The sequence below is a fragment of the Theropithecus gelada genome, chromosome 6, assembly GCF_003255815.1.
Source record: "Theropithecus gelada isolate Dixy chromosome 6, Tgel_1.0, whole genome shotgun sequence".
NCBI lineage: Eukaryota > Metazoa > Chordata > Mammalia > Primates > Cercopithecidae > Theropithecus > Theropithecus gelada.
In genome coordinates, this window is record NC_037673.1 from 176,027,921 (window position 1) to 176,095,087 (window position 67,167).

At 53.7% G+C, this 67,167-nt stretch overlaps 3 protein-coding genes across 8 annotated transcripts in view; 1 reads left to right on the forward strand and 2 right to left on the reverse strand.

Moving 5' to 3' along the window:
* Positions 1-7,556: 7,556 nt before the first annotated feature.
* On the forward strand, positions 7,557-23,512 carry SQSTM1 (sequestosome 1). Of its 2 annotated transcripts, XM_025388048.1 has the most exons (9): positions 7,674-7,931; positions 9,657-9,821; positions 10,618-10,847; positions 10,942-11,083; positions 11,883-11,963; positions 20,158-20,372; positions 20,712-20,907; positions 21,815-21,944; positions 23,156-23,512. In XM_025388048.1, the coding sequence occupies exons 1-9, from the start codon at positions 7,727-7,729 to the stop codon at positions 23,157-23,159; spliced, it is 1,368 nt and encodes a 455-aa protein (XP_025243833.1). In that variant the 5' UTR covers positions 7,674-7,726; the 3' UTR covers positions 23,160-23,512. The 2 variants fall into 2 exon arrangements, with proteins under 2 accessions (XP_025243834.1, XP_025243833.1); XM_025388049.1 differs by having other exon boundaries at positions 7,557-7,931; positions 9,726-9,821; positions 21,815-23,512.
* On the reverse strand, positions 22,302-42,375 carry MRNIP (MRN complex interacting protein). Of its 3 annotated transcripts, XM_025388053.1 has the most exons (8): positions 42,226-42,375; positions 37,099-37,158; positions 32,659-32,747; positions 29,454-29,529; positions 27,274-27,431; positions 26,289-26,376; positions 23,199-23,324; positions 22,302-22,637 (listed from the first exon to the last, which is right to left on the reverse strand). In XM_025388053.1, exons 1-8 carry the CDS (start codon positions 42,289-42,291, stop codon positions 22,611-22,613), a joined length of 690 nt encoding a protein of 229 aa, XP_025243838.1. In that variant the 5' UTR covers positions 42,292-42,375; the 3' UTR covers positions 22,302-22,610. The 3 variants fall into 3 exon arrangements, with proteins under 3 accessions (XP_025243838.1, XP_025243835.1, XP_025243837.1); XM_025388050.1 differs by lacking the exon at positions 22,302-22,637 and having other exon boundaries at positions 22,699-23,324; XM_025388052.1 differs by lacking the exons at positions 22,302-22,637; positions 29,454-29,529; positions 32,659-32,747 and having other exon boundaries at positions 22,699-23,324; positions 42,226-42,329.
* A 3,812-nt stretch (positions 42,376-46,187) lies between these two features.
* TBC1D9B (TBC1 domain family member 9B) overlaps positions 46,188-67,167 on the reverse strand; it is a 45,486-nt gene continuing 24,506 nt past the window's right edge. Inside the window, exons 8-22 of one of the 3 annotated variants that reach the window (XM_025387466.1) lie at positions 64,955-65,116; positions 64,373-64,523; positions 63,498-63,712; positions 60,812-60,929; positions 59,793-60,078; positions 58,025-58,154; positions 57,809-57,907; positions 56,796-56,864; positions 55,280-55,520; positions 54,792-54,857; positions 52,649-52,720; positions 52,319-52,369; positions 50,742-50,804; positions 50,155-50,261; positions 46,188-48,215 (exon numbers count right to left, since the gene is read on the reverse strand). In XM_025387466.1, the coding sequence (XP_025243251.1) occupies positions 47,535-48,215; positions 50,155-50,261; positions 50,742-50,804; positions 52,319-52,369; positions 52,649-52,720; positions 54,792-54,857; positions 55,280-55,520; positions 56,796-56,864; positions 57,809-57,907; positions 58,025-58,154; positions 59,793-60,078; positions 60,812-60,929; positions 63,498-63,712; positions 64,373-64,523; positions 64,955-65,116 (2,511 nt within the window). In that variant the 3' untranslated portion in view covers positions 46,188-47,534. The remainder of the gene's footprint in view (positions 48,216-50,154; positions 50,262-50,741; positions 50,805-52,318; positions 52,370-52,648; positions 52,721-54,791; positions 54,858-55,279; positions 55,521-56,795; positions 56,865-57,808; positions 57,908-58,024; positions 58,155-59,792; positions 60,079-60,811; positions 60,930-63,497; positions 63,713-64,372; positions 64,524-64,954; positions 65,117-67,167) is intronic. The other 2 variants (XM_025387468.1, XM_025387467.1) reach the window with 2 other exon arrangements.

The following is a 67,167-nucleotide window of genomic DNA, read 5'->3' on the forward strand; positions in this document are numbered from 1 at the left end:
CGGATCTCAGCTCACTGCAAGCTCCGCCTCCCGGGTTCACGCCATTCTCCGGCCTCAGCCTCCCGAGTAGCTGGGACCACAGGCGCCCGCCACCTCGCCCGGCTAGTTTTTTGTATTTCTTAATAGAGACGGGGTTTCACCGTGTTAGCCAGGATGGTCTCGATCTCCTGACCTCGTGATCCGCCCGTCTCGGCCTCCCAAAGTGCTGGGATTACAGGCTTGAGCCACCGCGCCCGGCCTATCAGCCTACTTTTTAAAAATTCTACTTAAAACATGTTTATAGTTTTAAAATAAATATATTGCCAGCTTGGAGAGACGTGGGGTACTTGTCTACACACATTCATTATCAATTCACTACAAAGGCTGCTGCAGCCACCAGCGGAGTTCGTATGCCTCCCCTTGTGGGAACCATTGATGCTTCATTTTTAACATCTCATCTCTGTAAGCCCCATTCCAGGGCTTGGCCTTTGTTAGCATTTGAAGATACCGTTCTTGCCATCAGTCCTTCAGGGTAACTGCTGAAGCTGCCTCCTTTCAGTGATTATGGCTTCTTTAGTCAAAGTAATTTTTTTTCTGGGTCCTGAGGATGTGGTTTGTATATAAGTCTCTCATCTACTGAAACCATATTTTAAGTGAAATATTAGTAGATTTAAGTTCGATTGTTTTTTCTATAGGATAAACTACAGAATATTCTAGCTCATGTGTTTTGCTTCTTGCTGTACCAATAAGCGACTTGCAGTTCCCACTCTGTGCAGAGAAGTCCATGCCCGTGCAGCTCTTCACTGGGATCTGTATGTCCAACACCAGCCCACACCATGCTCTGGTTCATAGAGCTTTTGGGTATTTGTGCAACTGTTGTAACAGTTTCTCACCAGTGGTCGCAGACGTGCTCTGAAGTCCAGAGCTTGATGGTGTGGGCAGTCCAGGAGCTGTCTGGGCGCGCAGGGGAAAATGAGGCAAAGAGACTATACCTACCCCACTGCACCCCCGGCTTCGCAGCAGGCAGGCGCCATCGGCCTCACGTGAAGGACATCCCAACCCCCTCTTCCGCCTCTTACTACAATGTAAACTTGCAACTGTTTAAAGGAGGGGTCCCAACTCCCCAGACAGCATGCCTGTACTGGACCCTGGCCTGTTAGTGACCATTTCTGGCTTGCATTGTGACCATGACTGCCATCAGGAACCCTAGAGCAGGCCGGGTATGGCAGCTCACAATCCCAGTACTTTGGGAGGCTGAGGTGGGTGGATAACTTGAGGCCAAGAGTTCAAGACCAGCCTGGCCAGATGGTGAAACCCCATCTCTACTAAAAATATAAAAATTAGCGGGATGTGGTGATGGGCACCTGTAATCCCAGCTACTTGGGAGGCTGAGGCACCATAATTGCTTGAACTCGGGAGGTGGAGGTTGCAGTGAGCAGAGATCAAGCCACTGTACTCCAGCCTGGGCAACAGAGCAAGACTCTGTCTTGAAAAAACAAAAAAGAAAGAAAAGAAAACCTGGTGCAGGCGTGGGGTGTATGGCATGGGTCACTACTCCTGGATACAACTGACCAAAACCACAGTCAACTGGCTTAAGCCATTTGATAATCTAGCATTAGGCCAGCCTGGATCCAGGAGTCAGATACTGAGATCAAGCTTTGATCTGCTCAGGATTCCCCCCTCCCCAAGGCTCCTGCTTGCAGATGGCCCCAGTGTGCATTTCATCCACCAGCATGGGTCACATGTCAACCCTGACCTAGGGTGCTACAATGCTCTAGGTGGCCAAGCTTGGGTCGTAGGTTTACCTCACCCTACCTGTACGCAAAAGTACGTGGTGGCCTAACACAGGTGGGGACCCTGCTTGAATACCACCCTTTATCCACAGATGACCCCACGCCTTTATCCACAGATGACCCCACGCCTTCTGCTCCAGACCATCAGGGTTATAACACATGGGACACATGGGGCACACCCCACAAAGCTACCTGAGCCCACACAGGGCAGGGACAGGCACAGAACACAGTGGGTGCACAGGGACTCCAGGGAGGTTGAAGAGCTGAGTCTGGTCGGGAGGCTGAGGGAGAAGAGCGGGCACTGGGCTGTGGGTATGCAGAGCTGGAGGTGAGGGACTGCAGTAAGTACCCGCCCTGGGGTGCAGGCCCTGCTAGGAAGCATTGGGAGCAAGAAGGGTTAGATCCTCAAAGTCAGATAATTCTTCCAGAAGGTTTTCTTTTCTTTGTTTTGTTTTTTTGAGACACCCAGGCTGGAGTGCAGGGGCACCATTCCAGCTCACTGCAACCTCCGCCTCTGAGGCTCAAGCGATTCTCTTGCCTCAGCCTCCCGACTAGCTGGGACTACAGGCACCTGCCACCACGCCCAGCTAATTTTTTGCATTTTTAGTAGAGACAGGGTTTCACTCTGTTGGCCAGGCTGGTCTCGAACTCCTGACCTCATGATCTGCCCACCTTGGCCTGCCAGTGCTGGGATTACAGGCGTGAGCCACTGCGCCCAGCCTCTTCCAGAAGGTTTTCGAGGGGAGCAAGTGGAGGGGAGGGAGAGGGCCATTGCTCCTGCTCTGGGGACAGCCCCTCCACGGGATCCCACACTCCTGGCCAATTCAGGATAGATGGGGTACCCCTGATGTAGCCTGTCACCGCTCTGTCTGGGGCTGGCGCTCCTAGAGAAGGCCATGCTGACCTCTCCCCCACCTCGCTCCAGATTCCCCTTGAGCTTCTTTTCCCACAGTCCCCCCAGGCCTCACTGAGGGCCTCCAGTCTTCGATGGGCTTGGGGCGCCTGGACCCTTCCGGGGTCACTTTGCCGTCTTCCCCCAGCCACCCTCCCTACTCCTTGTCGCCCCCTCCTGTCTTTTCAGGACCTTCCACACTCAGGCTAACCCTATGCTTTGGGGTACCCCAGCAATGCCCCTGGGTCTCCAGCCACCGGGTGACCGAGGAAGGGAGAGGCTGGCGAGGGGGCGGGGCCTTAGGTCCCAGCACAACCCTCCTCTCAGCCCCTCCCGCCGACCACAGGTGCGCGGGACAACGAGGCAGGGACCTCGAGAACACGGGGACTTGCAGGCCGGTGGCCCCGGGCAGGCCACTTCCGACGCGGGTGGGAGGCTTCCTGCCCGGGGCAGGGGAAGCGCCCGCGGGCGTGCTCTGTTGGGCCGGAGCCGCGCCGGGGGCTGGGACACGCCTGGGGGCAGCGCTGGCGTCGCCACTCGGGTGGGGCGGGCCGGGGTCGGGTCCAGTCTCCTCCCCACCGGCGGCCCGCTTCCCGTCTTCCAGTGACCCCACGTCCCTTGCGCCGGAGCTGGAACCCCAGCAGGTTCTGCCCCGGGCCGCGCATGCTTTCTGGGGACCAGGGCTGTGGTTCCCGCTCCGCGTTGTGCGTTCAGACGCGGCCAGGCTTCGTCTTCCATCCCTCCCCGTTTTCCCCACTCCGGCCGGGCTTCCTCCTCCATCCCTCCCCCTTTTCCCCACTCTGCGGTTGGCGAGGGCCGCCCCCATGTGGCAATGTCCCCCCACATGGGCGACCCCTCGGTGCCCCTGAGGGCCCAGGGACTCGCCCCGTCCCCAGGCAGGCTATATTTGAAATTATTTGGAGAAATTCCGACAGTCAGGGGAATCTCTTTCTGTAGCTCTGGCCTTCCAGTAGGAGAGGGTCCCTGGGGTTCTCACGCCTGACAACTTGGCATCACCGAATTCTCTAACCATGTCAGTCCATGACTTTAACTCCTTTTCTTTCAGAAAGATCTTTGCAAACCCCTTTTGGGCGTGCCCCCTCCCATGGCCCCAACACCTCTTGCCTGGGCTTTGGGCTTGTCTGAAAGGGCTAAAAGGGGGTGATGTCTGGCCTGGCGGGTGGCTCAGCCTGCAGTGCCAGCACGTTGGGAGGCCGAGGTGGATGGATCACTTGAGGTCAGGAGTTCAAGACCATCCTGGCTGTGGGGAAAAGGAAGAGAGATCAGCCTGTTACTGTGTCTATATAGAAAGAAGTAGACATAAGAGACTCCATTTTGTTCTGTATTTGAGATGCTGTTAATCTGTGACCCTACCCCCAACCTTGTCCTTGCAAGAGACATGTGTTGCGGTGACTCAAGGTTTAATGGATTTTGGGCTGTGCAGGATGTGTCTTTGTTAAACAAATGCCTGAAGGTAGCTTGCTGGTTAAAAGTTATCACCATTCTCTTAATCTCAACTACCCAGAGACACATACACGGCCAACGGCCAAAGGTCACAGGGACCTCTGCCTAGGAAAGCTAGGTATTGTCCAAGGTTTATCCCCATGTGATAGGATGAAACAATGTTGCTAAAAGGTTTATCTCAAGGCACAGGATTTTCCTTTGAACTTATTCATATCACAGAGGTTTTTGTTCTTATGTCTTACTGCTAATTTCCTCCCTAAAAATGATCCTATTGTCCTGCCACTCCCCTGTCTTTAAGATGGTAAAGATAATTATCAATAAATACTAAGGGAACTCAGAGACCGGGGCCAGCGTGGGTCCTCTGTAAGCGGAGCGCCGGTCCCCTGGGCCCCGCTTTTCTTTCTCTATACTTTCTCTGTGTCTTATTTCTTTTCTCAAGTCTCTCGTTCCACCTTACGAGAAACACCCACAGGTGTGGAGGGGCAGGCCACCCTTTCACTGGCCAACACAGTGAAACCTGTCTCTACTAAAAATACAAAAATTAGCAAGGCTTGGTTGCGGGCGCCTGTAATCCTAGCTATTTGGGAGGCTGAGGCAGGAGCAGGAGAATTGCTTGAACCTGGGAGGCAAAGGTTGCAGTGAGCCAGGATCATGCCACTGCACTTCAGCCTGGGTGACAGAGTGAGACTGTCTCAAAAAAAAAAAAAAGAAAAAAAAAGTGATGTCCAGTGCCTGGGGATTTTTCCTAGGGAGTGGTCAAGGAAGGCCCCACTGAGGAGCGGACATTTAGGGTGGGAAGTTGCCTTGCAGGGCAGGAGGGGAAAGGGTTTCGGACCAGAGGGAGAGCCAGGGAAAAGTCACCAGGTAGAATGAGCTGGCATGATTTGGAAGATGGTAGCGAGTGAGTGGAAGCGAGTGGCTGCAGCGCAGAAGGCCTGGCGGGCCCCTCACAGACCAGGACCTCCCTAGAGGAACTCATCCCCTGGGCCTAGGGCTGGGCCTGGAGGCACTGTGTTCTCTGTGATTGTCAGTCTCCCTAAAGATGGCCCAGAACAGTGCAGCCTGAATCCCTCAGTGGCCCTGTCTCTGGCTGCCCCAGCACCCACGCGGACACTTGACTCCACACCCCAAAGAAAAGAAGGGAAGCTGGGAATGCCACCGCCAAGGTATGGGATTATTTGGGAAGGGGGAAGGGGGAACTGACGAGATGGTTACAACACGTGGGGCAGCAACAGACAGAACCAGACCACCCCTGTGGCCAACCGCCTGGTCTCCTGGGACCACTGGGCGCTTGGCTCAGGTCTCTCCTGCCCTCCCCACTCTTTCACCTCAGGCCGCCTGCAGTCTCTGCCCTGCCCTGACCCCCCAGCGTACAGCCCCGAAAGCAGCTAAACAACTCGCACACTCATGGGCCATCCCCTGGTAAGGCAGCGCAAGTCCTCCCACTTCAGCCCCATTTGAAAGATGAGGAAATGAGAGGCTGGTCCATAGTGGGTCTCCAACTCAGCTGCCGAGCTTTCCCTGGGCATACACGCCGGGCCCTGGAGGGTGGGAAGGGGGCCCTGGAGGGCGGGAAGGGGGCCAATGGACGCGGGGAGCTTGCGGGGTGGGACTGCATCGGGAAAGGGGAAGGAGTCAGACGGGAGAAGGGGGACAGGGTCTGGTTGGCTCCGGCCGCTGCACGCTCTTCCTGCTCAGGGGACTCACAGTGACCCCGGAGCCACTGCCCAGCCCAGCCTCCAGGTAAGAGGTCACTGAGATGGGTGGCAGCAGGGGCCGGGGATCCCCCTATTACGACAGCAGTCATGGGACGCTGACTCACTGCCGGCCAGACCACCTGACCTCCGCGGCGGGAGGGAGGGCCCTGCCAGGGGGTTCCCGCCGCGGCTTGTTTACCTCCGGGAGGCCTCGGCCTCGCATGGGGGCAGGGCTGCCGCTGGGGCTGCAAGGCGTGCGGGGAAGGGCCTGAGCCGGGGTCTCCACCACAGCTTCCCAAGGACACCACTTCTGTGCTTCCTTCTCCCCCACCCCCGAGTCTCTTCACCTGCCCCCAGACCCCGCGGAAACTTCCCACGATCCCGAACGGGGCCAAATGGCGAGAAGGCAAAGGAGCTCCTTCTTGGGGGAGCTCAAAGCTATGTTTCCAGAGCCAGAGGGCTTTCCTTGTGTTCCTCACCCTGCTCAGACTGAGCCATAGCCAGGGGCTGGGGCAGGAAGGCCGGCCCTCGGCGGGGGCCACGTGGCTCTCAGGCGCCTGGGCTGCTGACTCACGCTTGGCCAGCACCTGTCTGTAGGCCGCAGCCTCTGCCAGCACGCCCCTCTGTGTCCCCTGCCCCTGTCTGCAAGGCCGGCTCCAGCAGGCCCTGGGGCACTTTCCACTGTCCCCCTCTGGATGCAGGGAGAGGCCTGAGCCCTTGCCACAGAGGGTGTTGCTCTGGGCAGGGTGGAAGACTTGCCCGCGGCGGAGCTCTCCGGGAAGGATCGTTCACACCTGTGGGCCAGCCCCTGCTGTGCGCACACCCACACAACACCTGCGCACCTGACCGGCCCCAACCAGCCTCCCTTCCCTCGGTTTGGGTTTCCCCCGCTGGGACGTTTCTCCAACTCCTGCAAGCCCTAGCCTGAAATGACATGAGTTGGACCCAGCAGGTCCTGACCTCCCACTCACAGGACCTTGCCTGGGAGGCTCCGGAGGGTGACCACCCATCCTGCCCCTCTCCTTGCCCCAGTTCTGGTGGACAGTTACTTTGGTGGCATAAAGTAGAGTTTCTTCATTCCTAGCTGAGGAGGCTGTTGCCTGACCCCCTTGGCTGCCCACAAGGCCGACGCACCTGACGCACAGGGCCATGGGCACTGCCCGCTGAATTGAGGCACCCGTAAGGAGTCGCTTGGGCCACAGTGAACATTTGGCGACCCACTGACACTCAGGAGACCTTAGCTGGTCCTCAGCACCTCTCAGCTCCACTCCTATTACACTGGGAACTTCTCTGCTGCTCAGGCCAGAGTCGGGGTCCGTCCCTCAACCCAGTTAGGGGCCATCAGCGAAGGTGCCATGCGCCGTAAGAGGGCTGCCCCCGCTGGAGGCTGACCATGGCAGGGTCGGAACAGCACCCTGAGAGCCAGCTTGTTCTGGCCAGCAGTGCCCACTGGGCGACCTAGCAGCCTCCTGATATGGGGGCTGTGTCAGCTCTCCCTGCACTGGGTACCCCCAACGGAGGATATTGCTGAGTCATGACCAGGCCCAAGCCTGGGAGGGGCGAGGGGCTGGACAGTCCCCTGATCCCAAGTGCAGAGGCTGGAGCCCAGGCCTATGTGAGTGCCAGGGCCGGTTTCTTGGGGTCCTTGGTGCACTGGGGCAGTGAAGAGAGGGGTCAGCAATGAGGGGCCGGGAGACCTGGAGCGAGGGGTAGCGGGGAAGGGGTGAGTAGTGAGGGGGCCTCTGCAGGGCGGCTCTCGCGCCACGACGGCCGTGGCGGAGGCTGGGAGGGCGCGACAGGCTCCGCCCCCTCTCGAGGCGGGGCGGGGCCTCCGCGCTCGCTACAAAAGCCGCGCGTCGGCCGCGACCCGGACGGCCAGTTTTCCGCAGCTCGCCCTCGCTATGGCGTCGCTCACCGTGAAGGCCTACCTGCTGGGCAAGGAGGACGCGGCGCGCGAGATCCGCCGCTTCAGCTTCTGCTTCAGCCCCGAGCCGGAGGCGGAAGCCGAGGACGCGGCAGGTCCGGGGCCCTGCGAGCGGCTGCTGAGCCGGGTGGCCGCCCTGTTCCCCGCGCTGCGGCCCGGCGGCTTCCAGGCGCACTACCGCGGTGAGCGGGCCGGGCAGGGCGGGGGCGGTGACGCAGGCCGGGTTCGGCCTCCTGCCGCGGGTGGCTGCCCTCCCGCTTCTCGGCGACGCCTGGTGGGCCGTGAGGGGTCTGCTCTGGCTGCTCCCTGGATGGCGGTGGCCTGCATGGGTCCCAGTTCGGCCTTGGGTGCCAGCCTGGTGACGGGAGGGGTGACCAAGGCCGGGACCCGCTGTTCAGCGGTGGCCCCTTGGGGCGGTGGAGCCCTGCGGGCCGGGGGCTCGAGCCTGCGAGCGTCAGACCCCCCACCCCCCGCGCCGTTGGGGATTTTGGCCAGGACGCGCCGGGGCGAACTCTCTGGCTCTCCGCGGGACGTGGGTGGTCAGGCGGGCACTCGGGTTACACTGACATCTTGCTGCGCCAGGTGGTGGGTTCAGATAATGGCCCGGAGGAGCCCGGGGAGCGCCGGCGGAGGGGAGGGAGTGACGCGGGTAAACAAGCGCGGGGGTGCGGGGGACTCGCGAGCGCCGCGACAGCGCCTGGGAGGAGGGCACTGATTCCGGGAGGAACGCTCCAGGCCAGGTCGAGTACAGAGGTTATCCCACTGGCAAGTGGAGAGAGGGACAAGACGAGAACGTTCCTCAGAAGTGTTGGTGTGGGCACAGAACCCCAGGAACTGTTTCCTGCTGCGCTGGTGTGACCAGTGGCTGCTGGGGGTGGGGTTAGGGAGGTGGCCAAGGCCGGCCCCTGGGAGCGGGTAGTGCTAGGACCGCCCTCTGGAGTGCTGCCAGCCTGCCAGGCCCTCTCCTGTTCTTTAAAAAAAAAAAATTGTGATATTGAGCTGTAACTGACATAAGGGTTCACCCATTTAGTGTACAAGTCAGTGGTTTTCACCATTTTCATAGGTTTGTGGACCATATTCAACCTGAGAGCTTTTCATCACCTTATAAACGCCATACGTACCTTTTATCACCCCCCATCCACATGCCCCCAGCAACCACTCACCTCCTTTCTGTATCTATTCCTCTTGCAATCCTGGGCATTTCATGTAAATAGAATCATACAATGGAGTCTTCTTTCACTTAGTGTAGTGTGTTCAATGTTGTGGCACACATCAGTACTTCGGTTTTTTTGGAGGAATAATATTCTGTTGTATGGATGGGCTGTGTTTTACCTGTTCATTAGTTGACAGACATTTGGGCTGTTTGCATATTTGGGTGCCACACCTGTTCACACAGTGGATGGTGTGGTTTGGTCTGCACGGCTGTGCTTTAAAGCCCTTTGAGCTCACATGTATCTGTCACAGCTGGAGACTACATACAAATACATGATTTTTAGCTTTGTTAGGGAAGGAAGTAGACAGATGCCCTTGGCTGCTTTACTCCCAAGCCACTAGAAGTCTAAGGCCTTTGTGGGGCTGGGCCCCTCAGAAGCAGGTCACAGGCAGGGATCTCCCACAGCTGAAGATGGACATGGGCCTGGTGGGATGTGGAATGAGGTGGCACGTTTCTGAAGAGGAAGCTGGCCCGAGTCTAAATAAGTGCAGCAGCTGAAGCTGCTGTTGCCCCTGTGGTCCAGGGCCCTCCACCCGCTGCGTGTGGCTGCGGTCCAGGGCCAGGTTGGAGCACTCACCTTCCAGGAGGTGCCAGAGCAAGGGGGCAGTCTTGCCTCTCACTCCTGCCCTCCGTGGCTCAAGTGGGTGTGCTCCAGTTTATAGCCCTGTGAGTGTCCCTTTCATACTGGTCTCAGCCCATTCCAGCAGCTTATGTCCAGCTGAGAACCTCTGGGTGCTCATGTGCTGTCTTTTAAACAATCTAGATGAGGACGGGGACTTGGTTGCCTTTTCCAGTGACGAGGAATTGACAATGGCCATGTCCTACGTGAAGGATGACATCTTCCGAATCTACATTAAAGGTAAGGGGCTGCTCTGGGGGCTGCCTGAAGCCAGCTCAGCGTGTACTCAGTTCCCTGCTGAGTGAAAAACAGGGCTTGATGTTCCACCAATGAAGGGGTCAGTAATTTGAGGGCTGTTTAAGACAGAGACGTAGGCCAGGTGTGGTGGCTCACGCCTGTAATCCCAGCACTTTGGGAGGCCGAGGCGGGCAGATCACCTGAGGTCAGGAGTTTAAGACCAGCCTGGCCAACATGGTGAAACCTTGTCTTTACTAAAAATACAAAAATTAGCTGGCTGTGGTGGCGTGTGCTTCTAGTCCCAGCTACTCAAGAGGCTGAGACCAGAATCGCTTAAACCTGGAGAGCAGAGGTTGCCGCGAGCCGAAATCACACGACTGCACTCCAGCCTAGGCGACAGTGTGAGACTCTGTGTCAAAAAAAAAAAAGACATACTAAGTGCTGTGCCTGACCTGACCTGACCTGACCTGAGAAAGAGGAGTCTGTGTTCACCCTAGGTATGGGGTCTGCTGCTGCGGTGCTTGGGTGAAGAGCAAGGCCCAAGCCGTGCAGCCCGGGCTCCTTGCTGCTGCTCTGCTGCCTGGGCCACGGTTCCCAGGTAACAGACACAGGGACTGGGAACCTCCTAGCAGGTTCTTGGTTGCTCTGTGGCCCTCACCTAAGCAGCTGAATTCTGTGTGGACTCCATGCTGGGGAGCAGTTCCAGGGGCCTTGCTGGCAGTGACAGCCCCACAGTGATGATAGAGGGGAAGCACTTTAGGGGGCCACACTCTAGCAGCTCTCTCTGCCCTTCCTGTAGAGAAAAAAGAGTGCCGGCGGGACCACCGCCCACCGTGTGCTCAGGAGGCGCCCCGCAACATGGTGCACCCCAATGTGATCTGTGATGGCTGCAACGGGCCCGTGGTAGGAACCCGCTACAAGTGCAGCGTCTGTCCAGACTACGACTTGTGTAGCGTCTGTGAGGGAAAGGGCTTGCACCAGGGACACACCAAGCTCGCGTTCCCCAGCCCCTTCGGGCACCTGTCTGAGGTGAGCAGGCCCTCTGGGCAGGCCTGGGGTGGGCTCAGGGTGGCAGGAACCTTGACCCGCTCACTGCCTGCCCCTCTGCTAATTCCTCCCCCAGGGCTTCTCGCACAGCCGCTGGCTCCGGAAGCTGAAACACGGGCACTTCGGGTGGCCAGGATGGGAAATGGGCCCACCAGGAAACTGGAGCCCACGTCCACCTCGTGCAGGGGATGCCCGCCCTGGTCCCACGGCGGAATCAGGTGAGGCTTGCGTTGGAACCGGCTTCTGAATGGTGACAGTAGTCAGGCAGCCTGTGCGCAGAGCCCTTGTGCGAAGCCTGTGTGCAAGGCAAGAATTCAGGATACCTCCCCACCTTCCTAGTGTCCTACAATCGCACAAGAACCTGCAAAGTGGGGAGTATGCTCTGCATTTCCCAAACAGGGAAACTGAGGTGTGAGTGCCTGAAGCCACAAATTCACCTGCATAGCCCTTCCCCCTCAGGAGGCTGCCCTGTCCAGGTGCCGTGAGGTGCAGGCAGGGAGGCGCTTCCAGCCCAGGGTTTCTGATGCACTTTGTTCTCTTTTGTGATGGTTGTCGAAGATGAGAGGCCAAGTTTCTCAAGTCCTTTTAAACATAGTTATAAGTTAAAGACTTACCCTTAGCTTTGTAGTCTAGATTTTTGGATTCTGATTTTATTAATGTTACTGTGTCCTGTGAATCACCCCACCCTCTGGGACAAAGATGGGGATGTTTGCTTGACTTTGAGTAAATATTTACTCAAGGATGTGATCAATATTCACAGTGTACCGAGCCTGAGCCTGTGTGGGGTTGCTGAGCACCAGGGTCGCAGATGAGGGGGAACGGCGCGCAAGAGGGGAGAGGCTCTCGGTGCAGGGCCAGGGGGTGCAGAGTGGGAGGGAGGAGAGGGGGATGCTGAGTGGGCCCCTGGACAAGGTGTCTGAGTTAAAGGTCACCCAGGAACACAGGGACCTTGGCAAGAAGGTGACAGGTATCCAAGGCATTAAAGATATCTTTATCTTATCTTTGTAAAAATCAAAGCTGCTGGTCCATCGGAGGATCCCAGTGTGAATTTCCTGAAGAACGTGGGGGAGAGCGTGGCAGCCGCCCTTAGCCCTCTGGGTGAGTGCACCTCCTTGCCCAGCGCTTCCCTAACTCAGCCTGCACTTTGTCACTTTCACCGGGAATACCGCAGAGAAATGGGTAATTGACATGCCCTTGACACTGGTGAGGGTTTGCTGCCTCAAGTCAAGCTTTACTAAATCCTGGACCACAGGCAACTCACTCACGGTTGAATTCCCTGACAGAATTCTCAAGCTTTCTACATGGACTGTAGAATCAGCATTTGGTTGGGACAGTCCCAGTGAGGCAGGGTCACCAGGGTCTGGCTGTAGGGCTTGCCTGTCACCTCTGACTGGCCTCCTTTGGGTGAACAATAGTCTGCATTTTCCCCTAAGCCAGGCCTTGGGATTTGGACTTTGAGGACCTGGGTAGTAGCTGAGATGCTATTCATCTTTTCCTTCTTTTAGTTTACAACCCCCTAAACCTTTCCGGTGCTTCTGGGCGCTGGGCCTGCATCAGAGCGGGGAGAAGGTGGAGGCAGGTACTCTGGGTGACAGCCAGTTCTGGTGCCTCAGGTTGCACAGTGGGTCTGCTGGGGTGGGCAAACCCCAATGTGTACCCCCAGAGTGGTGCCACCTGACCCCAGGCATGAGCTCAGGCTCTGACACCCCTCCCCGCTGGGCTTTAGAAAGGGCTTGTGTCTGGCTAAGGGTCTGGGGTGGGTGCTGCAGGGTTAGGCACGCGGCAGTGAGAATCAGTGAATGAAGCCAACTTCTAGTTCAAGATGACGGTGGATCCGTGATGGCAGATGGATCGCAGGGACACTTGCATCTCTCTCTAGAAGAGTGAGCTTGTTTTTGCAACTGCAGTGGCAGGCTGTGTCAGCCTGTCCAAAGGTTGTGTTCAGGGTCTGAGAGAATGCTGCCAGGAGGGGCATCCGAACCCTGCCTGCTGCCTCCTGTGGCTACAGGGCATGACTGCCATCTGCTCCAACTCTGCTCATTCCAGGTTTTTTTTTTTTTTTTTTTTTTGAGATGGAGTCTTGCTCTGTCGCCGAGGCTGGAGTGCAGTGGCGCCATCTCTGCTCACTGCAACCTCCACCTCCTGGGTTCAAGCGATTCCCCTGCTTCAGCCTCCTGGGTAACTGGGATTACAGGTACCCACCACCACACCCAGCTAATTTTTGTATTTTTTTTGGTAGAGACGGGGTTTCGCCACATTGGCCAGGCTGGTCTTGACTCCTGACCTCGTGATCCACCTGCCTTGGCCTCCCAAAGTGCTGGGATTACAGGCGTGAGCCACTGCGCCCGGCCTTGCTCATTCCACTTTGAGGCAGCAGTGACATCTTGGCATTGCTGCTGTACTAAACAGCCCAAACACATATGGCTTCTGTACTAGAGTTTAGAGGCGAAGTCAGAGAATAGGAAAGAAGAATCGCTATTCTGGTTTTTTTGTTTGTTTTTTGAGATGGAGTTTTGCCCTTGTAGCCCAGGCTGGAGTGCAATGATGTGATCTCGGCTCACTGCAACCTCCGCCTCCTGGGTTCAAGCGATTCTCCTGCCTCAGCCTCCAGAGTAGCTGGGATTACAGGTGCCCGCCACCACGCCGGGCTAATTTTTGTATTTTTAGTAGAGACGGGGTGTCACTATGTTGGCCAGGCTGGTCTTGAACTCCTGACCTCGTGATCCACCCGCCTCGGCCTCTCAAAGTGCTGGGATTACCGGTGTGAGCCACTGTGCCCAGCCTAGAATCAGTATTCTTAATGCCTTTGAAGGAGGGTAGAACAGTGGAGCACTGAGATCATGACTGAGAGACAGGCTGTGCCTCAATCCTGCAACTCACTCTGGGCATAGTAAAGGTCTGAGAAATTGCAGGTGAATTTGGAGGTACGAACAAGAGTCCTTCACTCAAAGAACAAAGGAGACATCCTGGGAAGTCACAGAAGCAAGTGTAGGTTCAGGTGGAGACTTTAAGAGAGTGCAGATCCCCAGACCTTACCTTTTTTTTTTTTTTTTTTTTAATTTTAATTTTTATTTTTTGAGACGGAGTCTCCCTCTGTCGCCCAGGCTGGAGTGCAGTGGCGCGATCTCGGCTCACTGCAAGCTCCGCCTCCCGGGTTCACGTCATTCTCCTGCCTCAGCCTCCCGTGTAGTTGGGACTACAGGCGCCGCCACCGCGCCCGGCTAGTTTTTTGTATTTTTAGTAGAGACGGGGTTTCATCGTGTTAGCCAGGATGGTCTGGATCTCCTGACCTCGTGATCCGCCTGTCTCGGCCTCCCAAAGTGCTGGGATTACAGGCGTGAGCCACCGCGCCCGGCCAGACCTTACCTTTTTTGATTGTGGTAAGTGGGTGTTGGTGGGGCCTGGGATCTGTCTGGGAGGCTGCCCAGGTGCTTGGGGTCACACTGTCTCAAGACCCACCTGTGCTGGTGCAGCATCTGAGAACTGAACTGGACGCCCCACTTGGCACAGACAGGAATCATCTTGCAAGTGCTCAGGTGTCTCTGAGCACTAAAAGCTAAAGGCTTAAAATGGGTAGAATTGCTTTCTCCTAACCAGGGAGGAGCCTGCGGCTCTACAAACAAGGAAGATTTTAGTAAAATAGACTGAGAGGTTTCAGCTGAGGAGAGCCAGTCGCAGAGTGGCTTAGACTGTTACAAAAGTTAGGGCTAGTTTCTTTCCTTTCTTTATGAAGAACTATAAGCCGCATGACTCAGGTTAACTGCCTAGAAGGGACTGTTCCCAGAGCAGGGCCCAAAGGGGAACGAGTCAACAGCCGCCTCCCAGTGGCAGTGTGTGTGGGGTAAGCGGCGGCTTTCATGTGAAGTGCCAAGGCCTTTTGGTGGGGCGGTGAGAACCCGCTGAGGGAGCCACCACTGAGACCCAGGCTACTCCTGGCTGGGAGGCTGCAGGCCCCGAGATGCATTGACATGAAGCCACAGGGCCCCTCCTGGCCACGATATCTTTGATAAACACACCCACACACAGAGGCTTTATGGGGCAGCAGGGCACGAAGCATCGTCCACTTTTTTTTTTTTTTTTAAAGTGAAAGCAAGTTTCTTAAGAAAGTGAAGGAATACAAGAATGGCTACTCCATAGGCAGAGTCTTCTTATAAGCCCTGAAATCTCAGGCTTTCATCATCAAGTTGGAGAAATCCTAATTCTGTAATTTCTCTGATCTGTTTACAGACAAGTCTCATTACTCACCCATTTAAAAAGCATGTGGGTGTTGATTGTACTGTTCTTTCAACTTTTCTGTTTGTTTCAACCTTTTTTCTTTTCTTTTTTTTTTTTTTTGAGACAGACTTTTGCTCTTGTTGCCTAGGCTGGAGTGCAATGGTGCAATCTTGGCTCATTGCAACCTCCGCCTCTGGGTTCAAGCGATTCTCATGCCTCAGCATCCTGAGTAGCTGGGGTTACGGGCATGTGCTACCACACTCAGCTAATTTTGTATTTCTACTAGAGACGGGGTTTCTCCACGTTGGTCAGGCTGGTCTTGAACTCCTGACCTCAGGTGATCCACCCGCCTTGGCCTCCCAAAGTGCTGGGATTACAGGCGTGAGCCACCGTGCCCGGCAGCTTCAACCTTTTCATAATCACACGTTGGGAAGAATAAAGGAGAAAAACAATTTATAGATGGAGGTACTTGTAGTTAAGCCTGCTTTTACCTCTGCTCCCCGCTTACACGCTACTGAAATAACAGGAAAGGGCTTACACAAAAAAGAAAACGCCATAGACAAAGAAAGACCAAGATGTGATCAGATTTTGGAAGATGGAAATGGAGGGAGGATGGCAGCCTGCTGAGGGAAGCTTCACAAATCTGTGTGCCAGAACAGGGCATCCTGGTGCGAAGCAAGACCATCTGTTCAGGTACCAGGAAAGGCAAGAGGTGGGAGTGATGGGGGACAGGAACAAGGGGGGAGGGTTGAAAACCTCTAGTAAGTGTCAGAGACTTCAGGGCCCACTCCACCAGATGACAGCTCTTGCCAACAACTGAAGGAGACCCTCATGTTTAATTCCAAGAGCACCTGACCCAGGGAAGCTTCAGCTGGGATAGCAGAGACACAGGGCAGGGTGAGGCACCAGCCTGAAACTGGGCATCCTGAATGAGCAATGGGCCCAGCAGTCAGTTCCCTGGCCAGGAAGGAGATGGGGGTCCCTGCTGAGGGAGGCTGAATGCCCCCAGAGAAGCGTCCTACAGCTCCTGCCTGCCAGGCCCCCAGTCACCCTGCAGAGGAGAAGTTGGTGACGGCGCTGGCCTCACAGAAGGCTTCCTATCAACCTTTTCTTAGTGTTTCAGTGGGATCAGACAGCCTTGGGTCACCAGCCATCTGAGGAAAGGCCCCACACATGGGAGAAAAGGGCTTAAAGGGAAAAGAATGTTAACGCCCTCAGTGAGATACAAAAGAGTATTGTCTGTGTGAAAAAGGAACAGGATACTATAAAAAGGATAACAAAGGGAATAGAATAAGAAAGTTCTTGAAATTAAAAAATGTAAATAGAAAAAACAAAAGAAGGCTTAGATTCTAGTATTATCTCAAGGAGGTATTCCAAAAGCAGAACAGAGATAGAAGGAGAGAAAAGATAAGAAAACTAGTGTAGGAACAAGTCCAGAAGCCCCATATAGGATGAGTAGGAATTCCAGAAAGAATAGAAAACTGAAAGGAGGAAATGAACATGGAATGCAAGAGAGTTTCTTGGCGCCAGGCACGGTGGCTCATGCCTGTAATCCCAACACTTTGGGAGACCAAGGCGGGCAGATAACTTGAGCTCACGAGTTTGAGACCAGCCTTCGCAACATAGGGAGACACCGTTCCCCTCTCCCTGTGTCTACAAACACTACAAACATTAGCTGGGCCTGGAGTTGTGTACTTATGGCCCCAGCTACTCGGGAGGCTGAGGTTGGGGATGGCTTGAGCCTGGGAGGCCGAGGGTGCAACGAGCCTAGATTGTACCACTGCACTCCATCCTGGGCAACAGAACAGACCTTGTCTCAAAACAAAAAAACAACAGAAAACAACAACAAAAAAAATGCAAGATAGTTTCTTGGCAATGAGGACCTTATCTTCTAGATTGAAAGCGGCCCTGACAATGACTGAGAAAGACCCCACAGCAAAGCTTATCGCTGTCCAGCGTCAGAACCCTGAGGATAAAGAGGGGCTTCTACAATTTTAGGTTATTGTAAATACTTGGGAATACAAAGAGCAAACAATCATGAAAAGCTAGGACACAATGGAACAACTGATGACTCAAAAAAATCAGTTAAAGCCGGGCGCGGTGGCTCAAGCCTGTAATCCCAGCACTTTGGGAGGCCGAGACGGGCGGATCACGAGGTCGGGAGATCGAGACCATCCTGGCTAACATGGTGAAACCCCATCTCTACTAAAAAATACAAAAAACTAGCCAGGCGAGGTGGCGGGCGCCTGTAGTCCCAGCTACTCGGGAGGCTGAGGCAGGAGAATGGCGGGAACCCGGGAGGCGGAGCTTGCAGTGAGCTGAGATCCGGCCACTGCACTCCAGCCTGGGCGGCAGAGCCAGACTCCGTCTCAAAAAAAAAAAAAAAAAAAAAAAATCAGTTAAAAAGGCTTTTCAGCCTAGAATTCTCTTGTTTGTGAAATGGTCTGTCAACTGGGTTGGAGTGCAGTGGTACAGCTGTCTTGATCTCGTGGGCTCAAGTGATCCTTCTGCTTCAGCCTCCCAAGTAGCTGGAACTACAGGCATGTGCCACTGTACCTAGATTTTTTTTTCTTTTTTCTTTTTTTTTTTTTTTTTACGCCCCCGAGTCGGAGTCTTGCTGTCGCCCAGGCTGCAGTGACGTGATTTCAGCTCACTGCAATTTCCACCTCCTGGGTTCAAGCAGTTTTCTGCCTCAGCCTCCCGAGTAGCTGGGATGACAGGCATCCGCCGCCACGCCTGGCTAATTTTTATATTTTCAGTAGAGATAGGGTTTCACCATCTTGGCCAGGCTGGTCTTGAACTCCTGACCTCATGATCCACCTGCCTTGGCCTCCCAAAGTGCTGGGATTACAGGCGTGAGCCATCACGCCCAGCCCTGTGCCCAGCTGTTTTAAAAACATTTTGTAGAGATGGGGTCTTGCCATGCTGCCCAGGCCGACTTTGAACTCCTGGGCTCAAGAGATCTCCCACGTTGTTCTCCCAAAGTGTTAGGATTACATGCGTGAGCCACTGTGCCTGGTCCAGCCTAGAATTCTATAACCATCTAAAACAATCAAGTATCAGGGCAGAACAAAGTTACTTTCTGGTATACAGTCTTAATTTTTTTTTTTTTTTTTTTTTTGAGACTGAGTCTGGCTCTGTCGCCCAGGCTGGAGTGCGGTGGCCGGATCTCAGCTCACTGCAAGCTCCGCCTCCCGGGTTCACGCCATTCTCCTGCCTCAGCCTCCCGAGTAGCTGGGACCACAGGCGCCCGCCACTTCGCCCGGCTAGTTTTTTGTATTTTTTAGTAGAGACGGGGTTTCACCGTGTTAGCCAGGATGGTCTCGATCTCCTGACCTCGTGATCCGCCCGTCTCGGCCTCCCAAAGTGCTGGGATTACAGGCTTGAGCCACCGCGCCCGGCCAGTCTTAATTATTTTAATCTTGGTTTGAACCACATGAAGAGATAAACCCGAAATGAAGCACAGAGCTATTAGGAAACAGGGGACCTAATAGGACAGAGGGTGAAAGTAAAGGTGGTCACAGCATTGCAGCAGAGCCTCTGCCCAGAGAGCCGCCAGTCCTGGCTGGAACAGGAGGCTGCACAGCCGGGGACACACTCTATGGAAAAACCAGAACCAGTGGGGCCTCTGATCCACTTCACCCTCTGAGCAATAGTCTGTAGTTTGTAGAAAACTATGGAGATGCTGTGGGAGAACATGGGAAAGTTAGCAAATGAAAAGAGACGGCAGGTTGGGTGCGGTGGCTCATGTCGGTAATCCCAGCATGTTGGGAGGCTGAGGCGGGCGGATCACCTGAGGTCAGGAGTTCAAGACCAGCCTGGCCAACAGGGTGAAACCCCGTCTCTACAGTAAAAATATAAAAATTAGCTGGGCATGGTAGCACGTGCCTGTAGTCCCAGCTACTCTGGAGGCTGAGGCAGGAGAATCACTTGTACCCGGTGGGTGGAGGTTGTAGTGAGCCGAGAGATTGCGTCACTGCACTCCAGCCTGGGCGTCAGAGCGAGACTCCGTCTAAAAAATAATAAAAAGAGAAGCCGTCATCAGTGGTAGGAAAACAAAAAGCTATCCAAGGAAATAGTCTGCCCCTTGACCCAGCAAAGAACATTTAGATAGAGGTACTAGCTGAAACACTGAATGTTCTTTTAACAAAAAACTGAGTCTTGGAAAGGGTAGTGGAAGGAGAGGCAGATACTGGTCTAGAGTAGGAAATGCACAGATGTGAACTCAATCATCAGGTGAGAGCAGCATGGGCTGAAAGGGTGCAGGGAGGCTTTGGGGAGTGGGATGGGAGCAGAGTGTGCACCACAGCCTTTGACAACTGGTGACTCTAAGCTGTGGGCATGGAGACTTTTGACACTATTTAATTTCAAAAATAGTACAGGTGATTCTTTCCTCTGTCCTTGGTGAGTTACATGAGCCTGGAGGTGTGCAGGCTCCCTGCGCTGCCATGTCGGGCCCCACGCCTCGCCTGCATGGCCTGTCCACTCCGAGCAGAGCCCAGCATTTAGGTGCGTGTTATGTGTCATCACACAAAGCCTCTGTGTGCAAGTGTCATGAGGTACACAGCCTTCCATCACTGTGGCTGGAGGTGCCTGCCACATGCAGTATTGGCTCCCTCGTACTTAGGGCTTGGCCCTACCTGCTGTGTAGCCCATACCCTGCATGGTTAGAAAAAACAAGGTCTCTCTTGACTTTCTGGCTTAGAAGCTGACCTTAGATGCTAGCTGAGGTTAATGTTTTACTGAATTGGAAAAAGAGAAAGCTCCAGTATCACGGGCACACCGAGAATGTTTCCAGAAGCCACAGAGATTTGTAGCTGGGATATTGGGAGAAGCCTCGGACTCACACGTTTGCATCGTCTAGTCCCATACTAACTGTGTGATTCCGGGGTCAAGCTGGGTAGGAGAACCTAGCCCCTGCATCCACACACTGAGTGCCGCCATCCACACCCTCACCTGCTTATGTGGACTGAACGTGAGATCTTCGTGAGTCTGTAGTCCCCACAGGCCACGCTCCTGCTCGCAGCTGCCTCCTTGGGGGAGCGTCACAGCTTTCTCTCTCCTCCTTGGCCTCTAGGCATTGAAGTGGATATTGACGTGGAGCACGGCGGGAAAAGAAGCCGCCTGACCCCTGCCTCTCCAGAGAGTTCCAGCACAGAGGAGAAGAACAGCTCACAGCCAAGCAGCTGCTGCTCTGACCCCAGCAAGCCGGGTGGGAATGTTGAGGGCGCCACGCAGTCTCTGGCAGAGCAGATGAGAAAGATCGCCTTGGAGTCCGAGGGGCGGCCTGAGGCAAGCCTGTGCCCCTCCCACCACCTGGGACCTCGGGCAGCCTAGGGATTTGTAGCTGCACCTCCGCCTCATCCTCAGCACCTATGCAGCCACTTATGAAACCCGAGGGAGCTGCTGCTGCTGCAGTGATGTCTGTGCCATTAAAGTCACTCTGGGAACCTGCTAGAACTTTGTAGTTACTTGGTCTTTGTGAGTGGCTCACTGATCCCCGTAGCCCCCTGCAGCCTTAAACACATGTGTGCGTGCATGCTCCCCGACTGTTTGCCAGGAGTCAGTGCCATGGTCAGGCTTGGCCTGTTGCGCGTGTCTCTTGTGTGCTCATGGTGGGTTCTGTTCCAGGAACAGATGGAGTCTGATAACTGTTCAGGAGGAGACGATGACTGGACCCATTTGTCTTCAAAAGAAGTGGACCCGTCCACAGGTGAACTCCAGTCCCTACAGATGCCAGAATCCGAAGGGCCAAGCTCTCTGGACCCCTCCCAGGAGGGACCCACAGGGCTGAAGGAAGCTGCCTTGTACCCGCATCTCCCACCAGGCAAGTGAACCGAGAGTTCTGTGTTCAGTCCTACCTTTCCCTTCAGAGCATCCTGCCCCTCCTGATTCCAGCGACACAAACAGGATGGGACGTTCTCCACTGCAGGGCTTGTCTGTAGGTGTGGGAGGTTAGGAGTTGGTTTTGTCCTCTTACGTCTACCCTGAGCAGCAGTGAGTAAGCTCTGCTAATGCAGGAGTTCTAAAAATGTTTTTCTTTAAGCAAACTCCAGAGCCAGGAATATTAATTGTAGGAGTTTCTAAAACTTAACATGCAGACCAGGAATTAAGGTAGGTGTGACACAGGGGGCAGCACTGGGTGTGTCCCTACTACTCACACTGGGCTCAGACCTCTTCAGTGTCTCCTCAGGGAGTGCTGGTCTGAGTGGGGGTCATAGCCAAGATCCCTGGAGGAGCCAGGCAGAAGCCAGCGTTGAAGTGGATGGTGTGGAAGGCAGCGGTGGGGGGTGGGGACAGCTGACAGACTCCTCATTGTCACTGCGGCCGTGTGTAAACCAAGGTCTGTGCACAACCTGCTGTGCGCTGCCAGTGTCTTCTCTGCCTTAGGGCAGGGGATGGCGAGCTATGGCCTGTGGGCCAAGAGTAGTTCTTGTATTTTTCAATGAAAAGATGTGACAGTTAGAGGAAATGCGTATTTCAGCGTCCAGCGATAGTTTTGTTTACATACCACCTGGCTGCCTTGTGTCACAGTGGCAGAGTTGAGCAGTGTGAAAAAGACTGGTTGGCCCTTTACAGGGAAAGCAGGTCCACTGTGGCCTGTGAGGGCCAGAGCTCTGGGCACTTGGATACTGGCAGGCCCTGGTCCCGCTGGCCAAGGCAGGAGGGTGTGTGTTTCGGGTCACTCACAGGGCTCAGCATCACTCCTCATGGCTTCCTTCCTGTTCTGGCAGAGGCTGACCCGCGGCTGATTGAGTCCCTCTCCCAGATGTTGTCCATGGGCTTCTCTGACGAAGGCGGCTGGCTCACCAGGCTCCTGCAGACCAAGAATTACGACATCGGGGCGGCTCTGGACACCATCCAGTATTCAAAGCACTCCCCGCCATTGTGACCGCTTTTGCCCACCTCTTCTGTGTCCCCCTCTTCTGTCTCGTAGCTGTTAAGCTAGTGTAGAATTGCAGGTCTCTGTACGGGCCAGTTTCTCTGCCGCCTTCCAGGATCAGGGGATCAGGGGTTAGGGTGGAAGAAGCCATTTAGGGCAGCAAAACAAGTGACATGAGGGGAGGGTCCCCGTGTGTGTGACGTCTGAGAAGCAAGACCGGTCTCCTGGTCCCCTGGGTGCTCTGGTTCCGTGCAGCGGGGCTGGGCCTGCGAGACCTGAGGCTCACCGCAGCGCTCCTGGCCCCTCCTTGCAGGGGCCACATTAGCAGCCCAGACATAGCTTGCCTAATGGCCTTCCACTTTCTCTTTTTAAATGACTCGGAGGTCCCTGACATTTAGTTGATTTTCTGCTAGAGCCCTGGTATGCTCTGATTTTAGATAAAGGAAGCCTAGGTGTTGTCGGCGGGTAAGCAGGGGAGGCGGCTGTCCTGGCACAGGCAGTGGGGAGGCCGGGGCAGCCAGTGTGGTGGGCTTCCTGCTGGGACTGAGAAGGCTCATGCAGGGCATCCGTAATGTTGGTTTCGCTGAGAGCCGCCTCCTGGTCTCTCCACCACTGTAGTTCTCTCATTGCCAAACCATCAGCTGCTTTTAAAATAAGATCTCTTTGTAGCCATCCTGTTACGTTTGTAAACAATCTAATTAAATGGCATCAGCACTTTAACCAATGACATTTGCATAGAGAGAAATGATCTGTTTGACAGTAAGTTTATTGGTGGTTCTTACACAGTATCTTTAAAAGTGCCTTAGGGAACCCTGTCCCTCCTAACAAGTGTATCTCGATTAATAATAACCTGCCAGTCACAGATCATCATCAAAGTCTTCACCAGTTGTAAAGAGGTCACACAGTTGTGGGAGTCGGGGATTCTGTGTCTCCTGGACCAGGGGCCCACCCTCTGCCCAGGGAGTCCTTGCGTCCCATGAGGTCTTCCCACAGGGCCTCTCAGGCCCGGATGTGGTGGGGTGTGTGGCCCGAGGAAGCTGGGCAGCGTCGGTGGGCCTGCTGAGGCCTTCCCTTGAGGCCTGTGCTCTGGGGGTCCCGGGGGTCCCCTGCTTAGCCTGTGCTGGAGCAGCTGGCCCGGGATCCCTCTGAAGAGGCGTTGGCTGCTCTCTGTCCACATGTGAACTGTTTCTAGGTGACAGGACAAATTGCGCCCATTTAGAGGAGGTGGCGGTGACCTGCTGGGCAGGACTCCATAGCTCCTTCCCAGGACCCCTCGGCTCCCTGGCGCCGCAGTCGGCAGCGTTCTCCCGGAGGCAGGGGCTGCTGCCTTGCTTCACCTTCCATGTCAAGCCAGCCTGTCCCTGAAAGAAAAGATGGCCATGCCCTCCATTTGTAAGAACAATGCCAGGGCCCAGCAGGACCACGAGCCCTGCCTGGGCCTTGGCTGGGCCTCTAGTTCTGACACTTTCTGCTGGAAGCTGTCAGGCTGGGACAGGCTTTGATTTTGAGAGTTAGCAAGACAAAGCAAATAAATGCCTTCCACCTCACCCCAAACCATCTGCTAAATTGCATGACCAGGCTTTCCAAAAACAAGACACGTCATCAGGTGATCCATCTCCTGGGGACCTTAGAATCGGGTCACCAGTGCCTATAAAGGAGGTTTGAGCAGGGAGGGCCTAGAGACGTCTGGAAAGGGGTGGGCTGGCTCCATCCTGCCATCTCCCACCTGGGAGCAGCTCTCCAGAGCCTGCCGGGTTCTGCAGCTGCACAGGTGGCAGCACCGAGCTCCCGGTGGGATAGAAAAGCTGGGGTCTGGCTTCTCTCACCCCAGGAACCAAAGATGCTCTGAAAGTTGGGTGTAGGCCGGGTGCAGTGGCTCACGCCTGTAATCCCAGCACTTTAGGAGACTGAGGCGGGCAGATCACCTGAGGCCAGGGGTTCGAGACCAACCTGGTCAACAAAATGAAACTCTATCACTACTAAAAATACAAAAATTAACCAGGCATGGTGGCACATGCCTGTAATCTCAGCTACTCAGGAGACTGAGGCAGGAGAATCACTTGAACCTGGGAGGCAGAGGTTGCAGTGAGCTGAGATCGTGCCATTCCACTCCAGCCTGGGCAACTGAGACTCTGTCCCAAAAAAAAAAAAGAAAGAAACTTGGGTTGTAGACTGGGAGCAGTGGCTCATGCCTGAATCCCAGCACTTTGGAAAGCCGAGGCAGATTGGAATGCTCAAGCAGATTGCTTGAGTCCAGGAGTTTGAGACCAGCTTGGGAAACATGATGAAACCGCCCCCCCCTACAAAAAATTAGCCAAGCGTGGTGGTGAGTGCCTGTGATCCCAGCTACTCGGGAGGATCACTTCAGCCCGGGAGTTGGAGGCTGCTATGAGCTGAGATGGCACCACTGCACTCCAGCCTGGGTGACAGAGTGACACCCTGTCTCAAAAACAGAAGGCTGGGGGTGGTGGTTCATGCCTGTAATCCCAGTACTTTGGGAGGCCAAGGCGGGTGGATCACTTGAGGTCAGGAGTGCGAGACCAGCCTGGCCAACATGGTGAAGCCCTGTCTCTACTAAAAATAGAAAAATTAGTCGGGTGTGGTGGCGCCTGCCTGTAATCGCAGCTACTCGGGGCTGAGGCAGGAGAATTGCTTAAACCTGGGAGGCGGAGGTTGCAGTGAGCTGATATGCCATTGCACTCCAGCCAGGGGAACAAGAGTGAAACTCCATCTCAAAAAAAGTTGGGCTGTATTGCTTACAAAGGGATGTGAAAGCAACAACAGAGTGGGTCCCTGCAGCGCTGCCACCCAGGCAATCTGGAAGAGGCCCTGACACTTGATATCAGCTTTGCCATTGAACTTGCCATGACCGCACACAAACTACAAGCCTCAGTTTCTCACCTTTAAAACAAAGCAACAGGCTTGAGGGAGCATGAAACACAATGATACCATTACAACGTGCAGCCCAGGGACGGACCCATGGTAGACTCTGTGGTCATTCTTCTAGGATTTGGAGATTCGAGGCCACATACTTACCCAGGATCACAAACTCATTGGCGGCAACATCAAGGTTTGACTTCTGCCTCTTGGCATGAGCCAGTGCTCTGTGCATGGTGTGAGGCCAGCCGAGGCCGACCTTGGCTGACGTGGGGGTGGGGGCAGTGACTGATGCCCACTGGACTCCCAGCTGCAGTGCCCTTGCTGTCCCCTGGCTCCTGTGACAGGCAGAGCACATCCTGCACTCTGCAGCACTGGATATGCAGGGGGGCCTGCTAGATTGGAAGCTTCAAGAACAAGACAACCGGGCCAGCCGCGGTGGCCCACACCTATAATCCCAGCACTTTGGGAATTGGGAAGATTGCCTGAGCTCAGGGGTTTTGAGACAAGCCTGGGCAACACAGTGAGACCATGTCTCTAAAATTCTTTTTTTTCTGTCGCCCAGGCTGGAGTAGAGTGGTGTGATCTCGGCTCACTGCAACCTGCGCCTCCCAGGTTCAAGCAATTCTCCTGCCTCAGCCTCTCGAGTAGCCGGGATTACAGGTACATGCAACCACGCCCAACTCATTATTTTTAGTAGAGACGGGGTTTCACCATGTTGGCCAGGCTGGTCTCAAACTCCTGACCTCAGGTGATCCACCCGCCTCACCCTCCCAAAGTGCTGAAATTACAGTGTGCTGAGGTGTGAGCCACTGCACCTGACCTCTACAAAATATTTTTTTAAAATTAGCCAGTGTGGTGGTGCACATCTGTAGTCCCAGCTACTTGAGGGGCTGAGGCAGGAGGATCACTTGAGCCTGGGTGGTTGAGGCTTCAGTAGGCTCTGACTGTGCCACTGCACTCCAGCCTGGGTAGACAGAGTGAGACCCTGTCTCAGAAAACAAAAATGAACAAGGCAACACCCTAAGTGAAGAGCATCTCACATACAAGAGTCCACACCTGGGCAAATGCGAGTGTGGAGGGAAGCATCTCCCAGGATTCAGGGCGGGCCCACAGACTGCTCCTGCCTGGACAAAGGTCCCCGTGCTCCCTGCAGAATGAGACGACGGCCCTGACCCAGAAAATCCAACCTTAGTTGCTCCCAGGTGTCACGATGCTCTTTGGTCCTGAGCTACCCTCACGGGAGACGAGAGGCATGGGAGAGAAAAGGGGGTAGAGAACCAAGGAAGGAGTTGGCTTCACACAGAAAAGACAAGAAACCCAGGTGGTGAGATGGGCTTTCCGCGGTTAGGAATCTTATACTTTGTCACCTGTGACAAAAGACAAAATTATCCCACACATACTCAGTGGTCACTGGGACCACAGAGAAACTGTTCTCTGTCACTGACCTTCTGGGGTTCCCAGGCGACCTCAGAGCCACCCGAGTCCTGGATGCCAAGGCTGCACGGAGGCTGGACGGTGCTCTGGCTCCACTTCCTGTCAGGACAGTACTGTCAGTGGTCCCGTGCTACTCTCCAGTGGCACCCCAAGCCTGACTCCACGATCACATGGCCCACAAGCTCGGGTGGCTGCCTGCTCATCCCTATAGCTTCCCAGGCAGCTGCTCAGGCTGCCCAGTCACCGCGCAGGCCCCACTCCCCGCTTCACAGCTTCTAGTTGCTAGAAAGTTGTGTTTTTCTTTTACGCAGGGTCTCACTGGCACCCAGGCTGGAGTGCAATGGCTCAATGCAGCCTTGACCTCCTGGGCTCCGGTGATCCTCCTGCCTCAGCCTCCCAAGTAGCTGAGACCACAGGCATGCACCACCATGCCCCATGAATTTGTTTAAAAACTTTGTTGTACAGATAGGGTCTCCCTATGTTGCCCGGACTGGTGTCAAATGATCCTCCTGCCTCAGCCTCCCAAAGTGCTGGGATTACAGGTGTGAGCCATTGTGCCCAGAGGAATGTTCTGGTTTGAAAGCAGAATCTACCTCCTGAAAGCACCTGCCCTCTAAGAGCCACCCTAGATCCTTAGCCTAAAGCAGTCTCTCCAAAAAACTCACTGAAATGCCTGAAGCAGAAGAAACCTTCCTTCAAGTCTGAGGTCTCTGCTTCTCTGTGCTAAAAGCTCTCAGGCCTGTCAGCTACTCTGGCCACTTCCCTGAGGTCAGTATAGTCTGAGATGTTCAGAATTAAGTGGGCATCATAAAGGGTATGCATACTGGTGTCCTGCCCAGCCTTTGCCTCTGCACCAGCAGTGGCAGCAGCTGCCCATTGCCACTTGCCACCTAGGCTTCCCCCGCTTGGCTGATGCTCACAGTGGCTCACTGGTGCCCCACTGCTGGAGGCAGCATAGGCTCTGGGCCAGGGCTGGACCGGAGTCGCACTTGGCACCTTTTTCTAGGCAGGTCTTGGCTGAGGCGGGGGCCTGGCTCCTCCGTTTTGGATGAAGGCTGTTTGCTGAAACACACTCCTCTTCCTTCCAGCTCCAGTTCTTGGGAGTCCCTTTCTAGATACTTCAGCCAGCGACTCTCCGAGGGCTGCGATTTTTCCTATCAGAATGGGAAAATAGTTGATTCTCAGTACTGGAAAGCAGGCAGTTTTATCAAAAACCCCTAGCCCAACTCTTGTGCCTGAGGGTCTCAGGGGTCACGTCCAGCTCCACGCTAGGGAAGGCAGTGGCTGGAAGGTGATGGACACCAATACCCTGTGATGCTGGCAGGACAGTGCTCACTGGTACAGGCCTTGGGAAGGCAGCAGGGCACGGCCCACCAAGAATTTCATGAATATCTATGCTCCCTGGCCCAGTGATTCCACACAAAGAGAGAAGGCAGAGGTGCCAGTCCCAGTGTTACAAAAAGTAGCAAATTTTATTTATAAGAACAGAAGTGGCCAGGTGCAGTGGCTCACGCCTGTAATCCCAGCACTTTGGGAGGCCGAGGCGGGTGGATCACGAGGTCAGGAGATCAAGACCATCCTGGCTAACACAGTGAAAACCCATCTCTACTAAAAAAAAAAATACAAAAAACTAACCGGGCGTGGTGGCGGGCGCCTGGAGTCCCAGCTACTCGGGAGGCTGAAGCAGGAGAATGGCGTGAACCCGGGAGGCGGAGCTTGCAGTGAGCCGAGATTGTGTCATTATACTCCAGCCTGGGACTCCGTCTCAAAAGAAAAAAAAAAAAGAACAGAAGTGTGGAAGCATGGCCAGGCGCCGTGGCTCACACCTGTAATCCTAGCACTTCAGGAGGCTGAGGCGGGCTCGTCACCTGAGCTCAGGAGTTAAAGACTAGCCTGGGCAACATGGTGAAACCCCATCTCTACTAAAAATACAAACATTAGCTGGGTGTGGTGGTGTGCGTCTGTAATCCCAGCTGCTTGGGAGGCTGAGGAAGGAGAGTTGCTTGAACCCAGGAGGCAGAGGTTGCAGTGAGCCGAGATCACGCCACTGCACTTCAGCTGGGGGACAGGCCGAGACTCTGTCGAAAGAAGGAAAGGAGAGGAAAGAAGGGAGGGAGGGAGGGAGGGAGGAAGGGAGGCAAGCAGAAGTGGGGAAACAACCTAAATAACATGTAATAAAGGAACCAATACTAGTACATCTACTACATTCTGTAAATACTTGGTTTTTCTGAGATGTTGGGACTCCAGTGAGCAGTGATCATGCCTCTGCACTCCAGCCTGGGCGACAGAGGGACACCCTGTCTCAAAAATAAGTGAGAAATGAAAATCACTGAAAACTATACCGCAACAGAGAAGAATGATACAACTGAAAACTAGGATGCAAAAAAGTATTTCTGATGAGAATGATATAAAATTAAGTCTGTAAATGGACCAAATTGGAAGCACAGACACAGGTATCAGAAGAGCATCTTCCTCTGCTTATAACAAAGTGTGAATCTGGCCAGGTGCATTGGTTCATGCCTGTACTCCCAGTACTTTGGGAGCCGAGGCGGGAAGATGGCTTGAGCCCAGGAGTTCGAGACCAGCCTAGGCAACACAGGGAGACCCTGCCTCTACAAAACAGAAACAAAATTAGCTGGGTGTGGCAGGGCACACTTGTAGTCCCAGTTACTAAGGAGCCTGAGGTGGGAGGATTACTTAAGTCCAGGAAGTCAAGGCTGCAGGGAGCCATGATCGCTCCCTGCATTCCAGCCTGGGCGACACAGTGAGACCTTGTTTCAAACAAAACAAAACAAAACAGCTTGCAGTCTGGAACAAGGAAAGAAGGAAACCCAGGTGTTTTATCCCATTATTCTCTCCCTCTCAGAGGTATGCCCAGAGTGCTGTGGGAGCAAAGTGGAAGCAGTAAGGTGATATTTGAGCTATATTCAGAAGGAGTTCTCCAAGCAGACACGAGAGTCCTTTGCAGGGTACTGTAATGATTGGTACACGTGGCTATCTCCATCCTTCGAAAAGGTACAGGTTTATTTATTTTTGTGTTCCCTGCAGCTTTAAGTCAACTGCCTGTAGGGTGGCATCAACACACATTTGCTCTACGAATGACTACTGGATACATCTGTGCATTCATCCCTTCCCTGACACAGAGCCAGCCTGGGGCAGGTGGGCCTGAGGCTTACCTGCTGCTTCACATTCCCAGCCTGCTGGTGGCCCACGTTTTCTTCTTCACCAGCACTGACAGTTTCTTCTAGAGACCTTCAGGGAAGACCATACATATGCCCTTTGAAAAATGACCAGGGGCTGGGCACAGCGGCTCACTCCTGTAATCCCAGCACTTTGGGAGGCTGAGGCAGGTGGATCACCTGAGGTCAGGAGTTTGAGACAAGTCTGGCCAACATGGTGGTGCATATCTATAATCCCAGCTACTTGGGAGGCTGAGGCAGGATAATCGTTTGAACCCAGGAGGCGGAGGTTGCAGTGAGCCAAGATTGCTAGAACATGGAATCACATGACAATGGAGATAAGTTGCAGCTTCAACCTCCCTGGGCTCAGGTGATCCTCCCACCTCAGCCTCCTGAGTATCTGGGACCACAGGCACCCACTACCACGCCTGGCTAAATTTTTTTTTTTTCCTTTTTTTTGTAGAGAGGGTTTTGCCATCTTGCCCAGGCTAGTCTCAAACTCCTAGGCTCAAGTGATCTACCCACCTCAACCTCCCCAAGTGCTGGGATTACAAGCGTGAAGTATGCATCCAGCTGTTATTTGATTTTAAAAATCATTTTTCCAATTGCCCACTGCATATATATATAGAAATACAATTTAATTTTGTATGTTGACCTTGTATCCTTGTGATCTTGCTAAATTATTAGTTCTAGTAGCTTTTTTGTAGATTCATTAGAATTTCCTACATACACAATCATGCTATTTGCAAATAAAATAATGGTTTTATCCAGTTTGGTATTTACTGCGTTTCCTTAATCTAAAAATGTTATGTCTTTGATTCTGGAAAAAGCTGCTCTTATCTCTTCAGTTATTGCTTTTGCTCCATTCTCTTAATTATCTTTTGCTAGAACTCTCCTCTGTAACCTCCATGTCCCTCAACTTTCCCTTATATTTTCTACTTTTCCATTTTTCTGTGTTGCACTGTGAATAATTTTTTAGATTTATCTTCCATTTCACTAATTCTCTCTTAGCTGCATTTAATCTGTTTAACGTGTCCACTGAATTTTTAATTTCTTTTTTTTTTTTTTGAGATGGAGTCTTACTCTGTCACCCAGGCTGGTGTGCAGTGGCGCAATCTTGGCTCACCACAACCTCTGCCTCCTGGGTTCAAGTGATTTCCAGCTAATTTTTGTATTTTTAGTAGAGATGGGGTTTCACTATGTTGGCCAGGCTGGTCATGAACTCCTGACCTCAAGTGATCTGCCTGCCTTGGCCTCCCAAAGTACCAGGATTACAGGTATGAGCCACTATGCCCGGCCTAAACTGGATTTTTAATTTTAGTGATTATACTTTTAAGTTCTGCAAACTCTTTTTTTTTTTTTTTTTTTAAGACAGAGTCTTACTCTGTTGCAGGCCTCACTTGAGCCTGGGAGGTGGAGGCTGGCTCATTGCAACCTCCACCTCCCAGGCTCAAGCGATTCTTATGCCTCGGCCTCCAGAGTAGCTGAGATTACAGGCACGTGCCACCACACCCAATTAACTTTTGTATTTTTAGTAGAGGCGGAGTTTCACCATGTTGGCCAGGCTGGGTCTTGAACTCCTGACCTCAAATAATCCGCCTGCTTTGGCCTCGCAAAGTGCTGGGATTACAGGTGTGAGCCACTGCACCTGGCCTCTTTTCGGTTCTTTTTCAAATACACCTTTTTTTGGATGAGGGCGATCTGGCTGCAATATCTGTCACCCCATCAGTCACCAAGGTTGGTTAGCTCATCTGGCTGGTGTCCCCGTCCTCCCTCACCGCTCCACGTGCGTCCCTCCTGAAGCTGTGCACTTGGCTGAAGAGGACCACCACCTCCAATAGAGGAGGAGCAGTCTTCGGTCCAGGGTATATGAGTAGCTGCACCCCCCTGCTAGAACCTCCAAACAAGCTCTCAAATACACCTATTTTTTGAAGTCCCTCATCTTATCACCCACTTCTTTTATTTTATTAAGTATATTAAACATGCAATATCATGTATTCTGAAGTCTTTATGGGTCTGACTCTTCGGACTGTTGTTCTGCTATCTTTTGCCCCTGGTGACATATTTCCTTGAATGTTAAATGATTTTCAACTCCTGAGTACATGTTACTTGGAACTTTTTCTGTGGGAATTCTTTAAGGCCCGGCAATTGAAGATATACTGCTGCAGAGAGGAGCTGCATTCACCTCTGCTCGCTGGGACAATTAGAAGATAAATTTTCCGCTTGAGGCTTTTCACACAGGGTATGTAAAAGGATGAAAAACCATGCAACAACTTCCTTTTATTTCCAAAATCTTAGAGCTATTTCCCCCTCTTCAGCCATTGCCAAGGTCAATACAGGCAGGCTGCTCGCTGCAGAGGGGATCTAGTTCATTTGTACACGGAGGGTGCAGTCCTCCAGGGGCTTGGTTTTGTTAGGAGGTGTCCCACTGGTCTTCCCACACTGACCGGGCCGTAGGTTTTGTCTTCTGAGGGTCTCCTGCACCCCTCCCAGCCATCTAACTGGAGGCTCCAGAGCACCCGGCTTCAACCACCCTAGCAGCTCAGGTGCTTCCTCTCTGGATTCTGGCTTCTGCTTTTTTTTTTTAAAAGCCAGTTAAATTTAGCAATGCAAGTTGTAAATCAACTTTAGTGACACTAATGTTATTAAGTTCTGATAACCCACTACCATCGGACCAGCTTCTCCTTCATTTTTGACCTCTTGAGAGTGACTTAACTTTTTTTTTTTTTTTTGAGATAGTCTCATTCTGTCATCCAGGCTGGAGTGCAGTGGTGCAACCTCCATCGCCTGGGGTCAAGTGATTCTCCTACCTCAGCCTCCTGAGTAGCTGGGATTACAGGCGCATGCCACCATGCCCGGCTACTTTTTTTGTATTTTTAGTATAGTCGGGGTTTCACCATGCTGGCCAGGCTGGTCTCGCACTCCTGACCTCGTGATCGGCCCGCCTTGGCCTCCCAAAGTGCTGAGACTACAAGCATGAGCCACCGCTCCCGGCCGAGAGTTACTTTCTTTCTAGTCAGCTCATCCGTGCATGTAAAACAGCTGGCGTTTTGAGTTATTTTCAGTGGGAGAACTGCTCGGCGTGTTTCGCTGCTGTATTGTGAGACATGGGAGTCTAAGGGACTTCTCCACTGTGTACTTCTATTACCCAGTCAAGACGAAAACAGGGCAAGACAACCACACTCTTCTCACACAATTGTACCTGAGTGGCAGCTCTGAAACCTGTCCCTGTAGTAGATTTAATTTTTGGACATGGTGTCTACAGTCAGCACCAGAGCCTTCACCATAAGCCTGAGAAACCAAAACATATATTATATTTAAAAAGTGTTGGCAGAATGTTGAGAAACAGATTCATTTGAGATACACCTCGGGGAGGACAAAGCTGTATTCTGCAAGGCCCAAAGACCCCTAAAGCAGCATGGAGGAATCCTAATGACTGACTGCTGTCTCTAGAATCATTTACAAACCAACCGTCTCTGGAACTAATACTTTAGATCTATGTGGCTATCCCGCAAGCACCCTGAACTCTACCTATTGAAGCCAACTCAACCCAAAGCCCTACACAAAATGGTTAGTGAACATGAATAAAAAGGTTATAAGAGAAGTAACACATATTGCCACATTGTATAACATACTGCCAAAAAATATATGAAATGCTATTTACCTTCACTGATAATCAGAGGAATACAAAATACATTTTTTCCACTTAGCAGTCACAAATTCATCCAACAAGTATTTACTGAGTACCAACTAATGTGCCAGGCCTCATCTAGGGGCAGACGACACAGGAACGGACAAGACTCCCTGTCACCATGGAACTCACATTCAAGTGAGAAGAGACACGAAAGAAACAGTGAGGCATGTAACGTATCAGACGCTAATACGTGCTCCTGAGAAAGACAAGGCCAGGAAAGAGGCCTTACGTAAGAGCATACCGCTTTACACAAGGTGTTCGAAGTGGTCAAGGAATGGATCTCTAAGAAGGTAAGGTTTGAGCACAAACAGGAAGATACGAAGGAGCAAGCCGCATGGCTGTCTAGGGGAAGAACATTCCAGCAGAAGCAATGACATGAAAATGAGTGTGAAGACCCTGAGCCTGGAATTTTGGAGGAACAGTGAAGAGGCCAGCATGGCTGGAGCTGAGTGGTCTAAGGAGAAGATGGTAAGAAATGAAACTTGAGAGTATGGGTTCTACTACAGGCAGAATCAGCTTTACAGGTATGAGATCTGCTCTGCTGTCACCTTCTTGAAATTCTTTTTTTTTTTTTTTTTTTTTGAGACTGAGTCTGGCTCTGTCGCCCAGGCTGGAGTGCGGTGGCCGGATCTCGGCTCACTGCAAGCTCCGCCTCCCGGGTTCACGCCATTCTCCTGCCTCAGCCTCCCGAGTAGCTGGGACCACAGGCGCCCGCCACTTCGCCCGGCTAGTTTTTTGTATTTTTTAGTAGAGACGGGGTTTCACCGTGTCAGCCAGGATGGTCTCGATCTCCTGACCTCGTGATCCGCCCGTCTCGGCCTCCCAAAGTGCTGGGATTACAGGCTTGAGCCACCGCGCCCGGCCTGAAATTCTTAACAATCTGGTCTTTGAACTTGTGTTTTGTAAGTGAAGTCTGCTGGGACAATGGCGCACATCTGCGATCAGACGCACACACTGTATGTGTCCACTCTTCCTCAACACCCCGCTGGCAGGAGCATTCTTGATGTCCCGTGAGCAAAGAACTCTGGTGGACTCCCAGTGCCTGGCAGCAGTGTGTCACGTGAGAACTGAGAACCAACCATTGTTTTTAGCAGCATGGAGACCACTGCCGACTCCGACACAAGCAATTGTAATGGACAGGTGGGGAGTGCAGCCCTGTTTGGAGCACATTCAAGTGAGAACGGAGGAGAGCAGCTGGAGGGGGGAAATGGCAAAGCTGAAAAAGACCAGGCTGGCATAACCAGAAGTGGTGTGCTCTTCCATAGGGCAGGGACTGCTGGCTGGATACTGAAGCGCATTCTTCCCGATGTGGGCACAAAACTAGACTTCATTTCCCAGTGTGCATGTAGTCGGGGTGGCCACGAAACCAGCCTCTTTCCATGGCAGTGTCACTTGTTTCCCAGCCTGGCCCTCAAAGCCTCCAGCAGCTCCTCCACGCACTTGCCTTTCTCAGTGGCTAGAAGCAGCTACAGATGAGCCTCAGGGAATAAAAGAAGCCCAAGATGGCAGGAACTTGGAGCCCCGAGCAACCACATCAAGGGCAGCGGCCTGCTGACCTTATCGTCTTCCCAGGACTGTTACGAGAGCAAGAGAAACGTCTATTGCATTAAGCCACCACAATTTTGGTGTGTTTGTTACTGTGGCCTAGTCAGCCATACACCATATACCACACACAGCACAGAAGCACCGAGGGGATAAAAAGCCTTCCTCAAGGAGAATACAGAAATACATCTCAAACAAGCCATGCTCACTATGTGGGGTGTCTGCCTACCTGGTAAGCCAGCCCCTCTCTACTGAGACCCAATCCCAGTTGACTGGACCAGAGGTGGACATCCGAATCAGCCTGGGCCAACCAGATTGCTTCTCCTAGGAATTTATAACTGGGACTCAGCTCTTCCAGTCGGCTTGGAATGAGATTCTGTGGACTTGGAGCAGAGAATGTGACTGAACAGTCTGGGGAGAAACAGAAAGGGAAGGAGAGGAGAAAATAGAACAAAGATACAGGGAGAAGCTGGGTGATGGGGAGGAAAAGCTGAGGCCTGGCTTGCTTGTTGGGTGATGGGGAGGAAAAGCTGAGGCCTGGCTTGTTGGGTGATGGGAGGAAAAGCTGATGCCTGGCTTGTTGGCAGCTTTTCAATTCTTGGGGCTAGTTTTTCAAGGCATCAGGGATGAAGTTCTGCCACTTGGATTCCCTAAGAGAGCTCATTACCTTGCCAGCACTTTTTCTTGTTTTTAACTTTGCTGAACCCATTCTGAAGTGGTTTTTTTTTTTTTCCCTTTAAAAAAAAAAAAATCAGCTGGGCGCCGGTGGTTCACGCCTGTAATCCCGGCCCTTTGGGAGGCCAAGGCGGGTGGATCATAGGGTCAGGAGATCGAGACCATCCTGGCTAACATGGTGAAACCCCGCCTCTACTAAAAAATACAAAAAAATTAGCCGGGCGAGGTGGCGGCACCTGTAGTCCCAGCTACTCGGGAGGCTGAGGCAGGAGAATGGCATGAACCCGGGAGGTGGAGCTTGCAGTGAGCTGAGTTCGCGCCACTGCCCTCCAGCCTGGGTGACAGAGGGAGACTCTGTCTCAAAAAAAATAAAAAAAAGTATCAGGTGAAGGCACTCATCAACGGCAGGTGGATCACTTGAGGTCCGGAGTTTGAGACCAGCCTGGCCAACATGGTGAGACCCCATCTCTACTAAACATTCAAAAAACAAATTAGCTGGGCGAGGTGGCACGCACCTGTAGTCCCAGATACTCAGGAGGCTGAGGCAGGAGAATCGCTTGAACCTGGGAGGCGAAGGTTGCGGTGAGCCAAGATCGTACCATTACACTCCAGCCTGGGTGATAGAGTGAGGCTCCATCTCAAAAAATAACCCCCCCCCCCAAAAAAAACAGCAATTTAACTTCTAGGACTATGTCCTAAATAAACAGTAAACAGCCGGTCACGTGGATAAAGAGGTTTTTGTAAAAAGCTTCACCGTAGAGTTGTGCGTAACAATCAAAAGGGAAATCAACCTAAATGCCCAACAAGGTTGGACCCGTTACTCACTCACTCAACAAACACCGAGCACTGTGCTAGGTGCTGAGGATACACCAGTAAAGAAAAAGCCTCTGTTCTCACGGAACTAAAGTCTTAGATGGACAATCTGCACATAAACACGACCATATAACTTCCATAGGATTCTGAGAAGAGGGAGGGGAACTCCACAGTGAGCACAAAGGCCCAAGAGGGAGCAAATTTAGGTTTCAGGTCAGAAAGAAAGCACATGGCTGTAGGAGAAGAGGAAAGATGAGAGATGAAGGGAGAGGCGGCACTGGGGCTGGAGCAGGAAAAGAGCAAGTTCAGTAAGGCAAAGGATGCAGGACAGTTTGGGGTCTTCAGAGTTCAGGAGGGGGAATGTGGATGGACTGAAAAGATGTGCTCAATGCCAGATGCAAACAGCTGGATAAGAGCATTTACAGCCTGCCCCTGCCTGCCTGCACTTCCTGAGCCCACTCTCCCACACCCCCACCTCCACCAACAGCCTCTGCCCTTCCCCAGCTGCCCTGATTCCTCCGTCATCTTCTCACAGTCCCTGGTGCTTTCCTTTCCTTGTGCTCAGCCGAGTTTTAAATTATGTAGATGCGTGTGTGCATTAGTTTCTCTTCCCCTTCCACACAAGTGCATCTGTGAGGGCAAGAATGACAATGGGCTTACTTTCCACTGTTTCCCTCACGCTTGGCACACAGAAGGTACTCAAGAAATACTTGCTGAATGAAGAATCAAATGGCAGTACCTTTCCAGACACCACTCCATCCATTTCACTTCCTGAAGGAACAGGAAGCTCGGAAGCAGCAGCTCCGTGTCTGGGAACTTTGTGTGAGAGAGGATGATCCCAGCTGTGGCATTCTGGGACTCCCTGGAAGGGCTCACTGCAGGCCTGCGCCCCACCTGCTTTCTGTTTTGTAGACTCACCCGCAAAAAGGACTGCTTCTCTCCACAGGCTTTGCATGTCCACTTGACACTCTTTTTTACCTGCAATGAAATTTCAGAAATACAACTCAGATAATTATTTAAAACAAAATGGAATTGGGCTGGGCCTAGTGGCTCACACCTGTAATCTCCCTTTGGGAGGCCAAGACGGGCAGATCACTAGGTCAGGCGGTCGAGACCAGCTTGACCAACATGCTGAACCCCGTCTCTACTAAAAATACAAAAATTAGCCAGGCGCGGTGGCGTGCACCTGTAATCCCAGCTACTCAGGAGGCTGAGGCAGGAGAATCGCTTGAACCCAGGAGGTGGAGGCTGCCATGAGACAAGACTGCACCACTGCACTCCAGCCTGTGTGACAGAGTGAGATTCCATCTCAAATAAACAAACAAACAAACAGCAAAATGGAATGGGATCTGAAATTTCTTTTTTTCAATCCCAAGTAGCTGGGATTACAGGTGCGCACCACCAGGCCCAGCTAATTTTTGCATTTTAGTAGAGATGGGGTTTCACCATGTTGACCAGGCTGGTCTCAAACTCTTGACCTCAAGTGATCCACCTGCCTTGGCCTCCCACAGTGCTGGGATTACAGGCGGAGCATGCCTGGCCCGAAATAATTTTTTTTTTTTTTGAGACGGAGTCTCACTCCGTCGCCCAGGCCGGAGTGCAGTGGCGCGATCTCGGCTCACTGCAAGCTCCACCTCCCAGGTTCACGCCATTCTCCTGCCTCAGCCTCCCATGTAGCTGGGACTACAGGTGCCCACCTCCATGCCCGGCTAATTTTTTGTATTTTTAGTAGAGACAGGGTTTCACCGTGTTAGCCAGGATGGTCTCCATCTCCTGACCTCGTGATCCACCTGCCTTGGCCTCCCAAAGTGCTGGGATTACAGGCGAGAGCCACCGTGCCTGGCCCTGGCCCCAAATAATTTTAAAAATGGATGGAAAGAGTCCAGAAACAAACCAACACGTGTAAAAATTTAGCATATCATAATCATAAAGGTGGACTTTAAGAGTGAGGAAAGAACAGACTGTTTAACAAGTCTGGGTTGGTGCTGGGAAAACTGGCTATGTATATGAAACACAATCAAGTTGGGCTGGGTGCAGTGGCTTGAGCCTGTCGTCTCAGCGACCAGGCAGGCCAGGACTACTTGAGCCCAGGAGTTTGAGGCCAGCCTGGGTAGCAGAGCAAGAGCCTGCCTCTCAAAACTAAACCCAAACAAACAAAGAAACTCTGAAAAACCCAAGTGGAAACTCTAAAAAAAAATTCCGTATTTATTTTCAATTCTTGTTAAACCTGGGTCTAAAAAAACTTCCATAACATTTCAGTTCTTGTTAAACCTGACTTGATGTGTTCTCTCTTAACATGGTAAAATGCCTTAAACCCAGCTCTGATGCTGCAGTCTCTACCAGCGCTCCACCTGGAAGGGTTGCCCACTATTATTTACCATTGTTTTCTGGATGTACTAGCCAATGGAATTAGAAGAAAGTTGTTAAGAGGTATAAAAATTGGAAAGGAGGGCAAAACTCTATCATTACGTATCGATATAATTATAATACCCGATATAATTTTTTTTTTTGAGACACAGTCTCACTCTGTTGCCCAGGCTGGATTACAGTGGTGAGATCTTGGCTCACTGTAACCTCCGCCTTCCAGGTTCAAGCGATTCTCCTGCCTCAGTCTCCCAAGTAGCTGGGATTACAGGTATGTGCCACCACACCCGGCTAATTTTGTAGTTTTAGCAGAGACAGGGTTTCATCATGTTGGTCAGGCTGGTCTCAAACTCCTGACCTCAAGTGACCCACCCACCTCGGCCTCACAAAGCACTGAGATGAAAGGTGTGAGCCACCATGCCCAGGTGCTACCTGATATAATTTTTTATCCGAAAACCAACAAAATGAAATGAAAAGCCGCTAAAACCAGACAATCTAATATGGTGGTTAGGTACAAAATTAAGATACCTTCAAAAGTTAATGTAGGTTTTATATGAACAGACATCTAGTTAGAACACATAATGGATAGAGTCCATTTATAACAGCAACAAATAAAATGTTACCAAGGGATACCAAGGTTACTTGAAGAAATGTAATAGATCATGCTTAACATCACAAAGATGTCTAGGTTGATTCGTTAACATTAATACGATTAATATGATCCTAGCACAAAATCATGAGGTTTTTGGGGGAAGTATCCAAAAGGATTCTCAGGAGGACAATGAGCACCTACCAAAAATGGAAGCAGGCAATGACTTAGCAATTTTACTTCTCAGCTTCTACCTTAAAACACCAATAAAGGCCGGGCGCGGTGGCTCACGCCTGTAATCCCAGCACTTTGGGAGGCCGAGATGGGCGGATCACGAGGTCAGGAGATCGAGACCATCCTGGCTAACACAGTGAAACCCCGTCTCTACTAAAAAAATACAAAAAACTAGCCGGGCGAGGTGGCGGGCGCCTGTGGTCCCAGCTACTCCGGAGGCTGAGGCAGGAGAATGGCGTGAACCCGGGAGGCGGAGCTTGCAGTGAGCTGAGATCCGGCCACTGCACTCCAGCCTGGGCGACAGAGTAAGACTCCGTCTCAAAAAAAAAAAAAACAAAAAAAAAAACAAAAAACACCAATAAAACTGAATTTTCTATGAGTATGTAAGCAAGTAAGCATTTTTTTTTTTTTTTTTTTTTGAGACAGAGTGTTGCTCTGTCACCCGGGCTGGAGTGTTGTTGCATCATCTCGGCTCTCTGCAACCTCTGCCTCCTGGATGCAAGTGATTCTCCTGTCTCAGCCTCCCAAGTAGCTGGGATTACAGGTGCGCACCACCATGCCCTATATTTTTTGTCTTTTTAGTAGAGACGGGGTTTCACCATGTTGCCCAGGTTGCTCTCTAACTCCTGACCTCGTGATCTGCCCACCTTGGCCTCCCAAAGTGCTGGGATTACAGGTGTGAGCCACCGCGCCCGGCCGAGAAAAGCATTTTTAAAAGTTTAGGACTCACAGTACCTGGTGAAGGGATGAACTCTGCGAACTGCTGAGATAGTATGGTTCTGACACTTACTAGATGGAGAAACCACTTGATTTCTGTGGATTCTGGAATTCTCGTGTAAGATGGGAATGACGCCTAAGTCAAAGGTTGTTGAAGTTAAACGTGTTAAAGTAGCACCCAGCTGACTTGCAATTAAAATGGTCAACATCCTCTTCGGTTTCAAGTAATTTTTCTTTGTTTTTGAGACAGGGTCTGGCTCTGTTGCCCAGGCTGGAGTCCAGTGGTGTGAACGCGGCTCACTGCAACCTCTGCCTCCTGGTCTGAAGCGATTCTCTCGCCTCAGCGCCCCTGAGTAGCTAGGACTAGAGATGCACGCCACCGCATCTGGCTATTTTATTTTGAATTTTAGTAGAGACAAGGTCTCGCTGCGTTGCCCAGGCTGGTCTGGAACTTCTGAGCTCAAGTGATCTGCCCTAGTGGGCTTCCCAAAGTGCTGGGATTAGGGGCGTGAGTCACGGGGGCCAGGCAACTCACATTTCATAGGGTTGAAAATGACCATAAGGGTCAGGGGCGCTGGCTCACACCTGTAATCCCGGCACTTTGGGAGCCAAGGCCGGCAGAACACTTGCCCCAGCCTGGGCAACACGGCCGAAAACCCCATTTCTACAAAAAATATAAAAATTAGCTGGGGATGGTGGCCCGCACCTATAGTACCAGCAACGTGAGAGGCTGAGGTGGATTAGCTGAGCCTGGGAGGTGCAGGTTGCAGCGAGCTGTGATTGTTACCACTGCACTCCAATCTGGGCGATAAATGGAGACCTTGTCTCAAAATAAATAAATAAATAAATAAATAAATAACACTGGTGAATATGGAAGAGTGAAACAGGGAAACAAACAAGGAAATAGAGGCCGGGCGTGGTGGCTCACGTCTGCAATGCCAGTACTCTGGGAGGCTGAGGCGGGTGGATCACAAGGTCAAGAGACGGAGACCTTCCTGGCCAACATGGTGAAACCCCGTCTCTACTAAAAACACAAAAATTAACTGGGCTTGGTGGCGGCCGCCTATAGTCCAAGCTATTCAGGAGGCTCAGGCAGAAGAATCGTTTGAACCTGGGAGGCGGAGGTTGCAGTGAACCGAGATCGCGCCACTGCACTCCAGCCTGGTGACAGAGTGAGACATGAGACTCCGTCTCAAAAACAAAAAAAGGAAATAAAAATAAATGGAAAATTTGTTTTTTAAAAAAGCATGAAACATTAGACGTGTAATAATTTAAAAAAACAAATGATCTCCATTTGCAACTCTTAGGACCCAGCTCCTGGAAGAAAACAAGTAAAAACTTTCTGAGCCCTTAAAATGGCCCTTACAAACGCTTAGCATTAAATGCAAGGTTACAGACACATACTCAGCATCTTGCTGACTTTTTAACATACGTCTTAAAGAAGTCTGACGCTATTCTTTCTCAGGGCAGAGTAGATTAGCAATAATAAGGAGGGAGGGACTATCAGAGGCGGATACGCTGACTGCGGTGTTAAGTGATATCAAGCAGGGAGACAGGTGCGATCCGGCAAAGGTTAAGTGGCATCCTCTATCTCGCACGCTGAAAGTCAGGGAGGCAAGTATGTTCTAGAAACACAGATTAACTGTCTTTAAGACTCGGGGGCCCGTGGTTCACGCATCGGCGAACAAGCGTATCAAGTCCCTGGCCCCGGGGAAAAGGACGGCGGCAGAGGCGCGGGGCGACGGAGAGGGCGCCCGGGAGTGGAGCAGGGACGCCGCCGCGGCGCGCCCGGGCTCCAAGAACCGTCCTCCCCTCTCACTGAAACGGAGACAGGGCCACCTCGTGGGGTAGGCTCTGCGTAAAGGACGCTATCCTCAACCGGGTTCTCCCACGACCTGCTACAATTCACGAGAGGCCACCTCTGCAGAAACCACTACCTCTGGTTTGTGCACGAACCAAACAAAAAGCCCAGAACGACGTTATGCGGGGGCGACCCCAATGAGACCCGCCCTCAGCGGTCCCTGCACTCCTTCGGGCCCAGGTGCATCCCGGAGCCATTCGAGACAGCACCCACGGCCCCGCCATTTCCCGTCCACTGTCCCCGCGCCGGAGGAGAAGGAGGGGGCCGGCACCCGCCAGACCTGGTGCGCCTGGAAGAGGCGGCAGCTGCAGCAGCGCAGGACCCGACAAGGCTGAGGCGGCGCCATCCTTGCCTGTGCAGTAGCCAGCGAGCCAAGCGCGCGCGCTCCGCATTTGTCCCGCCGCGCTCCGCCCCGCCCCGCCCCGCGTACGCGCTCGCGGCGCTCTAGTCCCCTACGCCGCCTCGCATGCGCGTATACTCTTCGCTGCGGCCGCCGCGGCCCGCCCCTGCGCACTGGGGTCCCTCTAGCCTACCGCGCCTCTCGCTGGTCGTCTGGGCCCCTCCGACGTCGAAGGAGTCCTGGGTCCCGGTGGGTGCGGGATGCCGGGTCGCAGACTTGCCGTCTGACCAGGGCAGCGCCCGCATCTTCCTAAGGCAGCGGCTTCCGGCCTTGGGGAGACTGGAGTTGATACGGCAGGGCCTCGGCGGACGAGTTCTTTGGCCTGTTGCACCACGCGGAGCGGAGCGAGGGGCCGCCCTGCCCGGCCTGCGCTGCCGTGCTTTGGGGCAGCAGCGCACAGTTAGCCTTTGAACCGGAGCTCGGGGAGGAGTCCGAGGAGACGGAGGGGCTCAGCCGACCCAAGCTTCCCGGAGAGCGCGAAGCCGGCCCCCTGCCGCCCCGGGAGCGTCCCAGGCCCATCCTCCGGAGGGCGGAGGCGCCCCCGCAGCCCGACGCTCTCGCGGCAACCCTGCGTGGCTTAGGGTTGTAGCCTTGTTGGAAAATAAAATACAAAAAAAAAATTAAAATTACCTCCAACCCTACAACCCTGTGTCTAGGGTTATAATTTTAATTTATGTTTTTTTCCCAACTTTTGCACAGTGAAAAATTAAAAAGCGAGCTTTTTTGTTTTTTTGGAGACAAGAGTCTTACTGTGTCGCCCAGGCTGGAGTGCAGTGGCGTGATTCTCCTGCCTCAGCCTCCCGAGTAGCTGGGATCACGGGTGCCCGCCACCAAGCCCAGCTAAATTTTGTAGTTTTAGTAGAGATGGTGTTTCTCCATGTTGGCCAGGCTGGTCTCGAACTCCTGACGTGTGGTGATCTGCCCCCCTCGGCTTCCCAAAGTACTGGGATTACAGACTCACGTGAGCCACTGCACCCGGCCGACACTCGCTTTTAACAGCAGAAACCATCCCGGTGAAGAAAACACCCAAGCCTGACAAGGGTGCGGGGAGAGCTACCCCTCTTACAGGAAGCTGGGAGAACGGTCAAATGCAAAACCGTGGAAAGCAACCTGACAATACTGCTACCCCAAGGAAGGCATCCCTTCACCCAGGTGATTTACTATTCGTTCCCTAGTGTTCCCTGAAGTATACCAGGAAGAAATGGAAATCAGTGTTCTTTTTATTTTTTATTTTTTTTTTTTTTTGAGACGGAGTCTCGCGCTGTCGCCCAGGCTGGAGTGCAGGGGCGCGATCTCGGCTCACTGCAAGCTCCGCCTCCCGGGTTCACGCCATTCTCCTGCCTCAGCCTCCTGAGTAGCTGGGACTACAGGCGCCCACCACCGCGCCCGGCTAATTTTTTGTATTTTTAGTAGAGACGGGGTTTCACTGTGGTCTCGATCTCCTGACCTTGTGATCCGCCCGCCTCGGCCTCCCAAAGTGCTGGGATTACAGGCGTGAGCCACCGCGCCCGGCTGAAATCAGTGTTCTAAAGGACGGCACGGACCCTTACGCAGTTCTATCAGCAAGAACTTGAGTTTGAAGTGACACCCTGCTGTGGAGAGGCAAGGTTACAAAATTACAGTGCGTCGTTTGAATTCTGTGACACCGGCATTATTTTCTGGGGGGGTGTGTGTGTGTGTGTGTGTGTGGCTAAGGTGGTAGGTAATGCTAATTTTTAAATTTTCTCCAACTCTTGTACAGTAAGTAGTTATCAGAAAAAATAAAATTGAGAGACAATATGCCAATAGACAATGGTCGGATAACGAATGACATGAAACTGCAGCCTCTGCAGTAACCGGGCAGTCGGCTGTGTGGGAAGGATGTAGTCAGGACTGCTTGCTCCTCTATTTTCTGTACCACCCTCCCCATGTCAGAGCCAACCCACGAAAGAGGAATACGCTCCCCAAGCCGGTCACAGAAAACATCCTGCTTGTTAGCTCACCTCTAGTTTCCAACAGCCTGCAGTCAGAACCACCTGGAGCCTTCCCTGTTTTCCATCCCCTGGCCCTTGCGCCTGCCCACACCTGTGATGTCTCTGACTCCCTTGCTGGAGCAAGCCGTGAATACTGTTTCTCATTTGGGTGGTCTTCCTTCATTTCTACGTTTGAGTTATTGTAGCTGAGAACAGAAGGAAGGCATCTGCAAAAACTGTTTTATGCTTAATGAAAAGAGTAGAATAAACATTTCATATATGACATCAGTTAAACTCTGACAAAAATACAGAATGAATACCAAAACACTGAGGAGTAATCTGTAGCACGAGGAAAAATTGGTTTTCTACTTTTCTGTATATTTTTCTCCTTTTGGCAATAAACCTGTAATCCTTTAAGAATTCATGTGTTGCGGCCGGGCGCGCTGGCTCAAGCCTGTAATCCCAGCACATTGGGAGGCCAAGACGGGCGGATCACGAGGTCAGGAGATCGAGACCATCCTGGCTAACACGGTGAAACCCCGTCTCTCCAAAAAAATACAAAAAAACTAGCCGGTCGAGGTGACGGGCGCCTGTGGTCCCAGCTACTCGGGAGGCTGAGGCAGGAGAATAGCGTGAACCTGGGAGGCGGAGCTTGCAGCGAGCTGCGATCCAGCCACTGCATTCCAGCCTGGGCGACAGAGCAAGGCTCCGTCTCAAAAAAAAAAAAAAAAAAAGAATTCATGTGTATAGTCTTTTTCTTGCAATTAGAATGATTTGATGAGTGGTTTGATAGAACTTGTATTACTTGGTAAGCAGTTTTTAAATATTCATGTTTACTTATAAAATTCAAATTTTTTATTTGTATTATCTATATATTATTTATTGTTACTGTTCTGGTTGTTAAACATTTTGAGTTATCTTCCCAGGTTGAATGATTTATGGATGAAAGCACTATTGTACATTTTTGTACATTGTATCATGTGACTAGGCCAGATTCCTCTTTTCTATCCTTTGGTTTAATTTCTTTGGTGTATTCACAAGCTTGTACTTCCACATATTAAAAACATTTTTATCTTACCTCTGTAAAGACAAAAAATGAAAAAAAAAAAGGCATTTATCCAAATTCCAAGTTATTCAAATCTGATTGAATACAATCAATGTAAGACTTAAAATTGCCAAATGTGTGGGGTTATTATATCTTAATTATGGCCAAGAACAGTCTTTTTGGTATAAATAATTTGAAATTATTTTATGGTAGTTTGTGTAAATACTAGAAAGGAAATTAAAGCCAGGCATGGTGATTCATGCCTGTAGTCCCAGCTACTAGGGAGGCTGCGGCAGGAGGATCACTTCAGGCCAAGAGTTTGAGGCTGCAGTGAGCTACGGTCATGCCACAGCACTCCAGTCTGTCTCTAAAACAAACAAATAAGCAGGCTGGGCACGGTGGCTCACGGCTGTAATCCCAGCACTTTGGGAGGCCGAGGTGGGTGGTCAGGAGTTTGAGACCAGCCTGGCCAATATGGTGAAACCCTGTCTCTAGTAAAAATGCAAAAATTAGCTGGGCTTGGTGGCGCATGCTTGTAGTCCCAGCTGCTTGGGAGGCTGAGGCCAAAGAATTGCTTGAACCCAGGAGGCAGAGATTGCAGTGAGCCCAGATCGTGCCACTCCACTCCAGGCTGGGCAAGAGAGCAAGAGTCGGTCTTTTAAAAAAAAAAAAAAAAAAGCAAAGCTACTTAATTAAAACAAAACCAGCAGCCACAGAGATATACAATAGTACCTCTTGAGTTTCACCTTCTGCAGCTTTAGTTACCCTGAGTCAACAGCCACCTGGAAGAGATGAGTACACAGTACAAGAAGATATTGTGAGACAGACCACATTTACAACTTTCATTACAGTATAACCGTTACATTTTATTATTGTTAATCTCTTAAGGTGCCTAATTCATAAACTTAGTCACAGGTATGTATGTATAGGAAAAAACAGTATATATAAGGTTTGTTATCTGTGGTTTTAGGCATCCACTGGGGGTCTGGGACTGTATCCCCCGTGGATAAGAGGGTAACTGCTATATCTTTTAGTAGAAGCAAGAGTAGCCCCATGTGGGGGCAAACACTGGACACCGGTCAGTTTCAGCTCCTCCTGCAAAGTGAGGGTATCCTTGTGGCTCAGCCCCGGGGCCCCCTCTGGTCACCTGTGGCTCCACAGTCTGGTTCTTGAACCCAAGGGCAGACAGCTTGCTACAGCCCAGGCCTGAGGATGCACTTCCTTCACCAGGACCCATGACCCCTGCCCACAGACCTGTGGAGCTCAGGGCATCCCCTGATGCAGGTTGGTCAGGACCTGCCCTGCCTGCACCAACAGGTTCTGCTTCTCCATCTGACCTGGCAGGCCTTGCACTCTTCCACCCCCTGCAGAGGACTAGGTGTCTTGAACTTCCAGAACGCAGCCAGGGCCCTGTACTTGGCCTGGGGAGAAGTTGGGAGGCCTAAGCAGTGGTGGGGGGCCACAGCAAGGCATTGCACACAGTGTGGGTTTTCTTTCTTTCAGGGATTTATTAAGGCATTGAGCACAGTGTAATCTCTAGCCAAGTGAAATGAATCCAGGGAAATATATCAGGACCTGAGGGATGTGCTTTTAAAGTTACTGGAAAGGATGATGAGCTGAGAACGTGTGTACAGCCACGCCTAAGCGCAGCGACCACTCTGTGCGGTAAACGTGGTCTGTCCATGTTCCTCAGTCAGGAGGTTCAGGCTCCCGGAGGGCACCTGAGGGTTCCATCACTTTGCTGCCCAACAAGCACATGCCCCCGACCTGGTGCCAAGCGGCAGGAATGACCCCTGCACCGCACAGCTGCAGGAGAGCATCCACGGATGGAGGGACTCAGCTGGCCTGGCCACAGTGCGGGCACGGAGGTATGAGGCAAGCAAGGGCAGATCTGAGAGCCTCTAACACTAAGCGTGTGCAGCTGGTGCAAGGCGTGCTCCCAGCGGGTGTAAGGAAGGTGGGAGCCACAGCCTCTTCCTGGGCCCAGAAGCAGCCGGCGCCAGGAGATGCAGGCCCAGGGAATCTGTCTAAGGCAGCTGGGTCTGCACCAGCCTTCTTTCCATTCACAACTCACTGCTCCTGGGAGAGCAGGAGGGGCACACCTTTCAAGAGAAACTGATAAGGGAGGAAAGGCAGGAGATGAGGCCAGTTCCACCAGTGACACCTCGGGCCAGGCCTCACTGCTGCAGGCCTCAGCTGGAAGCTCCGGGCTGCTCATGGTCACTGGCGGTGCTGAACTGTCTCTCCACTTTCTTCTGGTCCTTGATCTTGAGTCCAATGTCCACTCTCTTCTCAAAGAAGTTCACCAGCACGGACTCCGTCAGAATGGAGGCCAGGATCTGCTCGAAGGAGATGCACCAGTCGGTGTCAACAGTGCCCCCGATGCGGGCTGTGGGGCTGCAGGCCTCCCCTCCCACCAGCACCGTGTCGTCTGTGAGGTCTTCACACTGCAGGGAGCCCGTGCTGACCACCGAGTATGAGGACATGGACGTGTCGTCTTTGGCTTCGTCGTCAGGCAGCGGCTGGGAGGGTGAGCCCTGTCCCTCGCCGCTGCCCCCCTCCACCACCACCTGGCTCTCCTGTGGGGCTTTCCCGAGGTGTGTGTCTCCGCCGGCTTTGGCTTGGGGGTCTCCTGCAGCTGGGGGCTGAAGCTCCCTGGCTGCGTCCTGATGGGGTCCGGGTGCTGGTGGCTCGTCCTCCTCAGTGGCACAGTCCCTGGGCTTCCTGCCTGTGCGGGCCGAGAACTTCTTCCCCACCTCTCCGATGCGGAGCAGGAGGCTGGCCACGGTGGCGATGGCGTGGTACAGGTCCTGCTCCATGGGGTCTTCACTGAACATGTTGTAAAGCGTCTTGCACAGCTCAATGAACTGCTCCTTTTAAGGAGAAAAACAGAAGAACAGGGAGATGGTAAAAGACCAGTCAGACGGGGTCCATATTAGCCAAACTGATGACAAGGGACAGCCTAAGGATGTTGGCTGCTGTCTTGTTAATCATCTCCACGAGCCTCATCAGTCCATCTCATAGATCAGGACACAGGCTCAGAGAGGGAGAGTGGCTCGACCAAGGCCACACAGCTCTTCAAAAGGCTTTCCCCTCTAGCTGCCTTTCTCGGCACGTAGAGCGTGCCGGTCTGACCTGGAGCCTCCCTGTTTCTAGGTCTGTTCTGTTGGCACAGGGAGATGGATTTCTACCACGACTCTAAATCCAGTCAGTACAAGGACTTCTCCGTTGTGTTTTAGAATCACCTTTGGCTTTAATCAGAAGCAACCTCAACTCAGCCCTTGAATGAAGCTCTTTATTTTTTTTCTTTCTTCTTTTTTTTTTTTTTTTCCTTTTTGTGGAGAACGGGGTCTCACTATATTACCCAGGCAGGTCTCGAACTCCTGGGCTCAAGCTATCCTCCCGCCTCTGCCTCCCTGAGAGCTGGGATTACAGGCGTGAGCCACCGCGCCCGGCCTATTTTTTATTTTTTCTTGAGACAGAGTCTCGCTCTGTCGCCCAGGCTGGAGTGCAGTGGCTGGACCTCGGCTCACTGCAAGTTCTGCCTCCTGGGTTCACGCCATTCTCCTGCCTCAGCCTCCTGAGTAGCTGGGACTACAGACGCCCGCCACCTCACCTGGCTAGTTTTTTTGTATTTTTTTAGTAGAGACGGGGTTTCACCGTGTTAGCCAGGATGATCTCCATCTCCTGACCTCGTGATCCGCCCGTCTCGGCCTCCCAAAGTGCTGGGATTACAGGCTTGAGCCACCGCGCCCGGCCAAATGAAGCTCTTTAGAAGGTGATGGTGAGGAAAGTACAGCCTGGGTCAGCTGGGGAGGGGGGTCCTGACGAGGGTGGGTGCTAGGTCCTTAAGCCACACATCTAGGTCCCCTGGCTCAAGAATGGGAAGAATCCAAGGCCGGGTGCGGTGGCTCAAGCCTGTAATCCCAGCACTTTGGGAGGCCGAGATGGGCGGATCACAAGGTCAGGAGATCGAGACCATCCTGGCGAACACAGTGAAACCCCGTCTCTACTAAGAAATACAAAAAATAGCCGGGCGAGATGGCGGGCGCCTGTAGTCCCAGCTACTCGGGAGGCTGAGGCCGGAGAATGGCATGAACCCGGGAGGCGGAGCTTGCAGTGAGCTGAGATCCGGCCACTGCACTCCAGCCTGGGCTACAGAGCGAGACTCTGTCTCAAAAAAAAAAAAAAAAAAAAAAGAATGGGAAGAATCCTCATCACACGTGGTGCCCACTGTCCAGGCCTGCCGGGGGACTGGTCAGACTGCAGGGTCTCCTACTAGGCACAGCTAGGCTGTGGGTTTGGCCCAAGGGCCATGGTCAGGCTGGTGCTCCGGACTTGCCTTTGGCTCAACACTTGCAGTTTGAAGCTGGGGTCTCCCATTTTCTGGCTGTGAGACCCTTGGCAAGACACCACGCTCCTGACCTGCGAGGCCAGTGAATGAAGAGTGGGTGTGGAGGGTGCATGTGAGCCTGCGTGTGCAGAGCCCTGGGCAGCGCTGGGAGGGTGCAGGGCGTGGAGCGCATTCTTGTCAGAGGCAGCCTACGAGCCTCTGGCTCCTGGTTCACGGACGCTCCCTCAATCTGGACAGCGGCCACCACGGAAACATGCCGCGTACAAGGCGCTGGAACAACTGGCCTCCTGTCTTTCTGGAACCACCACTGACTGGCAACCAGGACTGACGGGCTCCAGAGGCAGGGAGGAGCCTTCCCACCCACCAGGAGATGCTGCCTTGTGGGTGCTGTGGTATGAGGGCCCAGTCTTGGTCAGAACTCTCCAGAAACGTCTATTGTGGGCTCTGATGGAGCCTACCTGGTTCATCTTGGGAAGATCCTTAATCGTCTCCTTCTGAGCCTCTTTCTCCTTGGCCCACATTCGAAGGTAGTGCCGATAGTCCGGAGAGCTGGTCCCCTTCTCCTCTGCGGGTTAGGAGGAAAGAGAGTCATCTTCGTCATGTGAGAGAGGGGGCTGGGGGCTGACGGCAGGGAGAGGAGGGTGGGTGTCTTCCGCATGGAGCTACCGGAGCCTGTTACAAAACACCCTGGCATTTGGGAAGGCGGTCAGGGGAAAACAACCCACAATAGCCACAGGTTTCCCCTAAATTGCTGAAGTGGTTGGACGGAAGCTGGTGACAGTGGTCCACACTGTCTTTCCTCGGATGAGGAGTCCCAGGGCAGCTGGAGAGAAGCTGGCAAGAGGGTGGGGCTGGCTGGGTGCCCGCGGGGCTGGTGGAGAGCGCAGAGCCTCCTGTGCACCCCGAGGCCTGCTCCCTGATCAGGGGACGCATCCGCCATCTCCCAGGGTAGGGGGCTCCCTGGCAGTGACTGGGGAAAAGACCAGCCAGCAAGAGTGCCTCCACGCTGGGGTCTCTAAGAACAGCAGCACAGAATGGCCTGTACCTCCTCTCTTTTCCTGGACATCCTCACCGCCACTTCCTTCTTGCTCTTCCTGTGGTAGTGCTTCTGGACAAACGCAAAAATAAACAGAACATGGAGAACATTCTGCTGTTGGGGCTGCAAGCTCCTGGGGTCCTTGAGAGATGTAGTCTGTGTTTCTGTACAGCCCGCCCCAGGCCAGGCCCTGGGGGCAGGTCCCCCATGCCACGCCTCCTGCCTGGCCCGCCCCGCCCCGCCCTAAGGCACCACAGCAAGGGCCTGAGCATTCCCGCACTTGGTCGGGTTAAAACAAAAGCCGCCAAACGCTCACTTCCTCTTTTCCAAATGAATACAAGTCTCAACATGCTGGTTTTGAAGTGAACAATGATGCGGGCTACAGACCAGTCTGAGGACTAATGAATTCTATAGTTCCTGCTAGAACTCAGGGGAATCCTAGTGACGCCTTCCACCAGTGCCTGCTGTGCCTGTTAGAGGGGTTGTCTGTGCACAGCTCCTGTGCTCAGTGCAGCGTTTCGGGGAGGACTACACTTGCTGGAGTTGGCGCACACTATACTCCCTGTGTGGGAACATGCACCTGAGGAGGGAAGCAGCCGACCAGCTCTCCTGGAGCTGTTCCCCAGAGGCAGTGTGGCTGGTGGGGGCACCTCAGGCACGTCGGCAGCACCCAGTTCTGAGCTGCTCTTGCTGGCTGTGTGGTGGCAGTGAAGGGCACACCTCCCTGGGCTCAGACATCTCACCCTGGAATGGAAGCCCTGCTTCCTGGGGGCCATGTGCGGTCTGAGGCCAGGGCTCTGCACCACCATGCCGCTCCCAGAAGCATGTGGGACAAGCCGAGTGGCCTGCTGGTTCCACGTACAACAGAAGGTGTACCTGCTTCTGTAGTTTCTGTCCTTGAAATCAAGGTCCTCAAGCTCAAGTCAGCCTCTGCCACTGTCACCAGGACTGCCATGGGCATCTTGGTACACACTATTTTTGGTTTTCTGAGTCAGTTCCTTGGTGTGCATTATCCCCCACATGAAATCACCAGGTGGCATTATGGTCAGTTTTGCAAGTGTGCTGCATGTCACCAGCTCGACTGCCCAAGCCCAGGGCCTAGAATGCTCCCATCACCTGGGATCAGATGGTCCCAACAGGCTTTAAACATAGCACAGGGATGACTTCTAACAGGCACTCAACATGCGTGTTTTTCCTTAACAAAAAAAGTGATGTCGAGCATGAAGATTTTTCCTAGGAAAGCATCCACTTTTCTTTCTAGCCTCCACTCAGCCACGCTGTCTTTCACACGCTCCGATAGCATTTTATATTTTTCTACTCACATGAAGACAGAATATCTCTAACATGTGGCTGCAGAGGTCATGCCCTGGGCCTGCTTGGTGCCTAGTGTGGGGGCCTTATTTACTCCCCACCCACAGCAGACATGGAGGCGGTGCAGAGTGGCTTCGCTCTGGGTCCTTCTCAGGACTTATCCCCCACAGGATGAAGTCCCAGAGGGGTCCCTGGGACAAAGAGCTTCCAGGTTCCTGATAGTGCAGGAGAGTGTCAGGAGGTACAGGGGGCGCCCCTGCCTTCCAGGGACTGACCTTGAGCCTCCCAGGGCAGGAAAAGATCCAGATCTGAGGCCAGAGGAGATGCTGGAAGGGACAGCAGAGGAGAGGCAGAGGGGCAGAGGGGGCAGGAGCCAAGGTCCAGGAAGACAGAGACACAAGAGAAACAGGAGTGAGGACATCCACAGGGGGCGGCCCCAGCCCCCGCCAGCATGGCAGGGCCCAGCCCATGGTCCCCTGGGGAGAACCCCATGCAGCCTGCTCCCTGAGCCCAGGTGGGACTGCTGGCCACTGCCCGAGCCCCGCAGGAAGGCTGCGGTGGCTGCAGGGTGCTGGCTGGGCATGTCAGGTCCAGTGGCCACTCACCTTCTGAGGAGCTGTCCTCTGTGAAATAATGGGCTGCCTCCAGGGCTGACTCGGCTTCCTCTGGGCTCAGAGCTGTGCCCGGAGAGAAGGCAGAGTGAGGGCAGGAGGAAATAAGGAGACCCCCTCAAAGTTAGTTCCCTCCAGCCCTGGGCAGAGGCTTGCTTTCCCTGCCCACAAGCCTGGCCAGCCCCACCACCTGCCCATTACAGTGCCCAGTAATAGTTTTGATGGTGATGATTGGTTATTTGTTACTTTCCTTTTTTTTTTTTTTTTTTGAAAAGAAATCTTACTTTATCGCTCAGGTTGCACTGCAGTCACATGATCTTGGCTTACTGCAACCTCCGCGTCCTGGGTTCAAGTGATTCTCCTGTCTCAACCTCCCAAGTAGCTGGGACTACAAGTGCGTACCACCATGCCCAGCTAATTTTTGTACTTTTAGTAGAGACAGGTTTCATCATGTTGGCCAGGCTGGTCTCCAACTCCTGACCTCAAGTGATCCACCTGTCTGGGCCTCCTACCGTGCCCAGCTGCTTTTGTGACTTTTTTTTTTTTTTGAGACAGAGTCTTGCTCTGTGGCCCAGGCTGGAGTGCAGTGGCACCATCTCAGCTCACTGCAAGCTCCACCTCCTGGGTTCACGCCATTCTCCTGCCTCAGCCTCCAGAGTAGCTGGGACTACAGGTGCCCACCACCACGCCCGGCTATTTTTTTGTATTTTTAGTAGAGACAGGGTTTCACTGTGTTAGTCAGGATGGTCTCGATCTCCTGACCTCATGATCTGCCTGCCTTGGCCTCCCAAAGTGCTGGGATGACAGGCGTGAGCCACCGCGCCCAGGTCTCTGCTTTCCTGACTTTTACATTGTATTTGAAAAGGAAATACATATCCCAGGTAAAAATCCAATCAACACAATTAGGAGTCCAGTGAATGGCAGCTGCCCTCCTGTCCCAATGACCATCTGGCCAGTGGACCCTTTGGGGGCGTTTCATGCTTCTATGGGCACACAGAGACCGGCCATGCACAGGCAACTTGCTGCTCTCTCTTTGGGTAGCTCAGAGGTCGTGCTGCGCCGTGTGTGCTGGCCTGCCTCATTCAGTGCAGTCTTTGCTGGAAGTCACCAAGCAGTACCCAGGGTTGCAGATCACATGGTCCTGGGTGATTGTGGCAGGGCATGGGCCGCAGCCCACCAGAGCCCAAGTGTTCTCTGTGTCTGGACAGGACAGGGCAGGGCAGGCTGAGGGGGCTCAGGAGTCTCAGGGTAGCCCTGCATGCTCTCAACCCTGGGACCTAGGCCCAGTGGGGTCTGTCCCACCAGAGCCTCTTTGGTGAGCCAGCCACAAACGAGAACAGCTGTGTCAAGAGCCTTTCGGCTCCGGAGGCACAGAGCAATGGCCTGTCAGCTTTAAAAATCACAGGTCTGGGCCCCATCACAGGCAATCAGGAGAGAATCTTCTCAGGTGAAGCCCAGCCCCAGTACTCTAAAAATCCCCAGGGTCGGTTCTGAGGGCAGCTGCTGACCTCAGATGGCAAGCGACAGCAGGGACCTGGGGGCAGGTCCAGCCAGAGCAGAGCGCCTGGCCCAGGATTTCCACCTGCCTCGCCTTTCTTTCTTTCTATGATGATGGAGATGACCACTCCTTGGAGCACTGTCCATGCAGCCACCCCTGCTGAGCCCCTAGACAGCCTGTCGCCAATGCAGCCCTACTAGGCTCCAGCACCGCTGAGAGGCCAGAGAGAAGTGGCCCCTCCTCATGGCCATGTGAGGATTCTCCAGCTGAACCTCTGGGAATAAACCCTTAAGAAACTTGACAAATTAATGCAGCAGTTTCAGTTCCAGCCCTGAAGCTCCACTCATGGCCCTCCTTGTGGGTTTTGGGTCCAGCTGCCTCCTCAGTGGGAGTTCTGTTCCCAGTGGTGCCCGGTCACCCATGGGATTCTCCTCCATGTCCTTTCCCAGGCCAAGGCCCTGCTCTTAGACCTCTGTCAGGTGCTCAAGCTCCCGTTCCCTCTCCTCCAATGTGAAACTCCAGCCTGTGGAGCTGCTGTGCCCCCTTAAGGCCCCACAGTCCCACAGAGGCCTGTCCTCTGCAGCTGAACTTCCGGACAAGTGGGAGATCCTGGCTGGGGAGTGGGCAGGAGGCTCTCACCTGGGGGAAGGTGTAGCTTGTAGAGCACCTTGAGCTTCTCTGTCAGGTCCCCGTGGTACATCCCGCCTGTGGAGAAGGCCAGGGAAGGGGCTGGGGCTGGCAAGATGGCTGCAGAGCCCCTTCCACGGGGTACGAGTGGGACCCTCTTCACAGCCTGCACTGCCCAGCTCCCTCCTGGAGAGGTCACGGGGTGAGTCCCAGGCCTCCTGTCTCCCTGGTGCCCTGCTGGGAAGGCTCAGCCCTTCCCTGGGGCTGGCAGACCAGCTTCTAGCAGCCCCAGACTGCATGTGGGAGGGGAGCGGGCAAGGCTCCTGCTGGACCCCCTCTCGGCTCCTGTGGGTAAACTGTTCTTCCCGTATCTAGAGCCAGGGGCACAAGCAGCCCCCTACTGGCTGCGGTGGGGACAGACAGGAGATGCTGGCATTTGGAAGGCTTCCTGGGAAAGGGTAAGGGAGGGTCGGCCCCTGGTAGGCCCTGCAGGCACTCACTCATCCCCGTCACGAACTCCTTGAAGTTGATCAGCGAGTCCTTGTTTTTGTCCAGGAGCCTGAACATGCGACCTGCCAGCACAGGCATGTGGGAGCCGCAGGCCCAGGGTGTCAGGCTGGCAAAGAGTTCCCGGAACTGGCTGGCATCAATCCGGTACTGCTCCAGGTAGGGCAGGCTGGGGTCCCGACGGCCGGCCACTGTGTGGCTGCTCCCCCAGTACTGGCTCGCCAGGTGCTTGGCCTGTGGGACACAGTCTGGTGAGATGGCCCAGCTGCTAAGCCTGTGGGTGGAGGGGACCCCTAGGCTGGTGATGTGTCCACCCTCCCCCTCCATCCAAGCCTGCGGAGCCCTGGGTTGGTGAGCACTGGCCAGACACCGCAGCACCTCCTGAAAGCTCTCAGGGTATCATCAGTCCCTTGTTAACAGATGGGGAGGGGGTTGGCTGACAGAGTCCTTGGCAGCCTGCAGAGGGCAGAGCTGGTCTGCTGGCCCCAGAGAAGGGCTGAGCCATCCTGGCAGGGCTCCAGGGAAACAGGAGGCCTGAGGCTTGCTCTCGCTCCTGTGACCTCTCTAGGAGGCAGGCAGAGCTGGCTCAACCGTTGTGACACCAGGGCCACAGTCCAGTGGCCACCTTGAGCACAGAACCTGAGGCAGCTGGAGAGGTGGATGTGAACTGGTAACAAGAACAGAAAGGCAGTCATTCCAACTATCAAGGCTGGGTCTCTTGCTAAAAGCACAAGAGCAAGAAAAATTATCTTCGCACTGGAGTTACTGAGAAGAGAGTATGGCCCTGGAGCTGTGACGACAGTCCTGGCACTGCAGGAAAAGCAGTGCAGAGGACATCAGAGGTGGGGGAGCCTGACACATTTGAGCACCTGGATCCAGCCATGTCTGAAGTTTGCATTGATAGACTTTTCAGTTACAGGGGCAACGCATTCCCTCTTCTGTGAAAGATGACTTGAATGGATTTTTTGCCATTTAAGAGGTCCTGCCTAAACTCCAAGAAGGATTCGATTCTACCACATGAGGTTCATGGCAACTGCATCTGAGGATGCACTTAGATCTATTTCTCTATTTCTATTCTATTCCCTATTTCTATTTCTATCCTCTACTTCTTTTTTTTTTTTTTTTGAGACGGAGTCTTGCTCTGTCACCCAGGCTGGAGTGCAGTGGCCGGATCTCAGCTCACTGCAAGCTCCGCCTCCCGGGTTCACGCCATTCTCCTGCCTCAGCCTCCCGAGTAGCTGGGACTACAGGCGCCCGCCACCTCGCCCAGCTAGTTTTTTGTATTTTTTTTAGTAGAGACGGGGTTTCACCATGTTAGCCAGGATGGTCTCGATCTCCTGACCTTGTGATCCGCCCGTCTCGGCCTCCCAAAGTGCTGGGATTACAGGCTTGAGCCACCGCGCCCGGCCTCTATCCTCTATTTCTAAGAGGATACTCTTGGATTTATTTCTTTTCTGGCAGGAAGCTAGGAAGCTAGGAAGGGGTCCTGCCCTGGCTCTGGGCTGTCACCTTAAACACCATGTAAAGGTCCTCCAGCTCTTCAATTGAGAAACCAATGTCCACAGGTATAGCTCGGACCTAGAAGGAAGGAGAAACAGGGTGTATGGCTGGATCACAAGCTCCTGCCACAGAAGTCCAGCACCCCGTGGGAGTATCCTCAGCAGATGAAGGCAGGGTGTGAACCGCCTCTCAGTGGCCCAGCACTCAAGGGCAGACCCTTCAGGAGAGGGCGAGGCCCACAGCCATCCCTGACTCCCCACCCACCAGTCAGCTCACACTCCTGGGCTCCTTCCCAGGATGGGCTTGGGGGAGCCTCTCTCCTCAACATACAGTTGAGGTTGAAGGGTGAGGAATGCTCATTTGGCTCCCGTCGTCCAGATCCCTGCGGAGACCCTGGTGCCAGCTCCGTAGAAGGAGCCCTCGAACCTGCCAGCCAGTGCTCCTTTGCTTTAATTGGCCGAAGCAGCCAGGCTCTGGTGCTGTGACCCAATGTCTTTACCGTGTCCCACAAGCCTGCAGGAGGGCTGGGAGTGTGGAAACAATGGAAGAAGTCCCTGCCTTTGGGGGCAGAGACCACAAACAGGTCTTGCAGTAGAGGGTGGCGGGGAGGGCCTGGCCCCTCCAGAGACAAGGACAGAAGCTTGTGGCAGAGACATGGCATTTGGGGTCTGTGGAGGGTGGTGGCATGTTGCCGCCACCTGGGAGTGGGGCAGGGAACACATGGCACAGCCAGGCTGGGTGGGCTCGGCCCAGAGGGCATGTGGCTGTCAGGGTGGCAGCCATCTGAGAAGCTTCCCGGTGACTCACCCACCAGCAGAGAAAAGTGACTGGGACCTCTCCCCACATTCCCACCTACACCCCTGGATCTGGTCCCATGAATCCTACCATGATGTACATACCAAAGCAGTGTAGGACAGTGGGTGCGGTGGAGCCCTGCACCCACCCTGCTCTGTGGAGAGGGCTCCGCTGCCCCCCGGCCCAGCCCCGGCCCAGCCACCGCCCAGCCCCGCTGGCACCCATACCACACTCCTCTTGGCTGTGTCCTCCAAGGACTGGATCACTTTCAGCCTCTGTTTAAACCGCATCTGCTCGATGTCCTCGGCCCTCAGGCTGCTGAATTTCTACAGGCACAGGTGACTTGGTGAGATCGAGCCAACTGCAGGGCACCTGCCCATAGCTACCCAAACCCACAGGCCAGATGGAGTGGCCTGGCCAAACTGACCCCACTGGATGCTGACCTCATAGGACACTTTCAGGAGCTCAAAGATGTCCACCTCTGCAGGGGGGTCATCGCCGCTGGTCAGCAAAGCATGGAGGTGTGGGATAGGAGGAGAGACACTCTGCTTATTGACCACATTATCCAGGTATCTACAAAAGGCGGAGGACAACAGTCCAGACCACGCCCAGGCAGAGGGAGCCTCCTTCCCACAGCTGGGTGATGCGGAGGGACCCAATGTTTACACAGACTCCTAACAAGGAGTGTGCTGAGGACTGGGCACCCTGCAGCAGGGCAGAGGTGTGCCCCGGCAGGGCCCCCAGCAAGCTTGGGAGCTCTCTACAGGGCACTGCTCCCAACAAGGCCTGAGCACTAACCCTGAGGACACCAGGCTGTTTTCTTAGTGGGGGGGTCCCCTGGGCAGGAATGCTTTATAACCCCAGGCCCTAACCAGATGGAAGGACAAGCTTCCTCCCTTTGGCGGGACCCTGGGGACGTGGGACCTTCTCGCCCTGGCCAAGAAGATTCAGGGATCAAAGGTTGAGTCGCAGGAGAAAGTCAGGTATGGGGAGGCCTGCTGCAGCTCAGGGAATCAGCTTCTCCAGGGACACAGCCCTGGGGATGGAGCTCGACCTCGGTCAGCTGCCCTAGCCCCGGCAGAGTTCATGGCCTCCCTGGCTCTCTGGGCTGAGCCTGACCTCAGCTGGGAGGAGGTAGCTGATTCCCCATGCCCATGGCCCTGATAGTATCCCCTGCTCTGGAGGAGGCCCCATCCACTTGTAGGAAGGGGCAGGAAAACCAGCCAGACTCCGGCCACAGGCTGAGTATCTTGACATCAGTGTGAACCAAAAGCTACTTAGGCCCACAGTAGGGAGGTGACAACTCTGCTGGATCTAGACAGTCCCAGGCAGCACCTGGCCTGGCCACAGGCAAGTGGCAGAGTCCCAGGCTGTTCCCGGGGGCTGGGGGCATTCTAGGTCAGACAAATACACTATGTAGGAGGGTGGGATTGCACAGAGCTCAGGGCAGGGCAGAGGGTAGCCAGGAGGGGCCGGGGCGTGAAGGCCAGGCTGGGGGCTCAGACAGTGCCTTTAGACAGAGGACCCAGGCGAGGGGGAGGGCCAGGTCTGATCAGAGTCCTGGGATGCAGGCAGGTGAAAGACCTGAGAGGGGAACCCCAGGGAAAGGGCATGGTGGGCCTGGGCTGAGGCAGCAGGCTGAAGGGAAGGGGGGAAGGGACTGGATCCCAGACAGAATCTGCAAGGCATGGGATGTGGGGACTAAGGAGCGCGTGGAGGGGCTGGGATGACCCTGGGCCTCTGGCGTGACTAGCAGGACATCCGCTCATCCAGCTGTTCCAGTGGGCCCAGGGCAGGCCTGCTCCCTCCAGGGCGTGGGGTCTGCATTGCAGCTGAGCTTGGGGAGGTATGACCAGGACCACCTGGTGGACATGAAATGCCCAGCTGTGCCACCAACTGGAATTGTGGTCACTGGATCTTGGCTCTGGGTTGCCCCTAGGAGAAGCATCCCCACCCCCCAATCTGAGCGGCGGCCCTCCAGCCAGCGTGCTCTGCCCACAGCTCCTGCTTTATTCCTCCTGGCACCTATCACTGAGCGCTGCTTCATCTCCCACTAGAAAGGAGCCGGCTCCTGACCCCAGAGCACCCCCGGGTCCAGCTGCGGCCTGGCACTTCGCAGACACAGTCACTGGAGGCTGACTGGACAGTGCCCATGGCTGGTGAGGGGTTCTGCTGCGAGCCCCTAGCAGGAGAAGGAGCCCGGCATGTCACCTGCCCAGCATGGTCATGGCCTCGCCCTCGTCGCTGCAGCCCAGCAGCTGCTCCATGTTGGCGTCCAGGACGGCCAGGGCCACCTGCAGGATCACCTTGATGCCCTCATAGAAAAAGCAGTCGACGATGACCACAGCGCTCTCGAAGGGCATGACACTGAGGAAGAGGGTCAGGAACCAGGACAGCGAGATGCTGGAGATCACCCCCAGGTCCTGCATCTTCTCTGAGAGCTGCGGCAGGAAGTCTCTTGTGAGCTCTTCGAAGATGCCTTGGTCCACCAGGGCTCCTGCGGGCAGGATAAGTGAGGCTGATGGTGAGCCCACCCCATGGCCTGGGTGGGCCCTCGCCTGCAGCCTACCAGCCCTGGCCACTCCAGCATTGCCAGCTTTTCAGTGAGGGCTGAAGGGGACTTGGAGTGCCGGGAGAAAACAAGGACGAAAAAACCCTTCAAGTCTTCTCTCTACAGCTTCCAAACCACTGGGCGAAATAACTATTTCTTCCACTACACTTGAATTTTATTTGGGGGAAATACTGATTTCTCCCTGAGGCATGAGAGGTAAACAGCACCCTCAGTGACTGTGTCCCATTCTGATGACTGCGAATAGATGCAGCTCTGAAGGGCTCTAAGAGCGGTAACTCCAAACACCAGACGGCAGGGGAAGGACAGGATAACACACTTAAATATGAACTTAATTAAATACTCTTGCAAGTCATTTCCATTTAGTAACAGATTTCACTGGATGTGAGTTCAGTAAAGTTGAGCATCAGGTTACATGGGGGACATACACTCTCTAGTTTTGATGTTTGAAATTTTCTATAATCGGAAAGCTGACAGAAAGTTAGATGCATAGGAACTTAGGCTCTGAGAGGACTTTTATAAATCACCGAATGTGTAATACTACCCTCTAACTCCTAGGGAACCACGTGAAGCCTGGAGCTTGGCCTGGGAAGGGCTGCCGCCCTCATGGAACCAGCAGGCACCTGGAGACTCAGGCAAGGTGGCACCTGGGGACACTCACCCACCACCCTGGTGTTGTAGTAGTCGGGCAGCATGCGCTCGCACAGGGCCACCAGGAGCCAGAAGGCCTCCTCCTCACTGCCATAGAGCAGGAGCACCGAGGTCACGATGTTCATCGCCTGCCGGGCAGAGACAGCCGGGGAAGGCTTGCACTGCTGGCCAGCAAATGAAACTGTCTCTCCCTACCCCTCCCAGCTGCCCCCTCCCTAAAAGGGCCCACATGATCTCCTTCTTTTTGTTGTTGTTATTTTTATTATTTTTCAGGTTCTCATGGTAAAGATTAATGGCCTCCTACAAGCAAGTTTGCCTCTTCAGGAGTGCTGGGCATCTGGTAATGAGAAACTGCCCCTGCCCAACTCCGGGAAATGTCAAAAGGCAATTTGTAGGAAACTGATTGAACAGAGAGTCGGCCAACTCCTTCAAACTGGGTCAGAAGGCACTGGGAAACCACAGAGAAAGTGGACATCAACACATTACACTTCTGCAAAGTGGTGTTGGGTGTCGGAGGTGGGACGCGTGACCGAGCTGACGTGGAGGTGAGCCACGTGGCCAGAGCCCCACACCAAGGCCACTCACTGGGCACAGAACTAGGACCACACATAGCCCTAGCTGCTAACAAGACCTTTAAGGCAAACAGAATGCCATTTGACTCAGCCAGGAAAATGCCTGGAGTTAAAACCAAAAGCTGCCAGAACTGCTAACCCAAAGCATAATTAAATACCCTCATGCCCATCACTATAACAGAATATAGCAAGTGTTGATGAGGATGTGGAGAAATCGAAACCCTTGTGAATTGCTGGTGGGAATATAAAATGGTGCAGCTGCTGGGGAAGAAGTATGCAGTTCCTCAAAAAATTAAAAATAGGCCAGGCCACAGTAGCTCACGCCTTCTAATTCCAGCACTTTAGGAGGCTGACGAGGGTGGATCACTTGAGTCCAGGAGTTCAAGATCAGCCTGGGCCACACAGTGAGACCCCGTCTCTACAAAAAATACAAAACAGAGCTGGGCGTGGTGGTGTGCCCCTGCAGCCCCAGCTACCCAGGAGGCTGAGGTGAGAGATCGATAGATCGATAGAGCCCAGTAGATGGAGGCTGCAGTGAGCCATGATCGTGCCACTGACCTCTACTGTGGGCAACAGAAGGAGATCCTGTCTCAAAAAAAAAGCCCAGGAATGGTGGCTGGTAGCTCACGTCTCTAATCTCAGCATTTTGAGAGGCTGAGGCAGAAGGATCACTTGAGCCTAGGAGTTTGAGGCCTGTCTGGGCAAGACAGTGAGACCCCATGTCTTAAAAAAAAAAAAAAAAAGCTGGATATGGTGGCATATGCCTGTAGTCCCAGCTACTTGGGAGGCTGAGACAGGAGGATTCCCTTGTCCAAGGAGCTTGAGACCAGCCTGGACAACATAGCAACACCCTGTCTCTAAAAAAAAAAATTAAATAAATTAAAAATAGAAATATTGGCCAGGCACAGTGGCTCATGCCCATAATCCCAGCACTTCGGGAGGCCAAGGCAGGTGGATCACCTGATGTCAGGAGTTCAAGACCAGCTTGGCCAACATGGCAAAACCCCGTCTCTACTAAAAATGCAAAACATTAGCTGGGCAAGGCGGCATGTGTCTGTAATCCCAGCTACTCGGGAGGCTGAGGCAGGAGAATCGCTTGAACCTGGGAGGTGGAGGTTGCAGTGAGCCGAGATTGCGCCACTGCACTCCAGCCTGGGCAACAAGAGTGAGATTCCATCTCAAAAAAAAAGAAAAGAAAAGAAAATGTGGTCTATGTAATATGATTGAGTCTTAGAAAGAAAAGAAATTCTTTTTTTTTTTTGAGATGGAGTCTCGCTGTGTCGCCCAGGCTGGAGTGCAGTGGCGCGATCTCGGCTCCCTGCAAGCTCCTCCTCCCAGGTTCACACCATTCTCCTGTCTCAGTCTCCCGAGTAGCTGGGACTACAGGCACCTGCCACCTTGCCTGGCTAATTTTTTGTATTTTTAGTAGAGACGGGGTTTCACCGTGTTAGCCAGGATGGTCTTGATCTCCTGGCCTTGTGATCTGCCCGCCTCGGCTTCCCAAAGTGCTGGGATCATAGGTGTGAGCCACCGCGCCTAGCCCGAAAGAAAGGAAATTCTGACACATTCATATGACATGGATGACCCTTGAGGATATCATGCTAAGTGAAATAAGCCAGGCACAGAAAGGCAAATACTGTATTATTTCACATATATGGGACACAGTCATCCAGTTCATAGCAATGGAAAGTAGAACAGTGGTTGCTATGGTGGTTGGGGCATGTTTAATGGGCACAGAGCTTTGGTTTTGCAAGATGAAAAGAGGTCTGGGGATGGATGGCGGTGACGGGTGCACAACAGTGTGAATGTGCTTAAAGCACTGAGCTGTACACTTAAAAATGGTGAACATGGGAAATTTTATGTTCTGTTTACTTATTTTACCAAACACGTAAAACAATCGAATGCTGCTGGGACTCAGACAAAAGGAGCAAGAGGACAACTCCTATTTGGCATGGGGATGAGATGAGCAAGTAATACTGTTTTTAAATTACGTCTTTTTCTGCAGCTGGGCTCCTTCCTTGGGACATGAGGCAGGGTCACCACACAGGCCTGGGACCACAGGGACCTGCTCCTGTGAGCCTCTGGTGGCAGATGCTGTCTCTGGGCCCCTGTCAGGCCCCTTACCTGGCAGTAGCCGATGGTGGGGTTTCGGAAGGCATAGGCGGTCAGCACCCGCCGGAGGGCAGCAATGCCGAGCTCGTTCTGGAAGGCAGGGTGCTCGGGCATGGAGCGGTGCAGGTCTCGCTCGATCTCCTCTGTGGCCAGGCTATACTTCCCAGTGGACTTCTCCACCAGCTCAGCATAGTAGCCGGGGTGAGTCACCATCTCATTCCAGGCCCCTGGGGAGACACGGGTGCCGGCTGTGTCTGTCCTTCTTCTGGTACTTTGGGGGCAGTAACAGGGCAGGTTGGAGATACCGGTGCCCCACAGAGGAGAGGTGGGACTTGGGATCAAGCACAAGCTGCGAGGCAAGCTTTCCCTTGTGCTCCCGGGGAGGCTGTTCTACCCGAAAGTGCAACTGGCTGACTTGCCTCCTCCAGAAACCACGGGTGTGAATGCTGTCAGAGCCCGTCCCAAGGAAAGGAGGCCTCTAGGGGACCCGTTTCCCTCCCACTGTGGGCGGGAGGGCACCACCCGGCCAGCAGAGTGCCTGGCCCCCAGCCTCTGTCCCTCGGGATGCTCCTCCTGGTTGGGCCCCTGGCCATGGCCCAGAGCCCGGATCCCGGCTATGTGAAAGTTGGGAGCTCCTGCCTGGCCAGCTTAAGAGGCGGAGGTTGCAGTGAGCTGAGATTGCATCGGTTCAGGCCGGCTCAGGACCAGACGAGCTCACATGGCGAGAGCTTGGGGGCTGTGACTGGCTGAGACATGGCGAGAGCTTGGGGGCTGTGACTGGCTGAGACATGGAGAGAGCTTGGGGGCTGTGACTGGCTGAGACATGGAGAGAGCTTGGGGGCTGTGACTGGCTGAGCTGAGGTTGGGGGTGGCTGCATCCCACTCACCGGAGAAGAGGAGCCATAGCTCTCCCCGGAGGCTCTCAGGGATGCCCTTCAAGACCAGTGCCCGTGTCTTGGCTGTGCGGTACATGCACACGCCGCGCCCATACTCGAAGAAGTGGATGTGCCATGATTCCTCTTTCATCTTCTCCTTGGCCTGAGGGAAAAGCGCATCAGGGAGCCTGGGGGCCGAAGCACATCTAAGTGCGGAGGCCTAGGCCATGCCGAAAGCCTCGTGAACACTCCAGACAGTGCTGGCCTGCAGGTGTGGCCTTCCTCACGATTCCCGGGAAAGACCAGGCCGCGCTGAGCCACACCTCCCAAGGCTCAGGAGACCAGCTCCTCAGCGGGAGGGCCCTTCCCTTCAGAGGCCTGGAGCCCGTGGCAAACAGCACCACTGAGCAGGTAAGTGGAGCCCCCGAGAGAGTGCCTGCTCTGTCCCACGCTGCCAGGGTGCAGCCTGGATGGGCACTGCCCAGTGGTCAGCCTAGGGCCCTGAGGGAAGGCACAGGCCCAGGACTGGATCCAGCTTTCCTCCTGAGGGCTCCGCTCTGGACGGAGGCTGGAGTGCCGGCGCTCAGGGCTCACCCCCTTGGCTCCAAGGTCCTCCATGGGCGAGTTTTTCTGGAAGAGCTTGAGCAGGCCCTGGGATGCGGTTGGCACCTCCTGCGCACAGAAGCTCTGTCGGCTGCTGAGCGGAGAGGCTGGGCTGGCAGGCTGCTCCGGCACCTCCTGAGGAGCTGGAGAAGACTAGAAAATAAAACGGGGAAGGGGACACCTAACAACTGTGCTGCCGGGCAGCCTCTGACGTGCTGTCCACCCACAGCTGGACCAGGGTCCGGTGCAGAAAGGGCCATGGGGGCGAGCGGTGCATGGAGAAGAGCCTGTCTGGTTGGGCAGGAGGCTGTGGCTGCAGCTCCGCCCTCAGCTCTTCTCTGGCTGCTGGACACCGAGTCCTCAGTAACCAAACCCACCCTCACCAGCGAGTTAGTCTCAGGGAGTGAATTCTGGGCTCACCCTGTGGGGCCCTTTTCTGAGGGAGGTCAGTGTAAAGAACAGGAGAGGCCCTATCCTAGGGCCTGAGAGTGACAGGAGTGTTGGGGTAACCCAGGGAGCGTGCCAGGCCTGCGGCTGCCATCACAGTGCCACACGGGCCTGAGAGTGATGCTGTCTTGGCAGAAAGCAAAGTCCAGTGTGGGAGAGCCCAGCTCGACCGGGGCCAGCTGACTGCCTGAGCTTCTTGGCTCTGCAGGTGGTAGACTCCCCATGGTGGGCTCCAGCCTGGGCTGGGCTCTCTATCCCTCACACCCTCCCGCTGGCTCTGGTCCCGTGGTCATGGTCCCACTGCACCCAGGGATGGGGCAGCAGCCAATGTGCTGGGCGCCCTCCTAAGACACTTCATATTCTGTGTTTTTTGAGAGAATCCTGATCTTGACTGTGGTGATGGCTTCATGGGGGTATACATGTTAAAACGTACCAAATTGTATTCCTTAAATATGTACAGTGTATTGCATATCAATTTTACCTCAATAAAGTTAATACAAGAGGAAAAAAGAAAAAAAAAGAGAGAACTCTGCTAGGTTCACACCCACAGTCTACCCCTCTGCCCCCCATGATGTTACAGAGATGGCTTTTGGGTCCACTTAAACAAATGTTTACGACGAGCTGCCTGAATCCAGTGGGCACAGCCCCAGTGCAGACCGACTGCCTGCTTGGAGATCCTGCTTCCCGCCTGAGCTCCCCCAGAGGGACTGACTAGGACACACATGGGTTTGCAGGCTGTGAGGTGCCTTGGAGGATCACAAATCTTAGTGCCAGGGAAGGAGCCAGACCGCCGGGTGTGTGCTGCGCAGCAGACGCGTGCTCCCGGTGAGGCGGCGAGTGCGACACCAAGCTTGGGGACCAGGTTGCTTTCTGCAGAAGCTTGGCTCAGGTCCCGCCTTACATTCAGGCTCACTGGCCTCAGGTGGACTCTCAGAGCTGCCTGGGATCCTATGTATTCCTAGTCCAGTCCTCCCTGCTTCCCCGAGGTAACCACCTCACATAAACCTCCAAAACCACCTGCCATCCTTGCATCCCACTGAGCCACACTTCTTCCTGTTAAACTGAGCACACGGGAACAATCTGAGCCCTCCACAGGTGACTGCCCGCCTGCCCACCCACCTGCCTGCACCTGGACCCCATCCCCTGCCTTCTCTGCAGGAGTCGCTCTCCAGCACAGAACTGCACTGTTATTCCCCTAAAGGCCACCCCCACTTCAGCTGGGTGTTGTTCACATGTTATGCTCGCCCTGCTAAGATTCATCCAGTTGTATACTGTATGTGTACTCCTGGGTATGTATGTTAAACTTCAGTTAAAATTCCAGCCCTCCCAAAAGTTACCTCATTACTTTCTGCTGACCTTCACACAAAACTTCTTGAAAGAGATGCTTTATCTCACTGTCTCCTTTCTCCAAGTTTTTTCCCGCGTCAAAAAGTGTATATTTATACTGTAATACTTTTATGCTAATACCATTATATAGTTCCCTTAGTCCTCTCTTTTTAAGATGTCAATTCCCAGCCGGGCGCGGTGGCTCAAGCCTGTAATCCCAGCACTTTGGGAGGCCGAGACGGGCGGATCACGAGGTCAGGAGATCGAGACCATCCTGGCTAACACGGTGAAACCCCGTCTCTACTAAGAAATACAAAAAACTAGCCGGGCGAGGTGGCGGGCGCCTGTAGTCCCAGCTACTCGGGAGGCTGAGGCCGGGGAATGGCGTGAACCCGGGAGGCGGAGCTTGCAGTGAGCTGAGATCCGGCCAC

What these genes read in the sequence shown, in the direction of transcription:
- SQSTM1 (XM_025388048.1), top strand. Translation starts at nt 7,727, where the DNA reads ATGGCGTCGCTCACCGTGAAGGCCTACCTGCTGGGCAAGGAGGACGCG. An exon ending in AGCCGCCCTTAGCCCTCTGG is followed by an intron (nt 11,964 to 20,157) that starts GTGAGTGCACCT and finishes CTTGGCCTCTAG; the next exon opens with GCATTGAAGTGGATATTGAC. An exon ending in GTACCCGCATCTCCCACCAG is followed by an intron (nt 20,908 to 21,814) that starts GCAAGTGAACCG and finishes CTGTTCTGGCAG; the next exon opens with AGGCTGACCCGCGGCTGATT.
- MRNIP (XM_025388050.1), bottom strand. Translation starts at nt 42,291, where the DNA reads ATGGCGCCGCCTCAGCCTTGTCGGGTCCTGCGCTGCTGCAGCTGCCGC. An exon ending in GTTTCAGAGCTGCCACTCAG is followed by an intron (nt 29,530 to 32,658) that starts GTACAATTGTGT and finishes TCTTCCCTGAAG; the next exon opens with GTCTCTAGAAGAAACTGTCA. An exon ending in CAAGACCTGCCTAGAAAAAG is followed by an intron (nt 26,377 to 27,273) that starts GTGCCAAGTGCG and finishes CTGTCCTGACAG; the next exon opens with GAAGTGGAGCCAGAGCACCG.